Here is a 72,089-nt window from a genome sequence, read left to right as displayed (position 1 = left end):
GATTGTTTAAAGAGGTCTGTTCATATTTCAATTAGATTCACAGTCTAATCTATAAATTTTTTTCTTGGCTCCTGAAAATGGGCCTATGCTTACAACCCTTTAGAGGACAATAGACAAGCAGTGGTTTCTTGCTAATGGACTCTTGCATCAGTGAATACATTAGGAATAGTAAGGTAAGTGTAGCACGCTAATGTATAGATGGCTTTTATCTAGTGTCGCCTGCAATATAGCTTAAGTTTGTGCCGAAAATAATAAAGTAAGCCTTTCTAAAACTTAAATATGTAAGATTTATTGCACGAGATCAAAGCCTCCCTGTTATGAAACCGCCTTTTAAAAATTCACATGGTGAAGCCTTAACCCCAATTTTAAGACTATATTTAGAGATAATGTATTGAGGGAAGTAAATAAGGTCAATGGGCTCATAAAGGTAAGGCCCTAATCAAATAAGACTAGTATCCTAATAAGAGGGAAAGACAGCAGAGAGCTCTCTCTCTCTATTTCCGTGCGAATACAGAGGAAAGGCCATGTGAGGACACAGCAAGAAGGCAGCCATCTGTGATCCAAGCAGAGAAGTCTCAGCAGATGCCAACCCTGCTGGTACCTTGGTCTTGGGTTTCCAGTCTCCAGAACTGTGCGAAGTTAATTTCTGTTGTTGAACCCACACAGTCTGTGGTACTTTGTTGTGGCAGCCCGAGCTGAATAATGCACTACCTATCAGTTAAAATGGATATGAATCCTTTCCTTATCATGGGTTCTTGCCTTTTACTCTTTCCATTGTTCTTTGCTGTTAGAAACTGCATGGTGCTCATCTTCCTGGAACCTAATGACAGTTTGTAAATCATTTTAATTAGACCTTTTAATGAAATATTGCATAATGAAATATTCATTATCACCAAGCCCTGTAAAAATGATAATTAAAATTTTACTTATCCTTCAATAAGTAAACTAACTGATAAATATTATTTTTTAAACTGTGTGTACATTATGAACATTTGTATCTAGACCTAGAAGAATGGAGGGCAAATTGAAATGAAGAGAAATTTCTGTGTGAGGCATATGAGGTCTGCATGGTTATGTTTCGCATGCACTTGAAAATTGATATTGCACAGGAGAAAAAACCCTGGGACCCTAAGGTAAATTGTAAACTGTGGATGATTATGATGTATCAGTGTAGGTTCATCAGTTATAACAACTGTACCACTCTGGCAAGGGGTGGGCTATTCACTGAGCATGTGTGGAGACAGAGGGACTATAGGAAATCTCTGTATCTTTTGAGTTATTTTGCTATAAATCTAAAACTGCTCTGTAAAATAAAGATATCTACTTTTAATCCAGAAATTTCACAAATCAATTAACAGTATCTGCTAATGACAATAGCATGCATTGATAATGTTAAATTTTTTATGAATACTGCCATAAAGCATGGACAGGGGGAAGCAATAGGTAGTAGAGTTATTACCATATAAATGAGTAGATAAGCTATCATTCCTAAAGGTGTTTTGTCATTTTGTTCTAAAACATTCTAAAACATGTATTGTGCACCATTGAAATGAGATCTTCTGTGTCAAAAATGTAAATTTTTAAGGTATCTGACCAGATCTTACTGGGAAAGAAGATGAAATGGGTTAAAAAATGCCTTCCTGCTCAGAGATTAGAAATGTTCTGAATAATGAGAATGGTATATAATCTGAATGAAGGACATAGAAATGTAGGAGACAGAGGGATAGTTTACTTATAAATCAGTGTGGAAAGGGGCCTCCAGGAGGAGAAAGAATCTGTGCTCTGGTCAGTGTGTCAGGACAACAAATGAGATATGAGAAATTTATGTTTAAGCAGACTTTCTCTTCAGAGGGGAGAAACCAAGAGGCAGAGAAGATATCTTTACTAGAAGTAAAAGTTTAAGACTGCATAAGTTTTTGGGTTATCGGACAATAGGAATTTGGTAGAAATCTAATATAAAACCACAAAGCGATTTTCAACCCAAGGTTCTGAGAAAACCTTGACAAGGAACGCCTGTAGCAACCCAATGTTTCTTATCTGGAGTCAGTTTTTCTCTTCTATACTTTTATAACATCCTGTGTATAAATTCTTACGGATTCTACCACATTGCGTTGATATATATTTTTTGAATACCTATCTTGCCTTGGGGCAGATTCCTCTAAATACTCACGATTAGGGTTTATCTCATTGTTTTTCCCACATATACCTAGTGGGTGCTCAGTCAGTGTTTATAGAAGTAAACTGTCAGGTGATCCTGTGATTAACCAAAGAGCTATTTTCTCCCAGTGGCCATGGTATAGAGAAATGGTATTTTTATAGGATTTTAAAACATTAGATTTAAATCATGTAAACATCTGAAACCAAAATGATACAAAAGAAATGTAGGCAACCTTTGTTTTTCTTCTTTAAAATATTTGTAGCCATGCTATTTTAGAACTTTACACTTAGTACTTTTTCTATTAATCCAGATTTTTGGATTTTTGAATTCTGAATGAACTGCTTCACTATCAGTTTAATTATTGATTTTATATGAATGCTGGCCCATAAACAAATATAAATCTCTACTTGTGTCTTGGGCTTCTAGCATTTACTATTCTGTTTTTAATATATTGAGTGAATCAACAACTAGGTTAAGTATTTAAATGTCAGAATCAAGTACTTTGATGTTTTAATTAAAATTTTTCTAACCCCAGATCATGTAATTTGTGTTGCTTCCAATTTGCTCTAAGATGCAGACAATCCCACTTATTTTTTCATAATTTGAACTATAAATAAATGGAAAAAACATAACATGACTATGTAAAAATTAAGAGGAAATTAGTTGGTATGTAAAGTTAAATACACTATACATAATAAAGGGCTTCCACTATGAAACAGAATATACCATAGAATGATTTAAAATGTTTTATTGCTATTGGAGATTTTTAAATGACACCTAAGGAAGTTGAAGATATTTTATTGCCAAAATAATACTGCTGTGATTCTGCTTTGGACTAAAGAGGAATTGTTGGATGAGCCAGGCATATACTGGATGGATCCAGACAGTTTTAGGAAAGGTTTTAAGAAAGAGAGAACACAACTCTCACACACATGCACGCACGCACACACACACGCACACACAGATACGTTAAAGAACTTTTAATTTGAAGACTTTTTTTGTATTATGGAATTCTGTTTCCTGTGTAGGAAAATTAAATTTACTTTCAAGGAAAATGGTTGGTTTCTATTAATTAATTCGCACTCTATTGCTGTGCCAGGAGCACTGTACATAAAAGAAATACCTAAGAGGGGTTTGAAAAACAAACCATCAGATCTCTAGAGACTTTGAAGACATTTAGGTGCATGTTCCTTTATCTCGCACCTAATGAATAAGCCCTGTAGGGAGCTCCATCTAGTCGGCTCCGTTAGAAAAGAAAACTCACTACTTTTTAAGCCTGCCTTCTTCAAATTATCAAATGTCCTAGGTTTTTACAGAATGGCAAAATCTTTTTTCCGTTTTTATTTTTAGGAAATTCTTCAAATATTTGTTTGCTTGTATAATTTCATTTTATTGTGAACTATTTTAAATATATATTTCAAAAATTTCCAAAAAATATTTACAATGTAAAAATGTTCCTGCTATACATCAAGACCTGTAGTATTGTTGTTTCAGATTATATATGTGTGTGTATGTTTCTGTGTGTGTGTATGTTTGTTTGTGTGTGTGTGCGTGTGTGCTAATTGAAACAAAACATATGGGTACAGGAGGAGGAGGAGAGCTGGGTACCAGTTCATCACATTATCACCTCACAGGCTTTCTCCCTAGAATCAACCATATCCTACATCGGTTGTTCCTTATTAAATATGTCATAACTTATTTATTCATAGAAATATGTGCTGAATGCCTTTTATAAGCCAAACATACTCTTAGGTGCTGCATAAAGAACAGAATATGGCATTTACAAAATAAACAAAAATAACACAAATTTATTATGTTCATAAAATGCATTATGTTGTTTTCATGGTTTTGAACTACTTAAATGATGGCAGAAACATATATGTATTTCTATTATATTTTCAGCAGCTTTTTAAAATTTTTACTGAAGTTTTTGAGATAAATCTTTAAAACATGTAACTATGGGTAATTCATGTAACAGGCTATGTAGGATGCCCATGTAAGAATAGCTCACATGTATACCACCCTAGTACAATATGCTACATGTATTCACATATTATACAGGCCAGCTTTTCTGTGCATGATTTGTTTCTTCTGTTACAAAAATCATTCTTTCAAGGGTATTCTTAAACATGTTCTTACAGACACATCAATTCAGTTTTGTTAGTTTTGTTAGGATATGTATTTAGAGAGGAGTTGCTGACTCAAGGCTATATATATATCTGTAGACATATAGATATATATATACACCCTACACATTAGCTAATATGATAAAAATGCCCATCCAGGTGCTTATTACTTTCCAGATAACAGTGTATGAAGGTTGTTGCTCCAGACTATCTGTGCCATCAGTTATTATTGTCAAGTTATTCCATTTTTAACTTTGATAATATAAGATCCTATGTTAATGTGATTTTAAAGAGTGCTTTCTTCATTTACTTTTTTTTTTTTTTTTCAATTACAGGTTACATTCTGTATTAGTTTCAGATGCACAGCAAAGTAGCCAGGCAATCACGCCCCTACACAGTGGTCCCCTGGACACCTCATTGTCTCGGTGGCTCGGTGGCTTGATGATTAAGGGAGTGGCCCTGCAAAGGGAGAGGGAGGCAGGCGAGTCAGGGGCTGCATGAGGCCAGCTTGAATCAAAAGGAAAAAAGGAGAGAAGGTCATATTTTTAAAATGAAGTTTCTGTGTGGTTATATCTACACATATAAAAGTCTCAACTGAGATAAGGAATGTGAAGAGTTTTTAAGACATTAAAATAATCTAGACGTGTAAAAGATACCCTTCCTGTTTGCAGCAGAAGAGGACACTGTGTAAATCAGAGGTAATAAAAATATTTTCTTCTTGCCTGAGAAGAATGGAATAGAGAGGTGACGTGTGTTGCCTGCTTAAATTAGGGTGGAGCCTATACATCAAGGTAGTGAATTTGTGTATGTTGGTCCCAGGACAGTGAGATTCTATGAATCTGTGCATTAGGCCTACATATTTTAAATATAACTTACTCCATAAAGTCTTGAGTAACCATTTCTCATAAAATCCAGTTACATAGAACATTGTAACAACAGTCTCTGCAGGCATTACTGACTATGTTAAAAGTACCACATTTTGATGAGAAGCCATCAGCCTATATTCAGGATAAAAACATGAAAGATTATTATGAAACTCATCATCATATCTACTGTAAGGCCATTCTTATTAGCCTTTTCTTTTATTTTTCTTTTTATTGAATTTATTGAGGTCACATTGGTTAATAAAATCATACAGGTTTGGGGTATACAAGTCTATAGTACATCATCTGTATATTGTATTGTGTGTTGACACCCCAAGTCAGGTCTCCTTCCATCACCATTTGCCCCCCTATACCCTTATCTACCTCCCCCCGCCCCCTTTCCCTCTAGTGATCACCATAATGATGTCTGTGTCTATGAGTTTTTGTTTTTTTGTTGTTGTTGTTGTTTTTGTTTTATCCCTTACAAGTGACCTTAAGTTTTTCAAAAGCTTGATTGAAGTGGAAAACTAATACATTAAGCAATTACATATACCTATGTGCATATATGTAATACATAAAAAAATATATATATATTTCTTCCCCTCCTTCCCATTCTTGCCTTTAAAGGGACCTTTTCTGTCATGGAGAGCAATGCTACTGAAATATACAAGGACCAGATGGGATCATATACCATCCACTATTATTAAGTGTTTTATTAATCTCCTAGTGGGATGAGTATCATAATAGAGATCAGTTACCCCTGGCGGCTAGTCAGATCAAATAATATCTAAAATACACAGGCTGATTTCTAGCTCTGCTAAAACAATGACTCTCTGAATTTATTATTTTATTTTTAGATTTCATAAACTACTTACTGTAACATTTCAAAGATGTTTTTCATGGTTTTGAAATTAAATTATTTACTAATATGAATATATTTTAAATGAATTTTCAGCTTTTAAACCTACTCTTTAAACAGTACACATCCATATTATGATTAAATAAATAGGCAAAAAGTTATGTAAAGAAACCTGTTAATAATATGCTTATACTGGCAGTTTCTTAATTATACAACAAGTGAAACCAGAGGAATCGTTCGATCTTCTTTTCCTTTGTAGGGAAATTTCAAGAACCAAAACCAGGGACTGTCTTTGCAAAACAAAGAACCTATTACATATTTAGTCAATAAATAAAGAGTGGCTGGTTGCATGTTATGTTTTGTTCATTTATTTCCCCAGCTGCATTTACAAGGTTTCCTTTGAAACTGCAGTAAAATGAGATAGATGTTCTCTCTGTAGAGAACAGAGAAAAATCGTGTTTTCTCTTTTTCATAATGGTCCAACCCTGCAGCCAGAGACGGACAAGCAGGCTCTGAGCTGCAGCGAGATGAGGGCACAGAGGAGAGGCTTCCTGTGTGGAGGTTATATTCTACTGTAAGAGGTTTTGGGTTTGGGTTTTATTTTTTAAATATCTTTATTGATTTCAGAAAGAGAGGAAGGGAGAGGGAGAGAGGAGTTAGAAACATCAATGATGAGAGTCATTGATCAGCTGCCTCCTGCACGCCCCCCACTGGGGATCGAGCCCACAACCCGGGCATGTGCCCTGACCGGGAATCGAACCAGGATCGCCTGGATCCAAGGTCGATGCTCAACCACTGAGCCACGCCGGCCGGGCAAGAGGTTTTAATATGAGAGGAACTGGCCTGCATGTGCAGGGAGCAGCCTGTGGGAGGTGTTAAAGGAAGGGGTTGAGAGGAAATGAGCAAATCAGAGAAAAAAGAAAGAAGTATTATGACCTTCACATTTTTCCCTTCCTCAGGATTCTATTCACCTCCCTCTTACATACATTTCTTTTAAATTTTCCAAATCATTTATACAAGAACATCGGCTATGCTAAAGCACATGGACCTAATCAGGAAAAGCCTAGCCTAGGACAGGACTTCTCACCAGCTCCCACAGTCGTTAGTCACCAGAAGAGAGCTTCGGTCTGTCACCCTTACTTCAACTGGGCTTCACTATCAGAGTATTTATATTTGGAAAGAAAGCATCTGAGATGGCTCATTTGCAGCAAGGTGAACTGTGCTTGGATATTGTGCTAGAAAAGCTACTGCTTTTTTGCTGCTGGCTGATTTAAAGTTACCCCCTCAGCTCTCAGAAACTCTTGTCATTTGAAGGTGAACTAGAGGGAGAGAGGGCCACTTTCCCAAACTGGCTTCAGTCCCACCACAAATCTGTAGTTTCCGCATGAATATTGAGGCTCGGCACTGAAGTCTAGTCTGCCTGGGACAAAAGACCTGGGAAATGATCCCACTGGGACTTTTAGAGAGATAGTAATGAGCCCAGCTTACTTCTCTGTGATTTGGGGGGAGGTGTCAAACAAAAAACAAGGGCTTCACAGAAAAAAAAAAAAGGCTGAAAATGTTAGCAACATGTTTGACAAAACAAAACTAAACAAAAACCATGAATTAAGCTAAACAAACTCTAAATAGATGCACACACACACACACACATTTTTCTAATTAGATTGTAGTGGTGGTTTAGTACACATCTACCAAAATATTTCCTTTATTTCTTTATTATGATTTATATTTCAGAGAAACTTCTCAGTATGACTCAAAACTGAAAAAAGAAAAATATACATACCAAAATTAGTATAATATGGACAAAATCTTAGATGAATATTTTCAATAGTCTTATCGGAAAATAACAATTATAGGAATCCTTTTATTTCCATTTCTTTTTTGTTTCTTTTTCTTGCCCCCTTCCCCTATAGATAGTAGACTTGCTCTTTTTTCTACTGTAGGTTCTACAAGGAAAATCCTACATATTTGTTCAAGTGTAATAAAAAAAATTCTTTGGATACTATGCTATTAGATTTTTATATTAATAAAAATCTCACATATTCAATTCTATATTGAATTGACATAATGGTTCATTTGTAAAATGTAAAGGATTAGGGATTGTACCAGATTATTTTACATAGATAGTACATTTAAAATTGATTTTTTGGAACAAAAAGCATTGTATCCTAGAGGTTTGTGAAGTTGGGATCTGAGATACATTTTTGTAAGAATCAAAGACTTTCATTGTGATTCAAACAAGAATGACAAAGGTAACTTAAGGGTTTCATTTTTTGATTTTGTAGGGAGTGCTCTCTCTTTGTTACCACAGCCTTAAAGGTCTCCCTTTCTAGAAATCTGACAGTAGATTGTTTGCCTTAAATCTAAGAGGCCTAACCATTTAGAACTTAAAACTCCTGCATCAGTCTGACTTGCTGTCACACTGTCATGAATCAACCGGTCAGACACTATCTCACTGGGAAAGAAAAGGGATCATGTCTGAGTATCCGGAATACCGATTCTGAGCAGGGACAGGTCTCATTCATTCAACATTTCAGTGGTGGCCAAGTGACACACGCTGGGCAGGCTCAACCTCTACAGCTGAACCGTAGCTCTTTGGGAAGATGTGGCAATGCTGATTTTTTTCTTTATTTTATTTTATACTTTATTTTATTTTCCATCATTTATCCCCCCCATGCCCTCTTTCACACACACACCCCACCACAATCACCACACTGTTGTCCATGGTGATGAGTTCTTTCTCTCTATCTTTTTTGTGTGGCAGATTTATTAAAGATAAATGCCTTATTACTTTTTGAGAATAAATGTAATTTCTAGCTCAGTGCCTTTCAGAAATCTTAAATGCATCACTTTCTTTTTCATACCTGTTTAATTCTCTTCAACAAAAGCCACTGTAACCCACCCCACCCATTGTCCTCACACATATCTATTCTTTTTTTTTCCTATTCTTGATATTAATGTTTATATTTTTACATTTAAAAGGTTACTATAAATATCCATATTTAACTCCTTTGGCAATTGTATTTGCATATTTTTGTGAAGAACTATTAAAAACAAGTGGACAAGAGGTTGGTTTAAACAAAAATTATATAAACATTTATATATAAGAGATTCTTAGAACTGCATAAAATAAATAATACCGTGTCTTGTATTTGTAGCTCCCCACTTAGACAATAGATAAAGCACTAAAGACACAGTCAACAATGTCTCTGGTGTTACCTAATCAGCTACCTTTCACACCCTTCTCATAGGCATCTCTAAAGGTACATTTCTGTACTGCTTTCTGTTCCAGAAGCCCATGGGGCACAATTAAACAAAATTGATATTCAAAGAAAATAAGAGTCTAACAAAATCAGCAACAAGCTTGAATTCTTTACATGGCCCAAGGAAACTGGGTGATGTGTGTATATGTAGTGAATTTTGGTACCTCCTTGATCAATCATAAAATAAATTCTCTAGCACTCTCTCTGGAATCCTTCTAAGTTGACACTTGTCCTGTGACAGTGGTGAAATTATATGTAACTGAAGAATGTATGCGCAAGGTAAACCCAAACTCTTAAAAACCAGAGTAGTAAGTTCAAAAGATTAATAAGAATGGCAATCTCATGGGTAGTTATTGTTATGCTTTATTATTCTCTTATATTTATAGAAATTGAAACAGGCAGATTTCTGATGTGTTGGGCATATATTTAAATATTTTGTTTCAAAGACAGGGACCAATCAGTGGCCAATGTCTAAAGAAGAGATAAAATAATAGCAGAAAAAGGTTTTCAGGAAAAATGCTTTTTGTTTTAACTAAAATATGGCTCATTTATGAACTTTCATGAACCACACTTCTTAGATTTCATTGCTAATTTAAACTACCTATCATGAGTTTCTATATAGGAATATATTCAGATATTTACAGTTTATTGAACATGTTTTGTGTATATCTGGCACAGTAAGAGGCAGAACAAAATATAAATGGTTCTTTAAGATTTACTTGAAATAATTGTCACTTAACACTATTAAAAGAATGAACAAAGCTCCAAAAACTTAAGGAAATTTACAAATATGTTTTGGCTTATAAGTAGTTCATTATACTTTGCAATTGCTCTCCGAAATGTAAAGAAATACTTGTTCACCTTTTAGATCTCTTACACACATTTTCTCTCTCTGTTCTTTGGCAGAAAGTCCCAGTAATATCCTCCATGCTAACTTGTAAATAGTTTTTTAATAGAAGTTTAATAAGTTAATATGCAAAAATGATTCATATAATTGTAGGGTAAGAAGGATTTGCATTAAGTCTGGTCTAACTCACTTCCTCCACATAAGCAAAAACATCCATAGTCTCTAATCCTAAAATAATTATTTCTTAAGGCTTTGGCAGACTTTTTAGTTGCCTGTTCTAGGATTTAGTCAAATTTGAGAAGAAAAATTAGTTATTCTGAACAAAATTTTCTCTGGATACAACTGAAATCCATTATCCCCCAAATTAAAGTTGAGAAAGATTGATTAAATCCTATTAAAATGTTATTCATCTCTCTAGAGCCAGATAAGTTTCGTCTCTGACCATTGCAAATGTCAGTAATCTATTTTTTAAACTCTGAATATTTATAGTATTTCTTAAAAGTTTATATTACATAAATAGAATAGTATAGGTTGGATCCTATTTTGCATTCATCATTAGAGTTTCATGTACTTAAATTCCATAAATTATGAACTTAATAATGTTTTGTATTTTTCTGTATATATCTTTATCTAATTGCATATTACTCAGAGATAATATTTTCTTTGGATGGTTTCTCAAATGGATTAGATAGTGGCTGACATCCAGAATTATATTAATTTCTCATTTTTCTATTTTGGCTTTAGGCTAAGGTCTGTTATAGCCAATGGTTAATGAGAAAACCTTGGAGGCAATGCCTAATTCTAACTAATGAGCAGCAGTACAGCTATTCTCCATAGCTGCCTTGAATTAATATCATTCAAGTTCACATACTAGACATGCACATTTCCAAAATCAGTGTGTTCTGTCTCCAAGTGGCACCTGAAACCGTTGTAACTATTTGGTAAATACCATTTTGTCCATTACAGCAATTAGACAGTAATCAAGAGATAATAATACATGGTACAAAACTTTCATTGCCATACCAGCAGAAATACACAATTTTGGAAAGAAAAAAGGCATACTTTTGCATTGATTAGAAAAGACTTCATGGAGGACCCATGAGGCAGACCTTGAAGGGTAAGTAGGGTTTGGGTAATAGAGATCTGCTGTACAGGAAATACTTGTGATCGCCATTCACTCTTACGGGCAGGATTTACACTTTCATCTCCACTAGTTTTCTCGTTTGGTCATTACAAGGCCATCCAAAGCATGGGAAGCTACTCTATAGTTCATGTGGAGGGCCAGCTGTATACAAAAGAGCATGGTAGACAGCAAGTCAAAAGAATTATTTTGTTCCTGATTTTGTTTCTAATTAAACTTAGATGTTTGTTAAAGTTGTGTAGGCTCTCCAAAATTCCGTTTCCACATCTGCAAAATAAATAAGATGACTTACCATTCATTAACCTCCCACCAGAACAAATATTCAATGTTTATGAGTTATAAAAAAAAAAATGATGCAATTATGATTATGTTTACTGCTTGTCTTTTCTTTTTAAATCTAACTTGATATTTTAATCTCAGGGATTTCTCATTTCTCTTTTTACATGTCTCCACATAGACCCAAATTGAGCAATGCTTTGTTTTTACTCAACCCTATTTCATTTGACCCATTGGGATTGAGTCAACAGGAAATAAGAAAAGCAAAATGGTGAGAAAAGCAGGGTGAGTTTAGGTAATTGGAAGTATTTTTGTGAGGCTGGCTGGGAAGAAGTTTGAGATATACAAAAGCAAGGGCAAGCAGGCAGGGATACAACATGTCATACTCAAGAGTTTTCATTTAATTCTCAGGAAGTAGAAAACCATTGAAAGGTGTCAAGTGGGGGAAATGGCATGATAATATTGCATTTTAAAAAGCTGACTGAGGACTTTCTATTTTTCATCTGGCACATAAAGAGCTTGAAAGTCACTGCCTCATCATAGCAACAAGTAAAAAGCTGAACAAACTGAAAAATCAACTCTTCTTAGATCCTTAAGAGAAATGAGTTAACAGGGCAAACTGCTGACCCCCAAATTGGAGAGACAGGCATGCAGATACAGAGAATCAAAACCTACCAGAGCAGAAAGCTCCACTGGAACCAATGCCAGAGCAGGAATACCTGAACTGTAATTGTTGACTTGCTGGAAGCTGGCTGTGGATAAGTCTGAAACTTAAAAATTCCAGGGGGACCCAGTCCTCACACTTTTTTGAGTTTTCCCTCTGGGAGCTCAACAAGGTTCTTGCAGTGACTATCAGAGTAAAACCCTCTCATGCTTCAGGAAGGGAGAGTACAAACTCACTAGTTTAAAAAACACCCAAGCATATGACTGCTCTTAACAAGGTCTGCTGACAAAGAGAAAGTATTTAACCAGAGCCTAACCTACTGGGGTTTTTTCAGAGTCTTACCTACCTGGGGGAAGGGAAATACCCAATTTCAGCCCACTCTAACCATGTTGTTCCATGTAAGGGTGGTCTTGGTGGGGAACTGAGAAACACTGGCAAAGTTCACAGTGCAGAGACACAGGCGCAATTAAATACTGAGACTTACCTTATAGAAAATAAAAAATCACAAAATACACTAAGTGGGAAAAAACACCAGAGTTTTAAGAGACAGCAAACATTAAAACCAGACTCGGATGTGGCAGAAATGTTGGAATTATCAGAACCAGCCACTAGCAAGCCTTCTAGGTGATTCTGATGCGCACTTAAATTTGAGAACTACTGATCTGTAGGACTGATTTGGATACTGAATTTTCTATATATGATTTCTCTGTTTGTGTTATGTTTTGTTTTGTTTTTGTCATTTTACTTATAATTCTACAAAATATGGACCTCAAACAATTTCCATCTGTTCAATTTCTGGTATTCTTATCTGTACAAAGATACCATACGTCCTGGCCTAGTGCTGCTAGAGAACTATTCAGTGAGTCCCCAGTGAAAGAAAAGTCAGCTTGCCACATCTACTAGCTGAAACTGGTTTTGCAGACGGCTTTTGTGGAGACAGTCTGACCTGGACACCTGGACAGAGCTGTTTTCTGGCTGATGCTGAATGTCTGTGTGAAGACCTCTAAGTTCTATGAACCAGAGATGACTCCCATTTACCCAGAGACATATCGTCCCAGTTAAAATTATCTAAGCCAGGAGCTCTTGTTCTCTCTATCGGTATTATACAGCAAGTATGCAAGAGAGGAAAGAAAATGCATATGATATATTGAAATGCTGCTATTTAATATCAGTTCTCGGAAATGGTTTCATGGAGGATGAGCTATGAGTGTTTGACTAAGGTCCTGGCTAAGCAGCTGCTGCATTTCATTCAACAGGCCTATTCCTGTAGCCCATTGGAGTTGACTGAATATAATTTAAGGCATCACAGGGGGGAAAATGATAGTTCAGGTCATTCCTACCCTTATTCTGACATACCAAAAGGAGTATGTACTTGGATCTTACCCAGAATTTGTTCATTTTTCTAATTCATTTTGGCTGTGGAAATACCGAGTCATGTAAAAACCAAAGAAAGCTGCTTCCAGTATAGATGGTTCACCTATAACTGCGTATACCTTCTAAATAAAAATCATAACCTGTGCTTACATCATGCTAGCTCCTTATTTATCAACCATGAAAATGGACTTAATTTGATAATCCAGCCAACTGTAATTTGTTAAGGAAGCCAACTATAATTTGTTAAGGTTTTACTATGTGTGTCCCACTCTTTCAGCAATTCATGTATTTAATCTATATGATGACCTAGGCAGAAATGCCCAGTTACTGACTGACGGGAAACTGAGGCTCACAGAGGTTGATTAATTTTCAACAGGCCCCAAGCTAGTAAAGAACCAAAAAAAATAATTTAAATCTACATCTGTTTTTCAGAGAACTCAATTTCTTAGCAATATCTCAGACCCTATCTGAACATTTATTTCTAAGAAATTTTAATGGATACAGCCTCAGGTTGATTTTTAAACTTAAAACTATCTTTTGGGGAAAACCTTGGGTTTTTGGCATCCAGGTAGCAATTTTATTTAGTGTTCCTTTACTGATCAATCTCCTGTGAATTCTCTACTGACTTCTCTGGCCAGGGGAAAGAGGCATATTTGCTAACCCGGTTGTACACTCCATGTGTTGACATTTTAGTATCCCTTCTGGTCTTGGTGGTTGGAGGTCGCCCTCTTCCCACCTGCTTTTGTTTGTACTCTCAGAACTACTGTTTGCATTTCATTTTAAAATGTCTCCTTCTATCATCCGCTCTAGTTCTCAAATACTTTTCATACTATTTTCTTTTATATCGTTCATATTTTCCAATTCACTTAAAACTTTAAAAATACAAACAAACATATTCTAGAGCATGAGAGAAGATACCAACCGAGAGCAAACTCAGGAAGGAAAAAAAAGAGGAAAACATTTTAAGTGAACAGAAGTGTCAAAAAATTGAAATACAAGAAATATTGAGTTTAAACAAGATTTTAGATCTAAAAACTTCTTAAAGGACATAAACTGAAAGTGAGGAAAATAAAGTAGTAAAGAGTTTGGGGCAGCAATTGCATGGATCAAGTTGGTATAGATTTGCCATTAAACCCTAGAAACTTATACTGTGGATCAAACTGTTGCCACATAAATAGGAGGAAAGAATCTGAATTGACCTTCTGTTAAAATGAGATAACAAGCACATATACACAGACACAGGCATCTTTTTAAAATTTTCTTATGATTTTATAAAATGGGAACTTGATGTAAATATTTCTACTAGTTCTTCATGTAGTGGGTGGACTCCAGAGCAGAGAAGACACAGTGTTTGTTTTTGTTTACCGAGGTTGTTGTAAATGATAGGGCTAACTTCTCCCTCAGAGTGGGCTAGCCAAGAACAAAATGGAAATATCAGTTCCTTGGCTTTTCATTTCTCAGTTTTGTGTCTCCCTTTGCTTTGGTCCTGTTCATTCAGGACTCCAACGATTTCATGTTGTTCCGTTAAACAAATTTTTCTGGGCCTTTATTAGGAACAGCAAAAGCCCATTTAAAGCATATATTAATAAGTGTTCGTTATTTAGTTATTTTTTACATCAAAATATATCATTTAGCCTAAATGATTGTGTGTGTGTGTGTCATGTTATACACTGGTAGGGTTGGGATATAATATTTTGGGGTGGACCTCTGCTAGGTATTGTATGTTGGCCATGTAATTTAATTAACATAGCAATCCCCTACAATAGGTATTGTTGTAGAAGTCCTAAACCCTTTGAAATATCTCCCAGGCTACCTAAAGTGAATGCCAAAGATTCAGATTCAGACATTGGTCACTCTGGCTTCAAAGCCAGAACTTTGTAACAGGGCAGTTTCAGGTTATGTACAATCTGATGCTTACACAATGTGGGGAGTGTACGTTAAGAAAAATAATTCAAGATTATAAATGATACTTAATTATGAAAATATTTATTTAGAATAATGACAAAAGACAAAAATGGTACATTTTCAAAAGCTGTGCAAATGCATTTAAAAATGCAGAAAAAGCCCTGGCCAGTTTGTCTCAGTGGTTACAGCGTTGGCCCAGGGACTAAAGAGTCCCGGGTTTGATTCTAGCCAAGGGTACGTGCCTTGGTTGCAGGCTCCATCCCCACCGATTGGGGCACTTGTGGGAGGCAACCAATCGATGTGTCTCTCTCACATCAATGTCTCTCTCTCTCTCCCTTCCACTCTCGCTGAAAGCAATGGAAAAAATATCCTTCGGTGAGGATTAAAAAATAAAAAGTAAATAAGTAATGCAGAAAAATATCATTTTTAATTAAATAGCTGCCTCATATACCTCCACAATAGCTTTTTCCTACATTTTTTGGCTTCATACTCTATTATAAAGATTTTTTATTACCCTTTTCTATAGAGATAGGAGAAAGATAATTCAGTCTTTCTACTATCAAAGTTGATCATATTTGTTTCTTTATTTAGATTTTTCAAACGTTTTTGAGCTTTACCCATTGTCAGTGTATTAGTCTGCTAAGGACACAATAAAAAATACCGCAGTCTGGGTGATTTAAACAACAGGAGTTTGTTTTGTCAAAGTTCGGGGAGCTGGAAGTCCAAGATCAAGGTGTTGGCAAGTTTGGTTTCTCCTTGGCTTGCATATGGCATCTTCTCACTAAAAATGCCTTCACATAGCACTTTTTCTGTGTACACACTCTCCTGGTATCTCTTCCTCTTGTAAATGGAAACCGGTCATACTGAATTACCTGTTGGCCATTATAAACTCATTTAATCCCACTTACCTCCTTAAAGGCTCTATTTTCAATTACTTTCACATTGAGGATTAGGTTTCAACCTGTGAATTTGTTGGGGGAAACATAGTTCAGTTTATAACAACTGATATTATCATGCAAATATTTGATTGTTGTCAAATTTTGAAAAATTCTTTATCAAGTTTCTAGCATGTATACAAAATATACAAAGATACTTCTTTCATAAGCTGTTAGAAATTATTACTCTTTGAAAACAAGAATTCTGATAAATTCTATTACCATAATTTTAATCAAAAAAGCGAGATAATTGATGATATATTCATAGTTACATAGGGCACATTATCAATTAGACTATAGATAGAAGATATGCATAACTTCTGCTTTCTGTAGTTCCCTACTCTGCCAATTTCAAAGGTGTCACTGGTTTTTCATTTTTCACTGAGCATAGTCCCTTTGAGAGTTACCCATGTTAGTGTGTTTGTCAGTAGTTTATTACTTTTAATACTTGAGAGTATTCCATGTTATGTATGTACCACAGTTTGTTTAACCAATCAACCATCAAATGAACTTTATGTTGTTTTCAGATTGGTGCTATTTGAAGTAAGGGCGCTATGAACATTTGTGCATGAATTTTTAAGTACACATAATTTTATTTACACTGATATAAATACTCAAGATTGCAATTACTGGATGGTGTGGTAGTTTCAGGTTTAATTTGATAAGAAACTGTCAATGTGTTTTTCAGAGTGGCTGTACCATTTTACATTCCCACCAATGATAAATAAGTGATCACATTTCCTTACATCATCATCAGTATTTGGTGGTGTCACTTTTTTATTTTAGCCGTTCTAATAAATCTGTAGTGATATCTCATTGTGGTTTAATTTACATTTCCCTAATGGCTAATGATGCTGAAATTATATTCATGTATTTATTTGCTCTATGCATATTCTCCTCAATGAAATTTTAGTTTGTGTCTGTGGCCCATTTTCTAATTCAATTATTTGTTTTTCTAGTGTTGAATTTTGAATTATACACACACACACACACACACACACATTCATTCCAGATACTAATGCTTTGTTGAAAATGTAGTTTGCAAGTATATTCTTTCAGTGTTTAACTCATTTGTGTGTGTGTGTGTGTTTGTTTGTTTTCTCTTACCAAGCTCCTTTCAAGAGCAAAAACATTTAATTTTGATGAAGCCCACTTTATCAGTTTCTCTTGTAAGGATCATGCATGTGATGTCAAGCTTAAGAATTCTTTACTTAGACCTAAATTCTAAGGGTTTTCTCCTGTGTAATTTTTCTAAAAGGTAATAACTTTACATTTAAGACTACAATTTATTTTAAGTTAAATTTTGTATAATATGTGAGGTTAGATTGAAATTTTTTTGGTTTTTGTTTGTTTTGCCAATAGATGTCCAATTTCTCCATCACCATTTTTTGAAAAAACTGTTCTTTCTCCATTAAACTGCTTTTACAACTTTGTCAAAAATTTGTAGGGCACGTTTGTGTGGGTCTATTTCTGGGGTCTCTCTTATTGTCCATTGATCTATACATAGATCCCTATGCTAATACTAAATTGTCTTGATTCCTGTAGCTACCTAGTAAGACTTAATATTTTATAGGGTGATTCCTCCCATTTCATTCTTCTTTTTCAAGACTATGTTAGTTATTAGGGCCTATGCCATTCCAAATAAAGTTTAGAATAAGCTTGTCTATATCTTCAGAAAAACTTGCTGGTAATTTGATAGGAATTGCATTAGACTTATAAATCAATTTGGGAAGAATTGACATTTTTACTGTGTTGAATCACATGTGTTGTGATTTGTATGACTTTTCACTGTTTTTCAAAATTAGAAAATGTTTTCACAAAGGTAGAAATTTGGCTTTTTGTAGTAAATTAATCTTTAGCAAAAAAATATATGCAAATGTATGCAGAAGGAAATTATCTCTAGAATATAATTTTGACAGTTCGGTAGGGGCAAATGTTCTGTTTTTATAATTTGGCTTATTTAAATGAAAGTGATAATGAGGCATTAAGATCTTCCACATCTAACATGAAGATCACATAGTTCTTGAGCTCAAAATTACCCTCCATCTCTATTTCACGTAACACTTTGTGTTCTAACAGTGCTGCCGAGGTTTTCTTGAGCTATTGGAATTGGCCTACTCTCTTGCTCCTTCATCTTGTTCTATTAAATTGTGTTTAAGAAAATATTCTGCCTGTACCCATAGTTCCACTGACATTTGTTATGTTTGTCAGAATCATCATTTTCCTGCCTGTAGCTACAGTGCACACAACTTTGAACCCATGAAACGCTTCATATTTTTCTGCCAAATGTGATCCTTCATTTCTCATAGTGTAGTTTATGTTCCTCCATAGGTGGAGGAGCAGTAGGTGGCACGTCCTGAGGTGGGCACATGATAAAACCAAATGCTCGGTGAGAGTCTATCTATCTGTCTTCCTCCATCTTTCTCTTTTATTCTTTCCTGCTGAACAAGAGACTTAGTTGTCCTCGTTGGTTCAGAGGAAGCCGTCTTGTGACAGTAAAAGACAAAGATGATGCAACAGGGAAGGAACCTAGAAATGTGATGTGATCAGCCAGCCCTGAATGTGTGACACTCTGGACATAGTAAATCAAAAGTTAAATTTATAAACATAAAAAAATTTGAAAATTCATTAAATTATAGACTCCAAAGAAAATGAACATAGTTTACAAATTGGTAGCTCACACAACAAAGAAAGAAAATAGTCAAAAGAATTGTATTAGAAAACTGGTCAACATCACTGGCATTTAGAGAAATGAAAATTAAAAACATAAAAAACTGCCTTTTTTCTAACCTATTATCAACCATTTTAAAGACTGATAGCATTCATTACTTTTAAGTGTATGATAGAAAAACACACATATACTTTTTTAGTAGATGTATATATTGGAGCAAACTTTTGGGAAAAGAATATGCCAATATCTACTAAATCTTGCTACAAAACAAACAGAAATACTGCCAGATTATGATATTTATGCCATCATATTTATTGAAGCAACCCATTTAACTGGAAATAACCTGGATGTCAAATGATATGGAATTGTCAAATAAATTATTCTACATCTGTAGGTAGAAAGAAGTGCAGCAGTTAAATACATTAGTTTGTCATTTACACATTGACCTAGCACTATGGCTAAAACACGTTATTCAGCAGTGAAAAATTCTGTTTTTATAAAATATAAAAATGAAAAACAAAGAAAAATTAAATGAATGTGTTTGTATCTCTATGTTTAACTCTATATCTCTATCTCTATTTCTATCATCTGTATCTCTATCATCTCATCTCCATCTCTATCTCTACCTCTCTGTGTATCTCTCTATCATCTCTATCTCTATTTCTATCATCTCTGTATCTATCTCTATCTCTCTCTCTCCCTCTCTATCTCTCTCTCTATCTCTATCTCTATCTCTATCTCTATCTCTATCTCTATCTCTATCTCTATCTCTATCTCTATCTCTATCTCTATCTCTATCTATCTCTATCTCTATCTCTATCTCTATCTCTATCTCTCTCTATCTCTATCTCTATCTCTATCTCTATCTCTATCTCTATCTCTATCTCTATCTCTGTCATCTCTATCTCTATCATCTATCTCTAACTCTAACTCTCTATCTCTCTATCTCTATATATCTATTCATATCCATACCCGTATCTATATCCATATCTATCTTTGTGAGGTTGATAAAAACAGTTTGAAAGCCAAAACCCAAACAGCTAATACTGCCTGGCAAACCTCTAGGTAGATGGGGAGGAAAGGAGGGGGAGGGATAAGACTATTAATACCTAACTTATAAATGTCTGTATTCTTTGAATTTTTAAAAACATGGATTATTTTTCTAATTAAAAATAACAACATTTTAAAAAAATCCCTTAACAATAGCAACAAAAGAAATTGTTATTGAATGAATTATGTCTATTCAGGCACAAATTATTATTTTGTAATGTGCAGAAATTTGACTGCAGGCATATAGCAAGAGAAAGGATTTATAAATCTTTTCATGTAAAATTAATTATGCAGTATAATGTGTGGTCTTTTTACTTTGAAAGATGATATCACAATGTGATACTTTATTACTATTCCATTTTAATTGCTACATCTCTTTGTGCTTTATTGTGAATATTTTTGGTTTTAAATTTTTGACCCTTGGCAAATTCATTATGAAGTAGGGCTCCTTTTCATAGAGTAGAAAATGTTATAAATCAAATGGATAAATTATAAATACAATAAAATATAACTCAAACTCTTAAATTTTCTCATATTTTCCTCTTTATACAGGTGGAATAAAGGGAACACTCAAGTAAATTAGTGTGAAATGAATAAATGAAAAAATATCTTCAGTTTTACTTAGAAATAAATTTAGGGGAAACTGTCACTTCAATTAGTAAATTATATAAGTCAGGAAGCAGATTATTTTTTTTAAACTAAAATATAAAATGTTACCTAAGGCCTAGAAAACACTATGCTATGTTATCTTATAAAAACTAAATAGTAAGTATGACTTTCAGGATTAGTAGTCCTCAAATCCCACAAAAAAATTAGAGTGATATTTCAGAATAATAATTATATGGAAAGTGCGTACCCCAGGCCTTCTTATTTCCCTATTATTTCTGTCCTTCAAGACTCCACGGAGATGTCATGTTCTGTAAAGTTTCTCTTGTCCATCAGTCTACTGAACTATGCTTGGCTTTCTTTCTCCTCTTGTGTATCTTAAGACCCAAGATTTGTATCTCCTTTTTGAAGTCACCATCTGACATGGCATCTCACCTATTGAACTATGAAATCTTGAGAACAATAATCATATCATTAATCTTGGTAAATCCAAGATTAAGAAAATTACCTGGCTCATTTCAAGTGCTGGACAAATGCTTGTTGAATTCAGCAAATTGATGTAGATGACATTGCACACTACAGATTTATTAAAGGCAGCTAGGGAATTGAATGGGATATCTTCAACTAAATGTGATGATTCCTTTTTCCTTGGGAAAGACAAACATGCTCCCAAACGTTTAGTCTATAGCACTGACCCTATTAGGCAATGTTTCCTATGGTGTAAAGCGATTGTCTCATATCTTCTCGTCTCCCCTCAACCATCTGTTAATCCCTTGCTTCCCTCATTTGTTTCATGAGAAAAAAATGTATTCCATCTGGAACTCTCTCACGTTTATACCATCAAATCTATCTCTATAACAGTCATACTCTCTGTTTTCTCTTAATATTGGATGACACATTCTTATTGCTATCAAAGGTGATCTCTTTAACTTGCTTAGGATCTCATATACAGCTGTTTTCTCAGAGTATTATTAATATGATTACCATATATTATGAATCATTAATTTCTCCCACTTTACTGGGTGATGCTGTGTTACCTTTTTATTGCTGCTGTACAAATTTCTACAAATGTAATATCTTAAGCAACATAAATTTATTATTGAACAATTCTGGACATCAGAGGTTCAATACTAATAACACTGGAGACTAGAATTAAATAAAACTGAAGTAAAATCTGGAGATTGTAGGGAAGACTCTGCTCCTCTGCCTTTTTCCCCCTGCTACTAAGGACTTCCCACAATCCTTAGCTCATGGCTACATCACTCCAATCTGTTTCCATTGTCACACTTTCTTCTATATGTTGTTGACTGCCTTAGCCTGTTCAGTCTGCCATACCAAATGTCATAGACTGTGTGACTTATGAACAACATCAATTTATTTCTTACAGTTCTAGAGGTTAGAATGTCCAAGATAAAGGCACTGACTTCCTGGTTCATACATGGCTGTTCTCTCCCTGTGTCCTTACATGATGGAAGGGGCGAGAGATCTCTCTGGGGACTCTTTTATAAGAGCACTAATCCTATTCATGACAGCTCCACCCTCATGACCTAAACAATCCCCAAGACCTCCCAATAGCATCATATTGGGCATTAGGATGTAACGTGTGTATTTGGGGAGGACACTAACACTCAGTCTATACTGGCCCCCACAAATTCTTATCCTTCTCGTGTGCAAAATATATTTATTCCATCTAGATATCTCCAAAACTCTGAATTCTTTCTAGCATCAACCTTAATATTGAAGTCCAAAGTCTCATCTAAATATTATCTAAATAAGATATGGGTGAGACTCAAGGGTAAGAATCACCCTGATGCAAATTCTTCTCTAGCTGCGAACCAATGAGCCCAAACTCTTATATGCTTCCAAAATACAATGGTGGGGCAAGCATATATAGGCATTCCCATTCCAAAAGGCAGATACAGGAGAGAAGAAAGGAGGGACACATCCTAGTGGACACAAGCACAATTCAGCAAAGTTCTTTGCCACTTTAGAACAAGGATGTCCTGTTCTTCAGTTTCCAATAATAGAATAGATTCCCCTTTCCATCTGAGACTTCATCAGAATGACCTTTACTGTCCATATTTCCACCAACATTCTCTTTAGCATTTCTTTGGTATTCTCTAAGAAGATTGAGGCTTTCTCTAGAGCTCTCCTCTTTCATTTCTGGGCCTTCTCCTCCTTTATTCTGCATCACTCTATTCTAATTCACATGTAAACTTGAGGGTGTTCTTTATAGTCTCTCAAGTTCTATAACTCAGTTCTCTACTAAACGCTCTTTAAGTAGAATTTTGGGCACCTACATTTCACTTATTCATTTTATTTCAAGGTAAAAATGACCTTCATGTTGCCGTATTCAGTGACCACTTCTCTTCTGATCTTACTAGACATCACAGACCTCTGCCCCTAACAGTTACTTCTTGATCTCTATAAAGCTAACCTCTCATCATTCAGGATTCAGTTTGAATGTAGCATTGAAGAGATGCCTTCTTTGACCATTCAAATTAGATCCCCCAGACCTCAGTTTTATTTTCCAGCCTTGGGTTTTATTTTCTTCATGATTCTCATCACTTCTGAGATTATCTTTTTTGTTCATTTGTTCATATATTTATTAACTCCTCTCTCCTCCCTCAGAATGGAAATTGGTATAGAAAGGAGCCATGTTTGTCTTCATACAGCTTTTTCCAAGCATCAAGATCAGTGCCTGAGACAAATATCTGAGTGTGTGAATGATGGACTTTATGACAATGTGTAGGATATTACTATCAACTTTTTAATCTAGTAAATGTAAAATTAGAATTATAGTAACCAAAAAATGCAGATTTAATTTACAGTGATGTTGCATTTTACTGCAACTAAGGCTTATAACTAAGTAAAGATTTGGTTCCCCCAAAGAGTTTATACAAAATTAAAAACAAACTCCAATGATGGAGGGGAATAGGAAAATCAAAAGAGAATTATTTATATATATATATACATATATATATATATATATATACACACACACACACACACACAAGCCATAATATTATGTATATATAGTATGTATATACATGTACATGTGTATATGTATATGCATATATGTATGTACAATATATACTTCATACTTTAATAATAAAACAATTATAAATATATTATAACATTATCATCTCAGAACAGTTTTCAGAGATTAACTTCAAATTTCTGCAACTCTTGAAGACAAATTAATTTTTTTGTATGCCTAGATTTGCTCTTGGAATAATATCCTTTAAGGGTTAAGGTTATTACTACCTGACATTTCAGCTTAATTTAAATTTTGGAAAGAATTAAGTCTTCTGACCATTCAGGTTACAAAATGTGCATACTTTTTTCTAATAGATGTTCAAGCTGTCAGGAAAAAAATCATGCCTGATTTTCTATGGGCCATAGTCATAATGAGAACTCCTGCAGTTAACAAGGCCAAGAGTGGAAAGCTGAAGTTTAAATTGTTAACAGTACATACTGATCAGTCTAATGGGCAAAAAAGAATATACATAACTGAATCTTATCAAGTAAAAACTTTCTAAGTGTTCTAATCATGGAATTTCTGGGGGGAAAATTTTAATCTGTGCCTTTTCATATTATAATTTGAAAAATATTGAACAGGGGGAAAATAATTCAAGATACCCGAAACAGCAGGATAAAAAGTAAAATGGTCACAACAGAGATATACTTTATAAAGAATAATTTGGATTCAATAGGAAGAATAGTTTAATATTATAAATGTAAAAATACAGGCAGGAGCTATGGGTTTCATTTGTATCTTCTCTAAGGGCTACTGGTCTATGCAGTGGTTGTCAAAGTATGGTCCATTGACATCTAGAGACTCCCAAGGCCCTTTCAAAGGGTATGCAAGGTGACATCAAATCTGTTTTCATAATAGCACTAAAGTATTTTTTGTTGTCTTTATCATTTTTGTTGATGTTTTCCCTAGCGATGCAGAAACAACTAGCAGGTAAGACTTCTGTGTCATTAGCACATGTGAGAGTAGTGGCAATAAACTGTACTAGTAGTCATTATATTCTTCACTGCCACACTCCTACAGACACAGATCTTGGCAGGTACAGATGCATATGAACACACTCCCCAGTTACACTTAAGAATTTTCAAATAAGTAAAATTTATTTTATAAACCCTCAACCTGTAAGGTATCCTGTATGATGAAATGAGAAATATATTTCTTCTGATGACCAAAATCCATTGTTTATTCACTAAAATTGCTATCTGATTTTATTGCAAACTGTATTAGCCACTTTTTTAAAGGAACTGATAGATAAAATACGGCTATTCAGCTTTGGGTATTTAGCAGAATTTTTTTTTTTTTTAAATAAATGAACAATGAGCCTGTGGCTTCAAAAAACACCAACAAAAAGAACTGAGTATTTTGTTGCTGAGTAGGAAAACTTCAGTCTTCCTGTGTTTCTCCTTTACTAGCACACTGCTACAACTCAACACTTCTGACGCCAAGTCTGTGTGGGATTTTCCCACACCAAGCAATAATTCTCTGTGACACTAGTTGGGTATCCTACAATTTAACTCAATTCTGACAGTATCTACTTGGAGATAGCAACAGATCCCACAGGTTAAGGGCCCAGTCCCATGAGACTATCTCCCAGTTAATATCTCCAGGTTACCCACAACTTGCATTTGACTTGGCTGCAAATCAGAGGTTCCCATGACCTCCACCCCTTGGATTTGATTATCTGCAGGAATGGCTCACAGAACTCAGAGAAACGCTTACTTATGTTCACCAGTTTATTATATCATAAAAGATGTGCTAATGGGTACAGATGAACAGCCAGATGAAGAGATACATAGAGTGAGGTCAGAGAGATCCCAGGCACAGGAGATTCTATACCCAGGGTGTTGGGGTGCATCACGTCCTGGGTATATAGCTGTGTTCACCAAACTGGAAGCTATCCAAACCTCATAGTATTGGAATTTTTATGGAGGCTTTATCCTGCAGGCATGCTCAATTATTAACTCCATTTTCAGCCCCTTTCTCCTCTCTGGAGAATGGGGCTGAGGAACTAAAACTTGCAAGCTCTTAATCATGGTTTGGTCTTTCTAGTGACCAACCCCCATCCAAGAGCCATCTAGGAGCCCACCCAGAGTCTCCACGTTAGAACAAAAGATACTCCTGTTACCCAGGAAATTATAAGGAATTTAGGAGCCCCATGTCAGGAACCAGAGCAGGAGATGCTCCTTGTGTTCTTTTCACTTAGGAAATCACAAGGGATTTAGGAGCCTCATGCCAGGAACTGGGGTCAAAGACTGGATGTGAGAAGAGAAGATTCTCCAAGGACCCCTAACTTACAAGGGTTTTAGGAGCCCTGTGTCAGAAACCAGGGGCCGAGACCAATATGTGCTTTTCTTATTCTTTCACACTTTCCCATGATAAAATTCAAGATTTGAAGTGATTAGAATTTTGTAAACTTGTGTTTGTCGGTCTGAACTTGACAGCTTCCTAACACTTACTGATTTTTCTGGTACGATCAACGGTTGTATGAATAATTTTTGTTTTGTACAATAAAATATGTCTTCTTTTGGCAAATCTATAAAAGTCAGTGATAGATGACATTACAAATGCATGCGTATGTAAATATCCATTTAAGTTTAAGATAAAACAATGGATTTTAGTGTCACAAAGTTTGAGACTTTTTTTATATTGTTTCAGATTCTGTGTTGTTAAGTGTTAAAAATTAGACAGCAGGCTCAAAATGAAGTCACTTATGCTAAGCCCTAAGTCACCAAACCAAGACTTAATTACAGTTTCGACCCTCCCAGAAATGTGATCTTCAACCAGTCAATCAGGAATCACCTGATTAGCATTAGGTAACCTGCCTCAGAGGCCCCTGCCATCTCCTAAAGGGAAGTAACCTTGAAATAACCAACTACAGTTTTGCCTAGTGATGCAAAAGTTCTGTAACTTCCTTGCTCTCGCTCCTTTCTGCCTATAAAGTTTATCATCTTGTACAGCTCCTCAGACCCCATTTCTGTCTGCCAGATCGGATGCTGTCTGGTTTGAATTGGGTTTTGTTCAAGTAAACTTAAATATTACTTTTTTTTTTTTTTTTTTTTTTTAGCACAAGTAACTTTAAGAACATATCCCTGGATAGTTTTGGTGTAGTATCAGGGAACATTCACAATTACACAAAAATGTTATTAAAACATCCCTCTGTTTTCAAAATACTTATCTATTTTGGGCTTTATTTTCTTTATATACTTTAACCCAAATGACATTTCACTTTATATTAAAAGCAGATGCAGATTTAAGAATCTAGCTTTTTCCTCTTGAGGCAGAAATTAGGGAGAATTATAAAAACATAGAACAGTGCCTCTCTTCTCAGTTATTTTGCATTGGAAAATACAGTTATATTTCATAAAATATATATTATTTACATTAAGATCTAATGGCTCGGCTCTATTATTATTATTTGTAAATAATTGGTGAATATGTATTTTTAAATTTTAAATCATAGTTAAAATTTTATGTGTCATTCAGTTCTAATTTCTAATCTGGTAAATATCAATGAATATAACACATATAGATAAAAGCTTTTTAGGTTCCTCAAAAATTTTCGAGGATGTAAAAAGTCACTGAGGACAAAATGCTTGAGAAACACTTATCTAGAGCAATTGCTATTAAACTCCTTTAAAGTTTGATGCTTTTCCCCTAATACAATCTTCCTTGAAATTCCAGCAAATAAAAGAGAGAGTGTGGAGCTGTTCTGTAGGAAGAGAGAAAGTCATAGCAACTAAATGGCCCTCACTATTCTATATATATATATAATGAGTAGATAGATGTGGTGTAGATGCAAATATACATTTACATATATTTATTATTTAGCTGTACAAATACAAACTTAGATAAATATAAAATAGAAACATGTTGATTTACATGGATATATCTCATACACCCTTGTCTGAAAATGGTTAATTGAACTGATTTGACAGCAAGACTAGTACATGTACATTTGCATGGATGTGTATGAACTAGCATGTTCACTGTGTCTACTTCATTGCTGGACGATAGTGCTGCCAGGATTCACTGTGAACATGGAATGACAGTTACTCCGCATCAGCCGAATTACAAATGGTTCGAGCAAGTTGTATACAGGCAGCTTGAAACTGTCTGAGCACACACAGGTTGATGCAGGATTTGCATAATTACTTCATCCAACACACACACAACATACTTTCACTTGTGAAAAATTAGTAAATTAAAAGGATGGAGTTGGTAAAATAATCTATTTTGAAACAATATAAAATTCTACTTTTACTCACTGTCAATATGATGTTTATCTTTTAATGTAATCAACTTTTCTGGGGGTGGGTGGGAATTCAATGTTTTATCATGGCATCCTAGATTTTTAAGCTTTTAATCAGGTTGCCAGTTTCTCACCACAGAGTTGTCAATGTATGGGAGTCTAGGCATGAATTATAAAGCATGCACTCAGAGACATGTAACCAGGTGATGTCTCCTAGGACGTTGCTGCGATGCTTTCTGCTGGCTCAGAGAGGATTTTGCTGCACTGATATGGTGGCAGGTTGCTCTAGGTCGAATTTAACAAGTTTCATTTCTGCTAACGGATGTGTTCTCATTCTCTAGGGCTTTCTTCTCTGCACAGCATTTTCCGCTGAATGTGAGTGTGTGTGTGTGTGTGCGTGTGGCTATAAAATGCTACTCTTTTACAATGCCCACTATTCAATAAGCAAGGTCACTTTTAAAAGCAGTCCCTTCACTATTGATATAGCTGTCTCCTCTGGCTTGTTTCTCTCAAAATATTGGTTAATGGATGTCCACAGGTGATTTTTAAAGTAGGACCATTAGTTAGGGATTAGAGCATCAGAGTCTCCCTTACCTGTGTGAGAAGGTGCCAGTCTGATGTGTGATGGATGGCTGTGAATAACATTAAGAGTGTCTCTCTCTCTCTATGCAGTGGCTTTGATCACGTGGGGAATAAAATCAATATATGAGGTATATTCAGTAGCCTAGGTCTATTAGAAAACTTGTGAACTCAAAAGTTTTAAATGCTCTCTATGTAACAAACACCACAAAGCAATACTCATAGTATAATTTCTAGTCTTCAGAATGGCAGTTAGATGTCTGGTATAACTATGTAGTTTGAGGTTGGGTGGGAAGAAAGCTCAGAGAGTTCGCTCCTCACAGGAACCATTTAGGAAGGTTTCTTGCTAATGGAGTGTTATTGGTTAAATCACACCCCCCCAAAGTATATATTAAAGTCCTAATCATCAGTGTCTCAGAATGTGACCTTATTCGGAAATGAGTTCATTTCAGATATAAGAATTAAAATTAAGATGAATGGGTTAGGATGGCCCCTAATCCAAAATGACTGGTGTCCTTATATAAGAGGTGAGGCTGCCATGTGATGGCACAGACACCCTGGAATGAAGATGATATGAAGAGACACAGGGAGAATCTATGTGAAGGTGCAGAGATCTGAGTGATGCATCTCCAAGCCAATGGATGCCAAGGATTGGCAGCTGTCACCAGAAACTAAGAGAGAAGCATGGGACAGGTTCTCCCTCAGAACCTTCTGAAGGAACCAACCCAACTGACATCCTTGATTTCTCACTTCTGACCTCCAGAACCATGAGAGAATAAGTTTCTGTTGTTTGGAGGCTCAGGTTTGCTCCAGCAGTTCTAGACATGGGGATTATGGGTCAAGATTTATTAAAATAACCTTTAATTAAGTTACAACGTCAATATAATCTATTTGTGTGGATGCGCAAAGGGAGTCCTATGGAGACATTTGCTTTCAAAGAGCTCAGAGTACAATCTGGATTAAAAATCACAGGTATTGATTGATTTTCACCCTTATTTACATACATTGGCATACTATTTCCATATAAAAATATGATGCAAACAGGCACCTAGATCCTATGTCATCTGCAAGCTCACAAACAATGGACTATGTAGTCTTCCTACACAGAGGGGAGAAATAAGTGATATGAAAAATAGCCAAAATTCACTTTGAATGGATGGTCACCAGGCCTTTTGCAACACAAAGCGGAATAAAAGTGTGGCACTAGCCTTCCATTATTTATAAATGATAGATGATGGGAAAATATATCCTTTTTTATAGGTATGGGTAACCTCACCTCTGCATTCTCCAGCACTCACCACCAGCACTGTGGCTAGGGTGGAGAGAGAACCTTCTAGCAGAACTTGGTCTCCATCCATTACACTGGCCATTTTCTGACTGGTGCCTGCATGATGGGGCACATCTTTGAGGGAAAGAGGAAAAATGGGAAAACATTTAGAATTCAGAGTTTAATTCCACTGGAAAATATCTGAGAAGCTGCTGAAGTAGAACATTACTTTTGACTTAAGGAAAATCTTTGATTAGCATGGTGCTTGACTTATAGAAAGTGTTTGAATGAATAAATAACTTAGTTCTTTGATTTAATCTTTTATTAAATAAGGCTGTATATTTTTTTCTGTTTTATAATTTAATTTTTCTAATGTAGGTCTAAAAGGATGATAATTATTGTGAATAATTATTTAAATTGCCAGTGCTTCTCTCTGTTCTCTAAATCAGCATCGGTTTTTCATTTCATTTTATTTCCAGCACTTTGATGAAGGAAATCCCATAGTCCGCTGGGAGTATGGTATCGAGATTTTAAAAAAATACTGTATAAATTTTACAGAAAATGTGAGCATCCCACTTTAAATGATCTCACATTCTAAATATTAGAAAATATACTAGACTAAAACCTTTAACTATAGATGGGCACACACTTTGGAGATCACCCAGTTCATTCCTTTCACACCCTAAATATGTGAAAAGACTGGAGCTGCAAGAAGAATGCATGCAAACGATTGCTTCTCCACACTGTGGTTAGGCGATGATTCAGGAAATTTACTAATATGATTCCCAGTGATTCTTAATACAAATTTCATGATTGCCAGTTTCTAAGTGTGTGAACTGAAATTCAGAGAAGTTAGGTGATCAAGGGAATGCAGAAAGTAATAGTTTCTTCATACTATGATCATAAAAACATTTTTAAAAATTTGAAAGTAAAATAATCATAGTGTCCAACAAAGCAGCCCTTTTTATTACTTTGTTTCCATCTAAATGGTTTAAAGCATAAGGACTTTTTTGTCTTTCTTTTACAGCATTTCCTTGTTATCAGTATGCTACCATTTTCCTACCTATACTCCTAAAATGAGATAGTCAGTGTATTTTAGACACTCTTTTTTATTTAAGTAGGTGTTATATATATTATTTTTTATATAATTTACATATAATATATGAAATGAGATATTAAATCTGAAATGCTCTTTTATTTAAATGAGTATTATGTATAATAATATGTTTCTTTACTTTGTAGTATTTCTTTATGGCTGAGATTATCATGTCAAAAGTATGAACATACTTCTGGTTCATATTATTTCCAAAGTATTACCAAAACCCTGAGTTCTGAATTCATTTTGCTTAATTTTAAATAACCTATTGTATTTGGAGTTTTATATAATTTCTAAGAACAATTATATCTCTTTCTCCTGTTACTTTATATAAATTTTTATAACTTGTATTTCTATAGTAAATTTTTTCTTTGTATTTGGTTTTTATTTATTGAGCACTTAATGCTTTTCTAACAACATAATGTGTGTGAATTGTGGTATAATTATTTTCCATCACTTATCACATATATAATTCTTACAATTATGAGATAGGCATCATTTTCTGTATATTTATATCTCAAATAGAGATGTGATGTCATAGACAGCATTTGAGTATAACTGAGGAACATCAAAACCCATTGTATAATCTACTCTAAAAAACCTCCTTCTTTACTTATGTAAATCAAATATGTACACTGGCTTTGAGAGTTTCAGAGAGCCTTGAGAAATTTACACATAGTTATCTATGCCTCAGTTATTGAGGGCTACCAAAAAAATCTAAGTTCTCTGAAACACAAGTTACAGTAGTAGGTTTAGATTATAATTTTATGGTAATACTAACCCTATTTTGTTTCACTGGGAGAGATTTTTGAAGTTAACATTAAGTTATTGTCTGCGGGGGAGAATGCACTGTGCTCCTGACATATGAGCCAGCGGCAGTGTATGCAGCGCATATTTGTAACTGACAGTGCCTATGGCTCCATTTAGGTCTGATTCATCAGTCATGTCATCTTTTGAAAGTACTAGAAATAGTCTCAGAGCTGGAGTGCCTTTTAAGATGTCCTTTCACACTTCCATAAGGTTATTGTACATCCATTAATACAGATGACAAAGGAAATGTCATGCGAGTTGAGTGAATGGATGCCAAGACGCTCAAAGTTCCATTGTCTCAGGTGAAGGGCCAAGTGCTCAGCTGTGGGAGATGGAAACTTCTGACTCTCTGTCTTATGTAGTCACACATGATGCACACCGTCTTCCAGATTCGTGGGGAAGAAGATCATCCACCACCAATAACATGACATATATACCCATACCCTGAAGTTAGCCCACATTAGTCTTTATCTGTTTCAGATTGATGGTCTCTGTCTTATCATAAATGTCAGTTTCCTAGAAGTGTAAAGCCACAGTGAGCTCCCAGGACCAGTATAGGTCTCAAATAAGGCCTTGCTTAGAAGGACACGGGAAAGATGTCTGAATTCTGTATGTGATAATGCAACAGAGTTGGCAGAAGGGGAATGGTGGGCTGGTTAGGAGTCATGCTTGAGTCAAACCAACTCTAGTAGAACAAGAATAAAAAATAAACTATAGGCTATTTGATGTCAAAGAACCTAATAAAGAATCTCTAAATCATAAAAGAACACATAAAAGAATAGAGATGCTAGAAGAGAAATACCTTGAATATTTGTAGTCCCTACCTCTTTGGGAAAAAGGAACAACAAGCCCACTGAGCTAAGGGAATAATTTAGACAGGTAAGGACATTTTAATTTAATTGCTCACCTTTGGAGCTAGTTAAAAATTCAGAATGTATGTCCTGCATTAGATCTAATTACTGAGATCCATTGAGATGGAGCAACCATTGAGTGCATGTCTGAAGCTTTCCTTGCCTAATTATTCTCTCCTGTCCCCCTTTTTTTTCTCTGTCCTAGAACCTGTTAATGTAAGAAGTGTCCATACCTGTAGAGAATTTTTCTGAGAGTTTGCTTGAGCCAAACTGATGACACAGGCCTAGGAGCAAGATCTCAAGTGCTCCAAAGGAAAGAGTTTTGCAGATCTTTTATGCATTTGAAATTAAGGAGGGAACATAAGGAGGTGGGAGAAGGGAAGGTGGGGATGGATTACAGGATAGTTAATAAGATTATATGCTTTGTTGAGGGTGATTGCTGCTTATTTTAAAGGTGGGTTAAGATAGATACACTGAAACAATGGACAGGGCTTGCTTAAGGCCAAGATCAACCTTTTACTAAAAAGTTATATGCCTGGGATGTGACTATCAACCATGACCTGCCCAGTTAGGAATTTATGATCAGATCACCCTGGGAGGTTACTTTCTATAGAAACTCCTCCCCGCTTATTTTGCCTGCAAACCCACCCTCTTCTCCATTCCACAGTGCCCACAAAAGCAGTCAATGAATTCTTCTCCAAGTTTATAGTTAAATAAGAGAAGTTCCAGAGATTTGTAAATGAAGTTAACTCGTCCAATGATAAATATAGATAAATATAAAGCAGTCAGTTTGTCTTACAGGAGCAGAGAGTGTCTTTATAGAGGATATATAAAGCCTGTATCTTCACAGCATGATTAAGAGAACACTGAAGATTATGAGATAGTATGTTGGCAAGTAGCAGTAGTAGGAAATGAGTTAAATGCAATATCTGAGTAACATGGAAGTAAATTTTCACTCGGGTAATTCTGTAGTTAAAAAGGGTTAACAGGAGGTGAAATGAATATAAAGTCTAAGAGGTTTGAATTTCAGTAAGCTGAGATCTAGAAACAAAATTTGCAAATAATTTGTAATCAAGTCTGAATGGAATCTAACAATGTCTAGTGGCATCACATAAAGTTCTGTCAGTGTTGCTCTTCTAAAACCACTAGTACTAAGACTGAGCCAGGAACATTATTTGCTCAATAAATATGAACTGGGTGAAATCATGTTATATGAACCTACCTTGACCTAACCAATTTTAACCTTATGCTTACAGTAGGAAAAATAAACAGAGACTTACAAATTATATAGACATAGGATGAAATCTTGGTCACTCACACAGAGTAGTGTGACTTTGGTAAGTCAAATTCCTAAGGCTATTTTCTCATCTGTAAAATGGTTATCATGGCACATAACCCATGGTAGTGCCATTGTGAAGTGATGAGTCCACATTAGGCACAGAAAATTGATAGTATTATGTTAATTTTTATTTATGAATTCAAAGATTATTCTAAATTGGTTTACAGCAATAGAGGGCAGCTAACTAACTATAATTTTTTAAGATTCAGAATCCCTTGTTTGTCCTAGCTCTAACCAGGTAAGTACATTTTCCAGGGAGCACTAGTGACATGTATATATGTCAGATAATTTCTATTAATGTTAGGTGATTTGGGAATTATAATAGCAGCTTTACATTATAGAAACAAAGTATTATTTCAAAAAATCAATTTGGTCTTTGGCTCAAATGACCTGCTCAATATTTTACCAGGCACTCATGGGGCATGCATTTTTAAACAGACTCCTGATACAAATGCCTCTCAAACACACTAGCTTTACATAGATGTACTCCACCTTTTCATTCAAAAATCAATGCACTTTTCCATGGTTTCATTAATAGAACATCTTTCATAGTAATGTGAACTGATTTTTACTGAGATGTAACATCCAAGCACTTCAGCAGAACAGAAAAATAGTCCATAAGACTCATTGCCTTGTTTAGCATTTACATTGCATAGCATTTGCATATATTAAGAGCATGGAGGGGCTTTTTATTAGCTAACATTGAAAAGGTCAATATTATTTCTTCCATTTTCCAGAGAAATTATTTAAGTCCAAAGAAATGAAGTAATTCCAGCCGTGCAAGCGAGGAGGTTGTGATTTGTGACTTCCATCATCGGTTTAAAGGTATTGTTAGATTATTATACTCACTTAAATTGCCAACCAAACCTTTGTCTCATTCTCAGAAAAGAATGGTGGGGAAAAATGGCCAAAGCTCACACTTACAGCTCCTCCTTTTGCACACCAATATATATTAAAGAGAATTAAAATAAAAAACTAGAACCAAAACTATTGAATATGCTATATCATATATTCTTTTTTTAAGTTTATATGAAGTTTATTTCACAAATGACATTGAATATATAAAATATATATTAGAACAAATTAAAATATTTTCCATTTAACAACTGATAATAATTTAATAATAAAAATAATAGCTAACATTTCTTTTGTGCTTTCTATATATTTGGTGCCATAGGAGGTGCTTTGCAGGCATTAATTTAAGTTAATTTCTTTTTAATTAGTTATGCAAGAAAAAGCATGCTTTGCCAACAAATAAATTACATGTATCATGATTGCTGGGGACTTTTATATATATAAATGAGGTCGAAATTTAACTATGTCATTTAACATCAAACTGAGGACAATGATGGGAGGGGGACTGGGGAGGCAGTGGGATGGGGTGTGGAATGGGTCTTTGGGGAGATAAAGGGACATTTGTAATATTTTTTAAACATGTAAATGTTTAAAAAATATATAGTAACAATTATATCCAATTTGGCTTTTCATTTTATTAGAATAAAGAATAAAGAAATAACACGCAATATGTTATTTCTAGCAAAGTGCTTACAGATAACAGAATGAGGTCATCTCTCTTGTAATTTAAAACATAACACAGACATTGGCAAAATAAACCATTTGTGTGTGTTTTTAAAGTGCAAAATGCAAGAATCCAAAACACCAGGTAGTGAAGGCAGTTATCATATATTCTTTATGTTGCTTCGCTTTCCTCTTACCATACAGATCATGCCTAAGATATTCTATATATTCAGTAGGACATTAAGAAGCAGGAAGAGAAACAGGGAAATTGAATGGTTGACAGAACTGTAGACTAAAATGTGCATGTTGCTTTTAAAAAAATTTAAATTATTTGATTTTACTTTGAATTCTAGCAAAATCTATTGTTTAAATGAAATATGCAAAATTTGCTCTTGATAAAGAGTAAAAGAAGTGATTAGCCCAAGACTGGTGTTGCTAGAGGACCATAGTCAAATGTAGAATTTCAAGCAATAACAATAATCCCAACAAGTACTTCCTGGTTGAAAAAATAACTAATGAATTTAGTATAATATAAAGGAAGCTAGCTACATACCTTATAGTAACAAGCAGGATACCTGGAACTATTCAATAGCCTGTGACAGTGGTGTAGTCTTCTCTTATCTAAGATTATTAAAGTCACTCATATACTTTGAGTACTTAAAGTGTGTGAGAAAAATATGCTGGTAACAGGCAAGGAAAATTGAGGTAAACATAATTGAGTTAATATATGTGAAAGCATGTCAGAAACAACATTATTACAATCATGTTTATTTCTGTCATAGTCTTATTTATTCAAGTATTCACTATTTGTCTTACTAGTGTATGGCTGAGACTTTGGGGGACTAGGAATACTGTAATGAAAATCTACCAGTAGGAACGATGTGCCCCAGAAAAAATAAGAAATCCTTTGAAGTCAAATTACCACCATAGTTTTCATTCCAGTATGCATAATTCCTTCTTTGTATATCTATTTTTGATCTCCTGAGATGCAGAGATTAGTAGTTCTTCTTCCCACTTTCACATCGCCCAGAGAAACTTTGAAGAAGAGAAAAGGGGTGAGAAAACAAAATGCTCTCTCTGCCCTCAAAAATAACCAACAGACCTTAGGTAAATCAATTAATGCACTGGAATTTCCATTTCTCCATCTGCAATTTAGAAATAGTGACACCTTCCATGATGTCTCAAAGAGGATTATTTAAAAAAATAATAGAAATTTACAAATAGACTGATATCCAAGCTCCACATCTGACATCAAAGAAAATAAATGGCAGACTCAGCTGGAGGACATGAAGTCCAGTAGGCTTTAGCCTGGGTATATTTAAGATATTTACTTTGCTAGTAGTTTGCTTTTTGAAAACTTCAGAGAGACATAAATAAATTTTTAAGAGTATATGTAATACATATATATTCCTACTAAATTTGGTGATAAAATTTCTTAATTTTACCAAAGCTATTAAAGATTTATATAATCTCCACTGCTAAAGGTCAATGTACTGACTTGGGATCAAATCTACTAACATGTAGAGATAAAGTTGGAAAGAAAAACAGGAGCAAAAAACTAAAAATTAAATAAAAATGTATTTTATGTAAAATGAGTTTTACCAAAAACAAAAGGAAGCTATCGAATGGTCTTAAGCAGGGAAATGGTCATCCGATTTTCTTGCGTCAAATGGAGAGAAAATTACAAAGGAACAAGCGTAAAGAGCCAGGAAAATGTTTCATTGATCCCATGAGAGAGAATGGTGGCATATTGGAGAGTATTTATTGATTGGTTGGCTGTGGAAGTAAAGGCGAAGCGAGTCAAGAATAATGCCCAAGGTTCTTGTGTGGATCACTACTTTTCATGGATGGGAGGCAAGAGCGACATCAGTTCTGGAAAGAGGTATCATTAGTGCTCCGTTTTGGGCTTGCGTATGTTGAGGTACTCAGAGAGTATCCAGTGAATTTGTCTAGTGTCTAGTATAGATGTCTATGTCTAAATAAATATTTGAATATATGTCTGTATATAGAGGTATATATAGGTGTGTGTGTGTGTGTTAAGATTAAGAGAGAGATGGACTAGATATATAGAATTGGGAGCTATGATTATACGAAGAATGTTTAACAAATTTTTATTGATTGCCTATTAGGAATGTATCTTGATCAAAGTGTTTGCTATACCATAATAGAAAAACAAAATATGAATGAGTTTTGCTCTCATGAGTGTACTATATCGCCCAGGATGAAAGCGTATAGTAAGGGAATATAACTGGGAACAGAATTATGGGAAGCCCAAAATTTTGATATGATCAGCATTTAATAAACAACAACAGAAAGTTGCCTGGCATGTCCTTTTTACTTTGTGTATTCCTCACTTTCTGTCGGAATTTAATTATCTCACCATACTTTCAGATTGAAAGTTCAGAGATCTTGCTAATTTATTATTGTTTTTTATTACTCACTGGTTCTTTCCCCCCCAATAAACACTATTAAGTATCTCTAAGTTTCACGTTAGGCTTTGCCCTCGGTGCCAGGGAGACAAAGGTGACTCAGACACGTCCTCTGAAGCTGAAACACGGTGCAGTTCTGCCTCTGTTGAAATTCTATCATCTGTTGCAGTTTTTTTCTGTCATCATTGGGATTTTGGTAGCAGAAAAAAAAAATTGATCATATATAGGTGATGTTTAAGTGAGGGGAGCAGCGACAATGGAGAGGGACATTCCTGAAGGAGAAAGAGGCCTCAGATGCCCATTACGATTCAACCTCATTTCTGATGCCCCTTCTCCTGGGCAGGCAAATGCAGGATTGCTCCCCCTCCCTCTCCGTGAACCGGGGCACCCCATGGGATTTGGCTTGGCCACACGATTTGTCCTTCAGCCGTTTCCCACAGTTGAACACGCTCTCTCCCTCCGGTAGCGGTGACCTACATAGTGGCGCCTGCATCATCTTGGGTCCCCAAGTGAGGAAAGTGTGATTCTTTCCCACTCAAGATGGGCATGTAGCGGGAGAGGAATAAGCCTCAGTTGCTTTAGACCTTGAAGTTTGTGGAGCTGCTTTGCTGCAGTGGCCTGTGCTAGTCTGTCCTGATGGAATAGAAACAAAGTAGAAATTAAATCCACAAAGGTCAACTCCCAAACTGACTTTTATAGTTTTGACTAGTGATTCCTCTGCTTGGGAAGGGGGTGATGAGGAGGGAGGGATAAAGTAAGGGCTGGCACGAGGCAGAAACCTTCCTGCGATTAAGACCCTGTCACCCCAGCTTCAGGGCCCCCCGCGGCCCTCCCGCCCGGCGCTGATCCCATTCGCCGGTGACACAGCGGGGACTCGAGGACCACTAAGCTGAAACGTCTGGGGACTCGTTTCTTCCCTGCTCTCCAGAGACTGAAATGCAGAGAAGAACTAATCAGTGTTTTGCTGATGAATTACTTGAAACGTTGCGACAGAAAAAGAAAATAGTTCTTGGAAATTTTCCCCCCATATGCACTATTTCAATCAATGGGTACAATATGTTCTGACAAACAAAAAGCATTACACTCATTTTTATTTCATAAATTTGAAGGTCTGAATAGCACATGTTTGACACTTCTGCTGTGATTTTTAGACAATTCCATGTTTGTTTGACTCTGAGATAAACTATCAGTCAAAAGACCCTTGAGAACTCGGTAGCATCAGTGAGAGCTTGTTTATTTCCCTGGTTTTTGGATACATAATAAGTTTCCTGTTTCAACCTGCCTGCCTTTCACCTCAATGTTCTCGGCAGTTTAAATATCGCCTTTGCACATATTAAAATAAACAAATAGTAGCCTCAATAGCTAGCGATGCAGCGATGTTTAAAAAGGAGGAGCAAGTGGGGAAACAGGAAAGCCATTCTCCTTAGTTTTAAACCAGGCGATGCAAGCCGCTCACTGATGTCTCAGCTTTTCATTCGGCGGAGTGGATGACAGCACATCTTCCCTGGCTGAAATCAAGACAGCAAGGAAAATAAGGAGCTGGGATGACTCGTGAGAACAGTTGATGGCTAGTTCAAAGTTTTATTTTATAAAATGTTAGCGTCTTCTAGACTATTAGAGAGCTGGGGAGAATGCTACTGACTTTTAAGGTGTAGCTCAGAATGGCAAAGTGTCAGGATTGAGAAATCCTGTTCTAGGCCAAGCTTCTCATTGTACAGAAACTGTATCTAAGGCTCATTCATCCATGTAAAAATATTTACTAAATGCCCACCATTGTCCAAGGGCCTGTACTGCGTATATGGACTACAAAAAGGATCTCAGACTGTCCAGATCTTGCCATCAGGTTTGCTGTTAGAGGAGAAAGAGAGAGATGTTATGATCTATAGAAATCCTTTCAGCAGAAACATCAAGTAAAAAATAATCTGGATTTTTGAAGCCTGGAATTTTCCTCTGTTCATGTTTATATCCCTTACTTATCCCAGAAGGCCTGGCATCTAATAGCCTAATAAACATTAAGTGAAAGAACAAATAAAAGAAACCCATTATCATTCATTAAAATAAAACCCAAAGTGTAATTATTCAACTACTTTTTTTGTTGAACAATAATGGGTCCAAGAACATCTCTAAATGTTGGGCATATTGAAGTTAAATAAAAGGCAAAATCCCTCATCTCATGGAACTTATGTTCTAAGGAGAAGAAAGATAAATAACAAATAACTAAGTAAAATATATATATCTAGGACACTTAGCAATGAGAGTAAGAGCTGAAAAATATTTTTTTTTTTTTTTTGTAAAGAGAGGTTATTTGCCTAAAGGATTATTTTGTAGTAAACACTCCCACTAAAAATTACCTGGAATTTCTGTGAAAATTGTCAAGAAAAAATTTTATACTTAAAAGAATGTTTAAGCTTAAGATAGAAAATAAATAATGAATGATGGTAGGGACTTTTAGGGTAGAAGCAGGGTTAAACTGTAAAATGGTGTTGTGAGGGGGTAACTCACCAAGAAGGTGATATCTGAGCAAAAGCCAGGAAAGGGTGAACCATGTAGATATGGGGTGAGGGTGGGGTGGGGTGGGGGTGGGGGTGGGGTGGGAGACATTCCGGGAAGAAGGAATGGTGAGTGACATACAAATGGGCTACCCTCCCTGGAGTGGAATAGCAGTAACAGATCAGGAGCCTGGGGGATTGGAAGGTGAAGTTAGAATATCACAGCTCATTGCAGAAGGTTTGGTTTTCACTCAGAGTAAGATGGGAGCTCTTGGCAGATTTCAGTGGGAGGGGGTGACAGATATGACTTGTGCTAGGACAGACTTGCTCCGAATACCGTGTTAGACAGTCCGAGGCGGTGGGCTGGAGGGCCAGAGGGGAAGAAGTGAGACCATTGGAGGCAACCTCCATAATCCCTGTGACTGATGACTGTGACTTAGACTGGAGAGGTAGCTGGGAGATCATGAGCAGTGTCCATACATTTTGATAATTTAGAAGATAGAGTTAAGAGAATTTGCAAGTGGAAGTCTGAGAGGAGAGGGCCATGAAACTCTAAGGTTTTGGTCCCGAGCAAGAAGAGGTTTGGAGCTTCCATTTACTGAGATCCTGAAGATTGTTGGAGGAGCAAGTCAACCTGGGTATGGGGGTGAGATAATACCAAGAGCCTGATCTTAGGTTATTTCTTTACCTAAAAGAGAGCAATAGGACTTGAAAGTCATCTGAAAAAAGAAATTGAGATGCAGACGGGCAGGCTTCTCACAGCAGGTGTCTAAAGCTTGCACACTTCATAATTCTCCCGTATCTTCTACTCGTTTGACCCCAACTATCTGTTTTGCAGTCTTTTCAGAACAGACTAATTCTCACATATATTTCTGATTGTGCCTTTTTGCATCTCTCAAAATTGAGTTCTGGCACCGGTTTCAAACACTACAATGACATGATTGCTTCAAGTCTGTGACACAGCCAGGTTGTACGTACTGACTCGGCCACAAATAAAACACGGCAGCACCCCTGACACTGCATGTTCTGGAACAGGAGCCCGGGAGTGCCCCGATTTGTGGCTAAAATAGTAGGACAGCTGGAACACTGTATTTTTGTAAAATTACAAAGAATTGAAAACCTCTCTCCCTCAATAGCTGAAAACATCTCTAATAGGAAAATTAATTATTTCATGGGTTAGAAATGTCTGGCAATTAAAAGGAACATAGTATTATGCGGATAAGAAATGATATAAATTGAATACAAACAATTATAGGGTCGTGTACTACTTTGAAAACAACTTACAAAAAAGCCGGTTTTTACTTTTCATTCCCACTGTGTCTGAGGTTGTGTATGTGCCTGTTCTTTTGTCTTTTGTTTGCTTTGTGTGTTTTTTGTGAGGCTTTTTTTTTTTTGTTCTTTGTTATTTTGCTTTTCTTTTGTCAAGGCTCCAGGGGTGCTTAGAGAAAACTGCAGTTTAAGAAGAAATTCTTAAAACCTTTGAGTTTATCTTCATCTACAGGAAATTGATAAAATCGGTGTTTGCCTTGGAACTTGCATTTTGCTTAACAGTCTTCCTGTTTTGCATGACGTTGAGGGTTAATGGATTTGTGTGCCATTTGTACAACTTCCACTCTTGGTGTCTGCAGTCCCCTTCCCTGGGCCTGCCCAGCCCACATTCCCCCCCCCCCCCTTTGTGGTATCCACTGTCCAGTGCTCAGGGTGTGATTACACTTCCTAGTGCACCCTTCCTTCCCGAATGGCTGTGGAGGGGTGGGAGAGAGGAATTAGCTTCCCATGTTGCACTCACAAACTTAAATGCATACACCATGTCCTCTGCGGCCTATAGAGAAAAAAATACACTGTCTTGCACGCTTTGTTGAATTATCGACTCGCTCTCCTCTATCCCTCCATCTCATGTTTCATGAGCATCAGGCCGACCTGTGTGTTAGAACCTTTAATGACACTTAGATCATCATGAAGAAATATGGAGAGAGCAGATGAGGTTTCCTATGTGGAAATATGTGTCGAAAGCAGCTTAAGGATACACATTACCCGACACAGTAGAGCCTTAAAAGCATCTTGGAAACCACAGCATTATGCCTGGACACTGCAGGTCAATATGAGCTTTCTTCTGAGTACCTAGCCCTGCTGAGATCTTATGGGAAGCCTCATTTGTACCCCTTGGCAGGGAAGGACAAATGGGGATATTTGTAAGGTAGTGAAGATTCTGCAAGGTATAAACCTACCTTCGCGTTGAGATTGGAGAACCGTAAAGCTCTTCGTCTTAGTTTTCCGTCTGCTCTCATTTTAAGATAGTAGGGCTCTGTCCTTGCAGGGTGGACATTTATTTTTAGGAAAGGTTTTCAATAACACATTTGGGACTGCAAAGCTACCTGCTCAGGTCTTCTGGCTGATACATCTTCCTGTTTAGAGCTGAATCTGTTACGTCCTGGATGTTGTGAGGAATCATGCATGAGGAGGAGAGAGAGAGTGAGAGAGAGATTGAGAGAGACATAGAGACAGTGGTGTTGGGGAAACTCTATAGCAGCAACAGTGCATGGGTTATACGGAGGCAGCAGTGTGCATGCAATCTGTGCACACAGTCAAGTGCCCAGCTCATGCTTTGATAATAAATCAGAGGCTGAGATTTCTCCTGACAAGGCAAAATCTTTATTTTGTGTTCTGTTCAGGGCCCTAGGAGATCTAATAGTGTGACAGTGAGTGGAAACCAGGCCCCTTCCTTAGGTATGTTAGTCTCTATTCTTGAGCATCCAGAAGTTCCAGAAGATTCCTGCTTTCCCAGTTTTTACAGTGAAGCACTGTAATCACAGTGCAGGGGGTCTAAGAAAGTGAAACTAAGGTGATGGGATAAGTTTGGCCATCTAATGCATTCCAATCAAAGGGAAAGAAAAATCTCCAAGAGCAGTAAAAGGCTGTGAGTCAACAGCACCTTTTGTTATGGCGCATCTTCACACTGTTAATGCTCCCTAATTTCTGGTCATCACTACCAGATGCTGATGATATAGTACTGGAAAGTGTTAAGTTGAAATGAAATGAGTGCTGGGTGAGAAAGAGAGAAAATTCATGTACAAACTCTAAAAACATATCATTTTGACCACTGGATTGTTATATTTGAGGCTAATGTGCAGCCAAATGAATATCTCTGTTTTTCATGTATGAGAACCCCACAGTAGTTTGAGGGGACAGCTAGAAAGTGGTATGGGTGATAAATGTATTTAACATTCTTCCATGTTTAGTTACACTTTCATTAAAGATGTTTTAAGCCCTGGTCTGGTAGCTCATTTTGTTAGAGCATTGTCCCAACACCCCAAGGTTGCTGGTTTAATCCCAGCACATACAAGATCAGAGCATGTACAATGAATGCATAAATAAGTGGAACCACAGATCTCTCTCTCTTTCTCTTTCTCTCTCTCTCTCTCTCTCTCACGCTCCTCACCCCCTTTCCTCTTTCTCTGATACTAATTTTTTTAAAAAGGTGTCTTAAAACATTTGGAAACTGGAATGTATCCCTTTTTTGTGTGTACTATTTCATTACATATATTCTGCAGTGAACCTCTTCTATATAGTTGAAACAGTTCCAATCCAGTCATGTTATAGATCCATTTGTATCCTCAGAATGGGGTTAGCCTCCTCAAAACAGAGGAAAGCAGTATTTTGAGCCAAAATTTATTTTCTAATCTACCTCCTGGCACACAGTAATCACACAATATAGATCCAAAATACAAGAACACATATATGTTTTAATGGCATTTACAATGTTTGGAACATTTATGTTTGCTATGGGATGAAACTTACCTGTTGTCAGTGTGAACATCACAAAACCACTTCCTGTATTTCCTTGAAACGCCCTGTAAAATGACAATGTTGCTTATGTAAATCTTCAGTTCCAAACTTCAATTCATGGCACATTTAATCTAGCCAGTCAAGTTAAAAATTTCAGTACTGATGTTATCGATGGGGAGTGCTCTTTTGCCGAGTGATGTGGCCTTCTTATGATATCATGAAAAAAAAAAGAATTTTCCAAGACTTGCACAGGAGGATGAGCTATGTAGAAAGCTTTATTTCTGTGGAATCACACCCCTGAGTTTCCAAGGTCCCATCTCCCTTCATCCTGCTAAGAAAGAAGTCTCATTTTGCTTTCAGCAGAGCTAGAATTAAAGCCAATCCAGCATAACTAGCTTACTTTGTGTCCCATACTCAATCCATCAATCCACTGCATGTGGGGTCCGCATGGCCACATAGCTGTGGAGGGAATACAGGTGAATGAGAGAAGAACCGGAGAGCCAAGAGCCTAGAAAGTGAGCTCCTTTGTTTGAGATTATATATCCCCAAATTTTTGCGGCCTTGTAGTGGCCCCACTCCCTCTGGCCAGTGATCTCGGCTCCCAGGTTGACTGACAGGCATCTTTCGTATGTCACCCCAACTTGATTGCTGCATGTGTCCATCTCCCCTTTGTTGGACCCGTTCCCCCAGTGGTCTGCAGGGAATGGACTGGTGGTTCTTTGGAGAGTGTAAAGTTGCAGCTTCCTGGTGAAGCTGCCCAAATGACATGCTTATAATGTCTGGCCTCCCCTTTTTGCTCCTTTCCTATTATTAATACCTAGCTAATTACACACATATCAAAAATTAGTATAAATATTGCTTTAAGCATTTACAATAGCTTAAATAAAATTATACTTAAAGTATTTTTAAATGTTTTACTATTAATTTCTTGTTGTTATTAAAAAAAAAAGTGATTTGTATTTTATTTGATGGGACGCATATTTTGAATTTGGAGATAACCTAATCAGAAATGAGAGCCACTGGGAGCTCACAAATGCAAAGTGTCTTTGTGGAAGCCCGTTCACAATTCCAGGCTAGAGAAGGAGATTGTCACGGGTCTGGCCTCTGGTGAATTGCTGGCTGTGTGAGAAGGATTTACCGTGATTACTCATGCTGTGATTTAGATTAAGCCACTGGCAGCCTCAGTTCTCAAACACTTATGATCATTCTCATTCAGATTTACTTAAAAGAGTCCCTTTAACTCCCCACTGTGTGCTGGAAAATCATAGCAGCCCATTTACTTGCATAAAGTAAACTCTAATATAACCTTTACCAAACTGCATATATGCAAACTAAAATTATTTTGCTGCTGAAGTTATAGGAAACACCTGTTCTTATTTCACTTAGAAGTGAAGTTGGGTTTAGTAAGAATCATTGTATATATTAAAGCAGGTAGGTCTGAATGTTTATATTATTACTCAACTCCTGGGAAAATAATTTAGTTCCAAATTTTGTAAAATAATTCTGTGACTTGAGCCCCTTCAGTAAAAACAAACAAATAAAAATAAATTCATACATTTCAGGGGGCTCACCAGGGGTTCTCTCTCTTAAACTCTGATGTCAGATACCATGTGCTATTCGACATTCCCTCCTGTCCTGTTTCATCACCCCTGGGTTTGTGAGCACCCTGGGCAATTAATGCCCACAAGTACGCCCAGCTTTGTTCCTAATTGGCTGTTTCTCTTTCTGCCTGAGAAATGAAGCCTGTGTACTCCACCAACATCACCTATGTCACCATTGTGACCAACGGTGTACCGAAGCCCTCCGTAGGACAAAACTTCTAACTTCTGCCATTAAAGTGAGTAGTAAACCGCTGTCCTGTGGAGTACTCTACATGTAGTGTAAACCCCAAATTTTAATTTATGCTCCCCTGGATCTCACAAATATATAACAGATAGAGATCTTTTAGTTTCTAGACTATAGTGGGAGTAGATAGGGGCTAGATTGAATGAAAAGAAAGCCGTAGGTGTTATGCTTTGTTCTTGCATAGATTATGTGTTTAGGAGACTAGGGATAGCCTATGAATTCTTTCCCCAACAATGTGAACTTCCAAGCTTAGCAATGGCATTGGTGAGAACACTCCCCCTGTGGCGAGGTTGGAAAAAGATAGGGAAGGCATGATTTTATAGGGGAGAAAGCAGATGATTGAAAACATTGTAGGTTAGGATGAAGAGTTTTGATGTTCTTTTTAGTGAAATTGAAAATTATTGAATTGTTTTAAGGAGAGAAATGATTGAATACATTTTATAATTTTAAAGATCTGGTGGTGGCTATGTGAAGATTAGATTGCATAAAATGTAGAGGAAATGTAAAAGGTCTAGCTACAAAGCTATAACTCTTTGTGAAGGGGACGATATACGATTGCTCTAGTGTGATGATGGAGACAGAGAAAAAGACATGAAGCTGGGATACAGTGTGGAGGCGTGTCACAGGAACCGTGTGGGTGGCATGCGGCGAAGGAAGGACAGGATGTAGCCGCATGAAATGCTCAATGGCTCTGACTCCGTTTTATTCACGCCTGCGTTGTTCCACGGCCTTCAGGCTAACAGTTCCTGCGTTAGACATAAATCCTTAGAGGAGTTCGGCTTGGGGCTCGAGTTTATATAAAAATAGTCTTTCCCATTTTTCCTTCCTGTGACATAAAAGAAGCCTGAATTCTGTATTTTCTTGAGATGGATTTGGGGAACTGCTAGAACCCAGATTTCTCAAATGTCACCTTCTCGATCAATAAAACTTTCCTTAAGCCACACTCCGTTGTTTTGAGTTTGGGCATTTTGGAGTGTTGGGCATGGGCACATGAGCTTTGGACTGGTAACAAGGACTCAGGACTCGATGATTGTCTGTTCTCCTGTAAGATAAAAAGGATCATTAGGATTTAAAGTTGGCCTTTCCATTCCGTTTACATCTCCAGTAAGAAGAGATGCTTGTCAAAATCTCTGTTTAGCCCAGCCAGTGTGGCTCAGCGGCTGAGCACCAACCTATGATCTAGGAGATCTCGGTTCGATTCCTGGTCAGCGCTCATGTCCAGGCTTCAGGCACAGCAGGGGGTGTGCAGGAGGCAGCTGATCAATGACTCTCTCATTGTTGATGTTTCTCTCTCCCTCTCCCTTCCTCTCTCTCTGAAATTAATAAAAAATATATTTTTAAAAAATCTCTGTGTTTAGGATACTTTATTTTACAGAAAGTAGTGTCAATTATAAAGCACCAAGTCATAACAAGTTTTTAAAAATTTTCCCCCAAATACAATATATAATGTTTTCTTCATAATGTCATGATGTTTCCTTTTGCAGTTAATCTTTTCATAAAATATTTTTTTAAATGTGAGCCTTTTGCCTCCTTGAAAGTTAAGTTGGTACTTATGCCTATCTCCACTATGGTTTATTTTCTCTCCTTCTGCTCTCCTTTCTCCAACTTCCTTTTCTACTGTTTTTTGCCTGAGTGTCTAGCCTGGTGGCACGTCAACCTTCATAGTCCATTTCCTCCCTTATCTTGTTTCTATCCTGCTCTTTTCCCAGCTGCCACAGGCTTTGCCTTTTGCCCTTTACATCTTGTTTTCACTTTCTTACGAGATTGGGAAATACTTCTCTCAATTAAATACTCTGCCAACATAATAGGTTTTGAGTTTAGTCCAATTTAAGGGAAGTGAGACAAGGAAGTCCACCTAATTATCTCTATTCTAGGAAAAATGGGAGTTTGCACGCGTTCAAAGAACAGTCAGTTTGCTTCCTAATTTCGTGGGGCGGCCCAGTCAGTTTCTAGCCTGACGGGTTACAGAGGAGTAGCTGAAGGGGGAGAGAGGATGGCAGACGGCACAGCACTGTGTTCCCATCCATATTTACTATTGTGCCTTCTCTTCTGTTTCTATACCACCATATAGATTAAACTTACGTGTAAATGCTAAAATCAAATAACAATGATTGTTTATAGCACCTATGTCAGTCTTTTTCTCCAGTTATTTTAGGGAACTGTTTCTTCCTGTTATAGATATGCATTTATTCCTCCATTTCTTCTGTTATCCTGAATTTATAAAACAGAAAATTAATTAAGAGAGTCAACAGAGAAAGAATTGCCTTAAACACATGCACGCGCACACATGCGCACACACACACACACACATGCACAACCCTATCACAGCACTGTATAAAGCCCATCTTCTTCTAATGTAAAACACCTACGTAAAACGTATTTCTTTACTCAACAATATTTTAGTGAACCCCTACTATGAGAGGAGACCATACTGCGTGCTGGTGGCTCGAAGATGAATAAGGCAGTTTGTATTGGTTCTTAGAGTGCAGTGAAGTTTTCTAAAAGGCCAGTTATTCCTCCCACTATGCCCTTTGCAGTTTGGGGGGTGAGAAGACACATTCAGGCCACTGAACCGCTCTCTTTGTGTGTTTCTCATACACTCCCGAGTCCAGAACTGCCTTGCAGATTTCCTCCCGGCACTGTCAGAGGGAACAGGCAAGTCTTAATGTCTAAGAAGATCCCGGATATTCATTATCCCTTGAAGCCTGGCTCACTGAGCACTTTTCACAATGAAGTGCTTTCCTTTATCTTTTGCCATCTGAACCAGATAAAATTTCCCTGCACACTGAATGCTTTATATGAGCAATACCGAAAGGGAATCATCATACAAATAGCCACTAGTGTAGTTTTCCCTTTTCTATAAATATTATCATCAAGGATCATGGGATATAGTATCTAAAATTTATCTCCCTCCCCGCATATAACTCCACTTTGGAAGATGACAGGTTAATCCTAACATTGGATATTTTTCTGACATTGAGGACAATAATAATCTGTTACTTTTAAGACAGTAACAATCCAAAGGGGGTAGAACACATTTTCTAGTGTTCTCGTGTTTAATTGCTGTTTTAAAAGGAGGCTTTCCATTAACTTTAATTAAACATTTAATAGAGTTTGCAGCCAGAAGATATATTTTTTTCACTGAATTTCAAGGACTTCCCCCAAAGGAAACTGTGGATATCTAACAGGGTGGGACTGACCCTCTAGAGAGTTCTGTCTCCTTCCCTTTCAGAGTAATTGCTGACCTGTTATTAACACGCCAGGGAGAATCCTTTCCGTGATTTACATTTCCGATCACTCTCTCTTTTGTGTGCGACTGCACTAAATACAGGATTTATTCTTGTTGGGTTCGTGCAGGGACACATGCTTCAGCTACTAATGCTTCGTCTCATTTGGAGCATTAAACAAATGAGAGGCTGGTTCCTTCACAGGTCAGGGCTGCCCTCACATACCTTGGAGAGATGTAGTTGGAGAGCTTCCCTGTGCCCAGGAGGAGGTGTAGATTTTTACCTTCTGACCTAGGATCTTTGTACACGTATTTTAAGTTTTTAGCACTGTTCTCATATTTTCCAGCTTCTGTCAATTCATTAAATACTGATTTAGATTTTTATGGCAACATTCGTCTCAGATGACACTTACGGTAAAGTTCATCATTAAACCTTATAATTTTTAGTGCTGTGTATAATTTATGGTTCCATTTAAAAATCAAACCCACCATAATAAATTGTCTTAAGACTTTGCAGATACATCATGTAGTTAGCTTTTTCTTGCAGCATCATTTATAAAGACAGGATATGACTTTATGCCTGAGGAATATATTTTACTGAGAGCGCAACAATGCGTTGAGGGATTTGTCGTAAATTATCTCAAAAGAAGAGAATCTCAGAGGAATAGTAAAACATATAATGACCTGTATCCATATACAATGGCACAAGGATCATTTTGGAAACATAACAGATATTCAGAAAAAATAATGTTTAAAAATTCTACTTAATTTGAATGGTATCATTAGTTGCTATGTGAAAAGTCTTTCATACCCTGGGTCTAACTTACCTTTGTGTCCGAGCTCAAATTCTGAAGCGAAGTTCTTTCTTAGGCATATTATACCACAGTTCTACTAAGGGACTCATTATTTCACCTCTACACAACTACAGTATCTTCATGACTATCCATCTATCCTCCATTCTTACCCCATACCCAAATCCATTCTTTAAATTATTGTTAAAACCAGCCACATAAGGTAAAAATATGATGATGAATCCCCAGTGCTTCTTGAAGTATCCCAGTGGCTTTCCACTGCTCGCAGGTTAAGGTTCATGCACTTTCAGCAGGACAGATAAGAATCTTTCTTAATTGGTATCACTCCCCTCCTCCAAATCAAGATTCCCCATCGTATAGATTTTAATACTCCAACAATATTACCTTGTGTCTTACCTCATTATTTTATGTATCTCATTTTTCCATAAATATTTATTGTACACCAGCTCTGTTGGGACTATTGTCCTCTCTTTTGGGTGAGCAAAATTGGACCTGGTCCCTGACCTTGTGATTCTTACAGTATGAGGGGAAGAAAGACATTAATCAAGTAATCACATAAGTAAATATAACATGGCAAACTGTGACAAGTGACATAAAAGAGGGGTACACGGTGGTATTCGTACCTGTCATGAAGGAATTTGGTCAAATCAGAGAAATCAGAGAAAGCTGCCACAGGAGGAATTTCTGAACAAGGACCTAAAAAATATCGATGCTTTCTTTGCCAAGAGAGAAAGGGAAGGACATTATTAACAGGAAGGACACCTACTTCCTTCCAGGCTTGCCTTGATTTACTTGAGCACTTTCCTTTGCCTGAAGTTGCTTTTCCTTCACCCACTTCTCCACTTGTACCTGATTCAAAATTGACATCCCTAGAAAACTCCCCTACTTCTTTCTGTCAAATGAGTAAGCTATGTTTTATGCCCCCCCAAACAGCACATTATCCACATTATACTATTATTTCTTTACTGAGAGGAGGGGAGGGCTGAAGTGGGGAAGGAAGAAGAGACGGAACCAATATTGACACTTTTGTTTTTTATTAAAAACCTACCTATTCATTAAGGTCAAGTTAAAAAAAAAATCTAACTTTCTTTATAAAGTCATTCTAGGTTTTCTAAGCCAGGTGTGTTTTCTTCCAACTTGAAATTCCAAGTATTTAGACTTATTTTACAGGTGTACTTCATTCTGCTTTGTGTCTTTTCTTAATATATTTTTTTTGCATTTACTCAACTCTAAGTTATTTCAAATCCTTGAGGACAGGTTCCAGGTCACTGTCGCATGCATTGCAAAGTTTAGCAGCATCGCTCGTCCTTACCCGATACAGGGCAGTAGCACCCTCTTTCTCTCCCCACCCAGTTGTAGCAACCAAAGTATGTCTCCCTTTGTTTGCTCAAAGTCCCCTGGCTGAGAACCTCGCCTTCTAACTGTCAAAGAGTCCTGGTTTCCCTACATATAAACTAGGAATTCTAAGGATTTTCATGAGGCTTTGTTCATAGAATACCTACAAGCCTGACACAAAGTAGATGCTCAATGTTTATTATTATGATTATTATTAATCTGTTTATTTCCTGTATCTTTCCTAGTGAGATATGTTACCATACTGTTCTTTTAGGCCAAAAAACCTCATTGCTTCAGTTTCAGAAATTATTTTTAAAGGCTCGAAAGCTTTAATTGGTGGTGGTGGTAGCAGGTAAGGGAATGGGGAGTATCAAACTAGCCCTCTCAAGTTTTATTCTTGTGTAATTATGATTTTAATTATTTTTCCAGAAAGCGTGACCTTGCGCTTCCCCCTATTGTCTGTCATCTTTCTACCCACTCACACTGATAGTTGACTTGATAGTTCAGCATGTGGGAGAGCTTAGAATCATTGGCGAGCCATATTTATATTCTCTTTCTTCTAGATCATTTATAAAAATGTGCAATAAGACAAAACATCCACCCAAGTATTAATCAAAATTCTTAAACAGTTTGTGGCCCAGAAACTTGTGTACTATTGCTGCAACCAGTGGTTGATGTCCTCTGGCCACATCTGTATGTAACTCTTTAAGGAACTACCGCAAGTGTCCACTAGCAAGGCAAACATTTTTCCGCAATATGTTTTATTAAAAGAGTATTCATGAATCTGAGAATTATGTAATTTCCTAATCTTAAACGAGTGCACCCAGTTTTGTTCCACGTTTACTTAAAACTGCTTAATAATTGCTTGATAAGATATGCACCCTTTTTATCTTCCTGAAATGTGTGCGTGTGTTTCTCAATTTCCTTAGTTAAAAACTTACATGATTTATTTTAGATTTCCAATATCTTTCATCATAAAATAAGTGAAAAACTAGTGGTATAGTTTTTCTATTCTTTTGAAACTCCACAATTAGTGTTCACAGCATCTGTATTGCTCTTTTAAATTGTTCTTTTATATAGCTCTTGTATAAAATTTTTAAAGCATATGCCCCAAATTGGTGGCAAATATAATTTAATAAACTTAGAAAGATATTAGAATATGTTCCACAAATTATTAATTATAGAGTCATTTTAAATGCATGCAAATAAGTGTTCTTACTTTTATCCCCAAAATTTAACACTTTTAATTTCTATGCTAATAGTTTGCTTTCATTCATATATATAATTAGACATTTTCAGGTTTATGTATTTTTTCTAATTTGAATCTAGACTGCACATCAAAGTAAAATATTAATTAAGATTAAGACAAATTCAAGTAAAGATATACTAAAGATAAAAAGAAAGAAAGACAAAAGCATAGAAGTCTTCAGCTGGAAAAAGTATTCCAGATCATACAACTTCTACGCACTCATTAGCAAATGAAACTACAGAGAGTGTAAAAAAATTATTTTTAAATGGTTACAGAACTATTTGATGGTTGCTACTTAGATGTTGTCTTAGTATTTTTGATTTATAATTCAATGATATCTGTAATCCATCATTGGATCAAAGAATTTTGAAGGTGCAACAGACCTACAAGTTTTCTGACCTATGTCTCTTCTTTCCTCGGGAGCTTTTTAAAGAACAAAGAGCTTCACCCTCTCAAGATGCAGAGTGTTTCTCTCTATTCGTTCAACATATCTTCCATATACTCCAAGTCGTTTAATAAATTCCACCGCCGGCTTAATTTCATTTTCTATTTCAATATAAGACTGTTCTTAAAATGGTGAAAACAACCATCAGAATAGATATCTCAGATTTCTTCAGTTGCTTTTAGATACACCAATTTAAATAATTTAGCCAGATAATTTCTTATAAGAATATTCTAATTTGCTATTATTCCCTCTTTTTCCTCCAAAAGGGCCATACCTGAAATTGAACACAAATTTTCAGACATGGTCCAACATTTGAGACCTTGCTACCTTTATTGTAAGCACTGTAGTTGCATTTATGAAGACAGCCTAAGATTTTATTACCTTGGGGACAAATCAATTCAAATTAAATTAACTAATTTGACAATATTAATGGGGATTCTTATCTACACTAGCTAGGAACTAAGTGCAGAAGTTAAAAGGTAATACATGAATCTTACTTTCAGATATACAGTAGGATTAACAAATTAAGTGAAAACTAATCAGGAGAAGGAGGGAAATAATTCTTACTGGAAATTGCTGCACATGGAATCACCTGAGAAGCTTTAAAAAATACTGAGTTCCGGTTCCTACCTTTGGAGATAATGATTTATATTGTTATTTGGGAAGGACAGTACATTAGGATTTCTAAGCCTACTCATCTGACCCAAGTTTAAGGACCACTGGTAAAATGAACACAAGGAAGTCTGATATAGGAATCCCACTGTATTTTGCATCTTGGGTTTTTGAGACTCTATGTTAATTGTAACAAATCAAAGTCGTGCTCTGGAAGTCAGATAGGGACCATATTCACTTCTATGATCTTGTTTAGTCTTACAGATGGTTGTTACACATCCTGGCCATCACAAAAATCTATACTTGTTTTTTTCTTGCATGTCATTTAGTAAGCAAAGGTGAATTATACGGAGAAGACTTGGTCATTGCCATGCAACGATTTCTCTTTCTGAGCCTTAGAACGGTTCCCTCTCTACTCCAAAAGTGTAGCAGTTGACGGAGACAAATCTGAGAAGCAAGAGGAAACAGAGACTGACTCCTTTCTTTCCTCTGTGCTCTTCTCAGCCCTGATGACCAGGTCCGCCTCTCTCCTGCACACAGGTCCTGCACGCAGAGAACAGGGACCTGACTTCCCAGCATTCCCACAAATTTTCTAGGATGGTTTCATCTGCTCTACCACACAGTTCCTGGCTCCTTTCTAAAAGCTGATTCTGAGGAAAGAGAGATAATTATCTCCTAAAATCTGAAATGGTGGGACATTGTATTTCTCACCTATATTAAGAGGCAGAGGAATGTAGACAAATATAGTAATGTGAAACCTAGTTGGTAAGGAGCTTAGCAATGAAATAAAGTCAGACTTGGGGATCAGTACACATTTTTTATCATGTGTAAATGTAATGTATAAAACTCCTTGAGTAAGTGCCTAAAAGCCATTTGAATTGTTGCTAAAGAAAAAGTCAGAGCTTGGTTAAAAATGAGCCACTTTTATTCTTAGAGCAGTGTCATCCTTCACTAGGATAGTGTTTCAGAATATGTTCTTGAAATGTATTAAAATGCATGATACTATATGGTATATTAAATGATATTCACAGCATCATGTAAATTCTTATAATAAAATACAATGAATGCTAAAGTTTAATGTATTTCCTTTTTTCCCGGTAGATGCTATTTTCACAAAGAATTCATTCAAACCTTTTTAAGGTGTATAGGCCCTCTTGAAATATTTAGTAGAGAGTGTCACTTCTTTCTGAGTCTGATAAAAGTAAGACTTTTCTTTAGTCTTTTAAGCATAAAAGAAGCAATAGCACTCACATCATTCTCACCCTTAGAAGAGTGTTTGCAAATTATCAAAATGAGAAGCCCTGCCTTCTCTAACCAAACTTAGTCTGCTGACCCTGAAAACAATCTCAACCGCATGAAGTATTTTAATACCATAAAAAAATTTCCATAATTCTTTTCACTCTCCAGTTCAAAGACTGTGTGGTCTAATTTACTAAGAAATACCTTCAACTCTTGAAACATCACATATCCATTGAAAATATTTCAGGAAATGTAATTTAAATTGTGTGGTTTAAAGTACAATTCAGAGAATGCCAAGTCCTTTAGAGGGTTTTCTCCATGTGATCAACATACATGATTTGAGATTCTTAACATGGATGAGGACCTGGGCCAGGCACCAAAGTCCCAGGTAGAGCCTTGGAGGCTATGTAAGGGAGTTTATGAGCAAAGTGAGGCACTGTATTTTTTTTAAGCAGAAGAGTGATATTAAATTACTTATATCTTAAAAGATCATTCAATTATCTTTATAGATGGTAGCTTGGAGAAAAGCTCATATGAAAATAAAATTTTCCATTAAAATGGCTTGGACCTCTCAAGAACACTGAGCTCTCAAAACAGATTAATTTGTTGCATTATGCAATTGTTTATGTTATTAAATATTTCTATAGAAAGCATTCCCAAGCATTCTCAGCAATCTTAATATTCAACAATCTCAACCTATGGATTCTCTACTTGGGAAAAAACCAGTGGGGAATAGTGGAAATGTATATACAAAATTATTTTAAATATTTAAAACATATTAAAATACTTTTTATGTATTTAAAGTTATCTTCCAAAATTGAGACTGATAAAGCCATATAAGTCCTTGAACACAGATTGCTTGTAGGTTGTCTCCAGGAATCAGATACAAATAAGGCACACTTTATTAGATAAGAGAGATAAAGCCAGTGCAACTGCTCCCAAGAAACACACTGTCAAGTCTGGGGATTGTCAGATGAGAAGAACAAACCCATTTCCAGCTATTGGATCTGGAAGGAGAGGTGCCAGCCACAGCACTGGACCAAGTCCCATGAGGAACTGTGTATAAAGTAATTGTAAAGGGACCTCATAGACAGAGATAACCTAGAAAGAAGTTAATTAAATCATTCACCACATATATTGTCCCCAATATATGCCTGGCTCTGAGTTGGTTGCAGAATATACAGAAACAAAAGACAAAGAAATAATGATCATGGAACGTACATCAAGAAGGAAGGTTCATGGTCTTCTTTTCTAAAATAATAATTAATATCAGGCCCCGGTGACATTGTATACCCAGCTAATGTAAATACTTTTCCTTCTATAAAGAAACAAGGTCCTGGAAGAACATATTTTAAAAAACTGAATACATCCAACGGAGAAATATTTCTAGATACAGATGATATTCCTTTCTTCCTTGGACCCATTATATATAACAATGAAGTGATTTTTTAAGAGGGCCTAACACTACAAAGACAGAAAGGATGTACGTGTGTATATTGTCAAAGAATGATTTTACCAGACAGAGTTAAAGAGGCAAGAAAGACTTTATTCAAGGCTATTGTACTAGGGGAGAGAGTTTGAACTCAACTCCAGTGAAACAGAAGTGGGGAGAGTTTTTAAGCAATGAGGTGAGCTAGTGGGCAAGTACAGGAGAATGTTAATGCAGAGATTGATGAATCTGATTAAACCATCTGTGTTTGCTAATTGGCACTTATGGAAGTTAGGCTTCTATCTTCCCACAGGGGCTGAAAGATAGGGACACTGTCTCCTCTGAATACTTTTCAAAGAGATGGCCCCCAGGTCCTTGATAAAAACATTTCTTATTTCTAAAACTGGTGAGAGGCTGGGAGAAGATTTACATCTCAAAGGAGCAGAGAAAGAATCCACAACTGCAAGTTTTCTCTAGTAAATGTTCTGAGAAAGGAGAGGTCAGGGGCTTATCGTCAGGAAGAGACCCATCTCCAGTTTAGTTAAACTGAGGAAAGTTAAGGCCATACTGTGTGTATAGTGTTTTTTGTTTGTTTGTTTGTTTTTAATACTAAAATGAAGAAAGGGCAGTGTAAGAGAGGATATTATAAAACAATCTTATGAGTAAACATGGATGTACAAATCCTAGGTCACTAACTAGCAAACCAAGTCTGGCATTATATAATAAAGGAAGGAAAGTAAGACAGAATGGATTCAGTATCTGCTCTGAAATGAGACTGTTTTATTACAACAAAGGATAAATTGACAACTTTGGCTCTCACTTTTTCTTTGTAAAGCATGGTAGGTCTGCCTTCCTTGCATAATATTTGCAGGGATTCGATGTATTTTATATATAATATCTAGCACAAATATAAAAACAACTCAGTAAATAGTTGTTAATGTTAATTAGAATATGACCTCACTAAGAAGATATGATGATAGTTGGAAAAAATACTAAAATGCATAGAGTTATGGAGGACTATAGTATATTGGGGGAATCACAAATAGATTAATAAGCTATAGAATAAACTAAGAACAAGTATGGGGTCATCAGATAGGTATCTGAGAAAGTAGACAAAACCCAATCGATGAAGGGTAGAATATTCTGAACTTTGGAAATTACTTTTTCATGTGGTTGCTAGAGATTCAGTGAGGTATTTAAACAATAGGATTGCATGATGAGATTCATTTTTTTCCGATTTATCTTTATTCATTGTTGAAAGAATTACAGGTGTCTGCTTTTTATCCCCATTGACCCCTTCTACCCCGCACCCATCTCCTGCCCCAGGCCTTCACTGCACTATTGTCTGGGTCCATGGGTTCACATTTTTAAAAGAACTTTCTGGCCTTAGCTTAGAGGGTTAGGGTACCAAAAATGGAGACCTCAATTGTGCATTGGACCAAAGTAGACAATCAATAAAATCTGTTAAATGGACAAATGAATGAGGCCATTATGTGGTAATAACCTATTCATTAAAAAATTGTTCTGAGCCTAGTAGGTGCCAGAATTTTTAAAAGAGGCTAAGAACAGCATCAAGAATGAGTTCTGGACTCTTGTCCGTAAGACATTTACATTTGTGACTATTTAGAAAGGACTACAGTAAAAGTATGGGGCAAGCTTTCCTCTACTTGTAAAAGCTGGAGTGAAGGAGAGAAATAGGAGAAATGTAATGGCAAATATTCAAAACCCATAGTCCACATGTTTATGTGCTTAAACCACATTCCATTTTTGGCCAATTCTTTTTTCCCTTGGGGAAAAAAAATTGTTTGAGGGAAGAGGGAGGACATTGAGAGTCCAGTGTAATATATTTTAAAATGGAACTCTTAACTGTTAAACATTTGACAATTTCAAGTTTTCAGTCTGACTTTACTTTCCCTCAATAAACCAAAGCAAATGCAAAAGAGATGTTATAATAGAAGCAAGTAGTCCACACTTTTTTCCAGCGTCATTTGTTACGTTTTGCCATGCCATGACCTTGGACCTGACATTCCTGGTGAAGCCTATTAGGAGGTTAATGCAGACACTCACATATTTATACATTCTTAAAAAGTGAATAACATTTGTATGCATAGTAACAGCAAGGAATATTAAATAGAGCTATTTCTTAAATGGATAAACAATATATTTCTTGTGCTAGAGCCTTTCTGAAATATATCAGGCAGTATCAAAAAATGGATGTAACATCACAAGACCAGCAAAATAACATGTCTTTTGTTCCTGTATAACTTAGTATTAGTATTGTAAGGCAACATTAAGTAGCATATGGATATAATTATACCTTGAGGAAGGTTTACATGATTTTTGTAAAATACACACATGCATACAATAATTTATAATATTGATGTTATGTGAGGCATTGCATTGCCTTCTATTGTAATAGTCTAATATAGTGACATAATTTTGTTAACCATACATTGAATACTGATGGTAGGAAGGGCTGTCATGTGTAAAAGAGAACACACATATTCTTACCCTGCAGGAAGGTGAAACTAGAAATAGTAGAAGTTGCAAAGAAGCAGATTCCACCTCAACTTAAAAGTTTTCCTGTGACTGAGTTAGTTGTTTAATAAAAAGATGAGTGGAAAATCAGCAAGCTGAGATTTCTGGCATTTTTGTGTGAAGGTAAGAAAAACAATTGAGGTTTGGGGGAGTCTTGGATATTCCTTATGGAGCACAATGCTAAAACTGGAAAGTAGGAGCCATGTTCCATGTCATACTTAGTAGCTATTGGCACACGACAAATTTATTCATTTAATGCATTGCAAAGCGGCGGGATTGTGAATTAGTGCAGTTAAGAAGAGGTTGTGACTGGAGTCTGAGAGCACATAAGCTAGGAGTCTGAAAGCAGTTAGCTAGAGGGAAAAAGGGTGCCTGGGAATGAGGTAACCAGGTGCAGACATCTGGAAAATGTTGACTGGCATTTCAGGGGCTCTGCTCTCACTACCCAATGGCTGTCTCTTCTTTCTTAACATGTTGGTGCCTGCAGTGTGACAGTTCCAAGGAGGGGAAATCTAGGGAGAAAACTGGAGAGAGTACTGAATTCTAGGATTTAGATAATTGATAGAACGTAGCATGGAAGCTGTACCAGTCAAGAAACACATGGCACACTCAAATGAGGATAATTAAAGGCAAGTTTTATAAAGGAACTTTAGAAAAAGGTAAGGATATAATCATGGAAAACTGCAGGGATTGTGCAGGCCCCTGCTCTTAACATTAGAGCTGTTCTCACCCCTATGTCCAAGAAAACACAACTTAGAATGCATATCAGAGCTTGGAAGGAGAGGCTTGTGTACAGCAGAGTTTCTCAAACCATCTGTTGTAGAATTGCCAGACACAATACATATAGTATTTGGGACATTATGGTAGACACTTATTATTTTTATGAAATTAAAAATTAACTGGTTTAGCATGATTTTTGTTGCTAAATCTGGCAACCTTATATGTGGGAAAGAACCATATTTTTGTGTATATTTGTTTTGTTTACTTTCTAATTCTTTGAAAACATAGTTCTGTAAAATACGGTAAAAACAAAATACTAGTAAAGTGATATAAAAAAGGATAACATACAACTCTCTTTTAAAATTGAAAACCAACAGGCCTAAAATTTCTCTGTAAAATTATAATAAATATTTCTAGATGTTTCTTGTCATCGGTATTGGTCCAGTGACCACACTCTGAGTGGCAGGAATGAAGAAAAGGGAACACGGGAGTGTGAGGGGGGTGTTGTGAGGGATGTGTAGTCTTTAGGGAGATGGATAGGGAGACATGCCCAGCCTCTCTCACACCTCTCCTCATCTCCTACAATTCTTCACTGCCAGAAGGCAAGAGAGCCGCCTGCTCTACCATCACAGGTCTCTCTTCTGGGAATGGAGATTAAGGTATACAAAGAGGGAGAAAAATAATTGCAGGGGAAGACTGAAGATAGTCAATGTGTTCCATTGGCAGCTACTATTAAGATCATTATTTAAAGAAATTAGCTCTCACATATCTCTGGGCTTGCTGAAAGACCAAAAAAAGTCATTATTTTTACTTAACATCTGGGGGGATTTAAAAGGTTGATTCATTTTCCTTTACTAAAGAAATAAATTCCCAAAGAAAAAAAGTTATTTAAAAAATTTTTAAATGATAGCTGATGTACAATATTATATTAGTTTCGGGTATATAACACAGTGATTAGGCATTATATAACTTGCTAAGTGATCACCCCGATAAATCTCATATCCATCAGACACCATACATAGTCATTACAATATAATTGACTACATTCCTTATGCTGTACTTCACATCCCCATGACTATTCTGTAACTACCAATTTGTACTTCTCAATCTCTTCACCTTTTTGACCCATCCCCCCAAAGCCCCTCCTACCTGGCGACCATCAAAATGTTCTCTATCTATGAATCGTTTTCTGTTCTGCTTATTCATTTATATTGTTTTTTAGATTCCACATATAAGTGAAACCATCTGGCATTTGTCTATCTTTATCTGACTTATTTCCCTTAACATAATGCCCTCTAGGTCCATCCGTGTTGTTGCAAATGACAACATTTAATTTGTTTTATGGATGAATCATATTCCATTTTCTATATGTACCACTTCTTTATCCATTCGTCTTACTGATGGACACATAGATTGTTTCCATATCTTGGCTATTGTAAATAATACTGCGATGAACATGCGGATGTAAATGTCTTTTTTGATTTAGTGTGTTTGTGTTTTCTGATAAAGACCCAGAATTGAAGTTGCTGGGTCCTTCTTTGTCGCTTGTTATAGCCTTTGTTTTAAAGTCTGTTTCATCTGGTATAAGTATTGCTACCCCAGCTTTACAAATTTTTTTCTGTTTCATTTTCATGGAAATCATTTTCCATCCCTTTACTTCCAGTCTGTTTCTTAGCCTGAAGTTAGTCTCTTGTACACAGCATATGTAAGAGTTTTGTTATCCATTCAATTACTGTATGTCTTTTGATTGGAGCATTTAATCCATTTGCATTTAAAGTAAGTGTTGATAGATATGTGTTTATTGCCATTTTATTATTCATATTTTTTATAGTTCTTTTCTTCTTTTTCTTAAAGAAGACCCTTTAACATTTCTTATAATACTTATTTGTTGGAGAAGTTCTTTATTGACTCTTCATTCTAAATGATACTTTTGCTGGGTAGAGTAATCTTGGATGTAGGTCCTTGTTTTTCATCACTTTGAATATTTTATGCCAATCCCTTCTGGCCTGCAAAGTTTCTGTTGAGAAATCAACTGAAGTCTTATGGGAGCTCCCTTGTAGGTAACTAATTGCTTTTCTCTTGCTGCTTTTAAGATTCTCTTCATTTTTAACCTTTGACACTTTAATTATAATGTGTCTTGGTGTGGGCTTCTTTGAGTTCATTTTGTTTTGGACTCTCCACCCTTCCTGGGCTTGTATGTTTATTTCCTACACCAGGTTAGGGAACTTTTCCATCATTATGTTTGCAAATAAGTTTTCAATTCCTTGCTGTCTCTCTTCCCCTTCTGGCATCAGGATAATGTGAATGTTAGTAGGCTTGATGATGTTCCAGAGGTTCCTTAAACTACCCTAATTTGTATGAATTTTTTTCTTTTGCTTTTATGATTGTGTGTTTTGCTTCCTTGTGTTGCTTCCTTATCTTCCAAATCACTGATTCTATCCTCTGCTTCATCTGCTTTACAGTTGATTCCCTATAATGTATTTTTTATTTCAGTTAGGGTGTTCTTTACTTCTGAATGGTTCTTTTTATGGTTTTATGTTCTTTTTCATGTTGCTGAAGTTCTCACTAAGTTTCACGAGCATCCTTATAACCATTGTTTTGAACTCTGTATCTGGTAGTTTGCTTGCCTTCATTTTATTTAGTTTTTTTCTGAATATTTCTTCTGTTCTTTCATTTGGGACCTGTTTCTTTGTCTCTCCTAATTTTGGCTGCTTCCCTGTGTTTGTTTCTATGTATTACATAGAGCTAGTATGTTTTCCTGTCTTGATAGAGTTGGCTTATGTAGTAGGTGTTCTGTAAGTTCCAGTGCCAAAGCCTCCCCTCTCACCTGAGCCAGGTGCTCCAGATGACTCCCTCCCCCAACCCCGTGGTCTGTGTGCACCCTCCTATTGAACTTGAACCTTGATTGCACCAACATAAATTTTGATATCTCACAGTGCAAAGTAGATTTATGCTATATTGACATGTACTTTGCTTATTCATGCAACTCTCCAATGGCAGAATTCATTTCTTCCTATCATTAGTGCTTAGTGACTCTCTCAATATTCAGCCCATCGATATCTGCACATGGGCATTCAAGCTGAATATGTCAGAATCTGAAATTCAACCTTCCCTCACCAATATCCAAAACAAAACAGCTGTTCTGTATTTCGTTAGCTGGTACCACTAGCCCCACATTTGCCCAAGCCAGAATCACTTCAGGCTCCCTGCTCTGTACCTTTTGCCTAATTTCTAAGCTTCATCAGTCACCAAGTTCAACTTGGACTTCAGCAAGCCCTGCTGAGTGAATAGTTACAAGATGGTTATTCAAACATGAAAATGCTTCTATTCTTTTAACTCTTCTTAACTATTCATAAGATAAAGATCAAACAAATGTAGTTTCCAAACCTTCTTTCAAACTGTTTGTGTTGCCATAGTATTGTCATTACAGTACACTCAATAGTCTTTTTTAAATGAACTTATCATTTTAAATTTAAATATTTATTTCAGCCTCACAATATGCATTACAAACTTCAGTAACAGTTTATGTGTATTTTTCTTGAGTTATATTAAAATAATTGTATATTTAAGAATACCCCTGTAGATATCTGCTAAAATTATCTGGTATTTGGAAGCATGAGAAGAAAAGACAATGTTTTGCCTTTTATTTCTTCTCAGAGTTCTGTCTTCCCCTCTGTATATCCACTGCATCATAATCTCTGCCCTACTGAACTATCTACAATTTCCTCATGATGCCAGGTTATTTTATACCTGAAACTTTTGTTCAAGTTGCTGCCTCCCACAGGCTTACCTATCTCATGGACACTGACTGCGTTTTGAAGATTTTGTGTCTCAATTCTATGTTGTGTACATTGTCTCTTGACTTGTTTTATTTAAGTCAACACAGTAGATTTTACTTCTCACCTCGTTTTGCCCACTTTTTTTAACAATGGACCTTTTGCATAGTAATATGGTATTTATGACACATTTTGAGAGGCTTATTTTGTCTATTATTATTAGAGAAACAGCAAGATATAGTAGTCAAGACATTTAAATCTAGATTCAGAGTGAGTGGTTTCAATTCCCAGCTCTAACGATTACTGGCTGTGAGATATGGAGTGGTTACTTAATGTCTCTGGTTCTCAGTTTTATCATCAGCAAAATGTGAGTCATAACTTGTTTCATAGATTATATTAGTTAATACATGTAATGAGTTTACCATAGTACCAAGCTCACAATAATCCATCAGCAGGGCTAATAACCATAATAATTATAATTATTGTCATTTTACTAATATAATATGGTGATCTACCTAGAGACTGTATTTTGTACATTTCTTATTGAATATCCAAACTCTGTATAAAATGATCTAAAACTTAATAGCTCATGTTTATTTAAAGAACAAATTAATGGTTCTCTTCAATTAGCATTTTGATAGAATAAAGTAACAATAGTAAGTACTTCTTGTGTATTTTTATATTTATGGCTATGTAAATGTCTAAACTTCTTGAAAAATAATATTTGGACTTGCAACAAAAGTATATGTCCAAATGAATCTATAAGTTTCTGAAGTTAACTTATTCAGCTTTGAGTTAGATTAGTTTTTAGTGATTTTGAAGTAGCTTAAATTTGAGATCAAGGTACTAATTTCGAGAAGGACAATACAGACACACAGGGACACAGACACACACTCATAGATGATGCTTAATTATTTTTTTCTGGATCAATGTAGAGATAATATCAGATGACTGAATAAAGGGTATGGCTTACTTTAACCAGTGAAATACCACCTCAATCATTCAGATTCGTTACTTAAATAAAATTGTGCACATACCTGTGTACCAATTTCAACCTCAGCGTTTTGTTTTTTCACTTAAACGTACAGGAGGATATGTTTGATCAGTTCAGCTGTGTGCTTTTTCTTTTTTCCTCTGAGGTTTTTATCAGTTGCTAAATAGCATTCAAGTTGGTGTGCTATTTGTTGAAATGTTTACTCCACTTACTATTTGAGTTCAAATGGTCATAACATCCTAATAACCTGATGCTTGTTCTATAATTGGCCCTGTCACCCTGAAATAATGAAGGTCAACTGCAAAAATAATAAATAAATAAGCACAATTACCCTTGGGTGGCACAAGTACTGCTTTTAATTACTTTAAAGCAAATGTTTTAGAGCCAACGATATAAACTCATTCTTTGATAAATACACAAGAAAAACAAAAGCTCTCATTTTGGCTTTTTATAAATTTATGAGGTTACATTAATGAAAGACCTTAGTCATACATAGCCTGCTATAATGGAGTTATGCCATTCTGGGAGTAACTTTATAATGCTAGCAGTAACTCAGTGGAAATAAACTATAGTTTATCAGTTTCATTGATATGGATAAAGAACTGTATTCACTTTTGTGTTCACTAACCCATTGTGCCAAATTCCCCAGATCTGATGATGCTGCTGCAGCATGTGCCATGTTCAGGGAAGGGTGGTCCCATGAGCAACCCACCAAGAATGCTGCTTCCTATCTTTTATAAAGGCTGAATAGTATTCCATAGTAGGTATTTTTTCATTCATTTGTGATGAACATTTCTAAAATCATTCATAAAATCGAAGATTCTAATGATGGTTACCAGGGGATGGGTGGAGGGGCAAATGGGGAGATTGTAATCCACAAACATGAAGCTTTAGTTCAGGAGTATGGATAAACTCTAGATCTGCTCTACAGCTTGTAGCTACATAGTCCACCATTATCTGCAGTTTTGTTTTCTGTGCTTTCAGTTACCAGCAGTCAACCATGGTTGGAAAATATTAAATGAAATATTTCAGAAATAACTCACAATTTTTAAATTATAGGCCATCCTGAGTATTATGATGAAACCTGGTGCCATTCCGCTCGGTTGACTGGGGATGTGAATCATTCCTTTGTCCAGCATCTCCATGCTGTACAGGCTACTCAACTTTTAGTCATTTAGTAGCTGCCTCAGTTATCAGACTGGTTATTAGAGAGAGAGAGAGAGACACATATATTTATATAACTTTTATTACAGTATATTGTTATAATTATTCTATTATTAGCTATTGTTGTTACTCTCTTACTGTACCTAATTTATAAATTGAACTTTATCAAGTATGTATGCATAAGAAAAATGTAATACATGTATATGTTCTAAGCCCCACATTGGATGCCTGAAGCCACAGATTGTACCAAACCATATATATACTATGCTTTTTTCAGTTCATACACATCTATGGTAAAGTTTAAGCTGCTCTTGAACTTTGGGACTATTGAGTAAAATAAGGGGACTTGAACACAGCACTGCAGCACCGCCACTGTTGATCTGACAACCACAATGGCTACTGAGTGACTCAGAGGCAGGGAATGTCTGTGGTAAAAGTTAATTAACTTAGAGTTATAAAAATTAGGATTTTGCATATATTTTTAAGTATATTTCTTATTTCTATATGTCAAATAGTTATTTATTTAATTTTTATTCTTATTTAACTCGTCATAAAATACTTATACATGATAAAATTTTGTATTCACATAGAATAGACAACAATATACATTCACTTTTTTTTTTTAATATATCTTTATCGATTTCAGAGAGAGGAAAGGAGAGGGGGAGAGAGAGATAGAAACATCAATGATGAGAGAGTCATTGATCAAGCCCGCAACCGGGCATGTGCCCTGACTGGGAATCGAACCCCGATCGCCTGGATCCTAGGTCGACGCTCAGCCGCTGAGCCATGCCCGGCCGAGCACATTCACTTTTTTTGTTCTAGAAAAGTGGTAACTTTCATACCCTTTATCATAAAATAGTTCAACGATATCTGTGAACATCCCACAGAACATTACAGCACGTGGAGCAGTTTCATTGATCCGCAGTGTTGAATGGACTGGAGGAACATGAGATAGCTTGCATTCAGGAGGCCTTACTAAGAAATATGTCTTAAATGGGTACAAGATAAACCATATAAAAATTCAGAGATCTGCTACATCCATAAAAATAGTTATAATTGCAGTACTCAGGTACAAGTCAGGACAGGTTCACAAAGTCAAAGTCACATTATTACATCTTGTTTCTCTTCTCAAGAAGAATAAAACAACTCCTGCTAGCTTTCAGTGGGGCCCAGAGTGGAAAAAGTCTCTGTGGTTGATTAAGACTGTGATGCAGGTCTGGCTGGGTGGTTTAGTTGGTTGGAGCATCATCCCGTACACCAGAAGGTTGTGGGTTTGATTTCTGGTCAGGGCACGTACCTAGGTTGCAGGTTTGATCCTTGGTCAGGGCACATGCGGGAGGCAACTGATCGATGTTTCTCTCTCACATTGGTGTTTCTCTCTCTTCCTCTTTCTCTCCTTCTCTCTATAAAATCAATAAATATATCCTTGAGTAAGGATAAAAAAAAAAAAAAAAAAAGACTGTGATACAAGTGACCCTTGCCATTAAATATAATAAACTTAGTACATCCTATGGTGTTGGAATTTTCTATGGTACAAAAAATGCTGTGGAATTTGAGGCAAGACCCAGTAGGAGAATCACAATGAAGACTCCTGGATTTTTTGGAACAAGATTATGTCACCTACAGTAGATTATTATATTTCTTTTATAAAACGTGTTTTTGTATATTACTGGATCCTAGTAGAGACAGAACACATAGGAAACCAAGTGACCAGGGAACTGGAATTGCTCATTATAATAGGATATATTCAGGATATAATAGGATATAATAGATAGAATAATGCGCCCCCCCCCCCATCCAAATATGTCCACACCTGAACTCTAGAACCATGTTACCTTCTATGGAAAAAGGGACCTCACATATATGATTAAAATTATGGAACTGGAGATGGGGAGATTATCCTGGATTATCCAAGTGGGCAGAGTCTAATCACATGAGTCCTTTAAAGTGCAAAACCTTTCCCTGCTGTGGCCAGACAGACATGTGATGATGGAAGAATAGTCCGTGAGATGCAGCGTTGCTGCATGAGTGTGGAGGAAGGAGGTCAGGAGCCAAAGGATGCAGACAACCTTTGGAAGCTGGACCAAGAAAGAAAACAGATTCTCTCTAGAGCCTCCAGATAGGGACTCAGACCTGCTGACACCTTGATTTTAGCCCAGCGAGAACTTTGGCAGACTCCTGACCTTTAGAACTCCAAGATAATGAACTTGTGTTGTTTTGTGTCACTAAATCTGTAGTTATTTGTCATTTGTCATGACAGCAGTGAAAAACAAATGCAGATTTCAGTACTACGAGTGGGGTGTTCCTATAACAAACGCATAAGCGTGTGGAAGTTATCTCAGGATTGGGGAGTAAGCAGGGGCTGGAAGAATTTTTAGCAGATGTTATAAGCTGAACTGTGTGCCCACAGAATTCATAGGTTAAGGTCTTAACGCACAGAACCTCAAACTGTAACTGTATTTGGAGATAGAATCTTTAAGGAGGTAATTAAGTTACAGTGAGGTCATTAGGCTGGGCCCTCATCCTGTATGACTGTTGCCCTTATAAAAAGAGGATATTTGGATGCCGACAGGTGCAGAGGGAAGAGCAGGTAAAGACACCATCTCCAGGTTGAGGAGAGGTTTCAGAGAAGGAAGGGGGGGAGGAGGGGAGGGAGGAGGGGGACAAGGAGACGGGTTGGGGGTGGAGAAGAAACCAACCTTGCCAACACCTCGATCTCCAGCGGAGCATCCAGAATCATGAGGATATTAATGTCTGTTGCTTAAGCCACCCCATGTGTGGTACTTTGTTTCAGTAGCCCTAGAAAACTAATACACCAATAATGAAATATCCTGATTTTAGTAGAATCTATTTCAATTCATTCAAAATGTAATTTTTTCCCTTGGGTTTTGAGCTGGAAGATATATTGGCCACAACATTCTCTCTTTGTTTGGCTTAAGTGGCAGTTTGAAAAAGTGGGTTTAAATATCTATTCCTATTCTTAGAATCTGAAGTGAACTTCTGGTTTTTACTTTATTATTGTATTGTTTCACTTAGAACACAGCTTTTTGAAATATGAAGGAAAAGGGTGATAGAGAAATATAAAGAAAATAACATGGAAAATTTGAAATATTTATTGTTGTGAATTACTTATTAGTCAACAAAAAATTTATCAGTCCTGTGCAACTTAAGGCAAGGGTGCAAGCAAAGATGAAATTACACCTTACTGAACTCAGAAGATCTGAAGAAATTGTACGTTAACTAGATTTTAGTCTATGAATACTTAAAATGAATTTATGTGTGTGTGTGTGTGTGTGTGTGTGTGTGTGTGTGTGTGTGTGTGTGTATCTCAAAATCATAAGATAGTTCTACAAAGATAATGCACTAAGGGAAATCAAGTGAGAGTTTAAATGAAATGTTGGGTCCTGAAAATATACTGAAGCAACAGGACTTTTAGAAATGACCTCTTTTCTATAAATTTTTAAAAAGTTGTTTAATATTTAAACCATGCACCCCAGCCATGCCTTCTTCATCTTTTTAAATTTCATTTTTGAATCTCATTTAGAACTAGTCAGACCCCCCATTTTGCCTGTGAATCTTGAAGCATAACTTTATAAACCTCCAAGTCTAGTGCACAAGGCTTGCTATGTATAGACTTGCTCATGTAAGAAGTAGCTCAATCATAAAACAATTTGTCCTATAGAACATATAATTTACAACTCTTAAATTGTAGGGTTTTATTTGAAACCCCTCTCCATAGAGCGTATAATAAATGGGAGATCTCTTTTAATTTGCAGTCACAGAAACCTTTTATTGCCACAAAGTTCCATTGCTTTTGGTGGTCACTGTCATAATTTAGGTTCCTCAGTGTACCTGCCCTAAGAATTTTGTGTACAATACACAGACTACATGTCAGTTTAAGGTATCCAAAACATCTTCCAAATCTGATGAAAATCTGTCCAACTGTCTTTTCAGGCATGACTGTAACAAATCAAGAAAATGTATTTGTATTTGTATGTATTTCTACTTTCAACATTTATCACAAAATTTCATTATGAGCAGACCATTTGATGATCTAAATCTACATTAGAAAAACCGACTCAGAGTTATTGGTAGCTCATTCTGTATTGTGTAATCTGTAGGTGAATTGTTGGAGAACAGGGATGGAAGAGCCATCAGAATTTATTTATATAATCTATTCATCCATAAGTAAGACAAAATCAAATTACACAGATTCACAGGATGTCAAATTTATCTTTAAATATCTCTAAGGACATTATGAAAATATATAAAAGTGACATGTGTGTTTCAATGGATACAGTAAATTGAGATATTTTGTTCTTGATTGTGATTTAAAACAGGAATTTCTTTGTGGATAGGTAAGTGATTGCATTTGTAAATGATAAATGTATTCCACTGAATTGGTCATGATAGGAAAAATTCCTTCTGCCCTTTTAGGTTCTGTATCTGGTCTAACAATTAAAAGTGATATAATTAGATTAACAGGAGAAAAACAACTTTAATTATTATGGACATAAGGGAGCCCCACAAAGACAATGAATGAGACAAGGACAAGTCAGGCATCCCAAGGTAAGCAATGGGATAGGGACCTGAGCTTCAAAGGGAGGAGGGCAGTTCATAGGACAATAAGAAGGGCAGATGTTAGGTAATTAGATGTTTGTCCTGCCATACAGATAGGTCTTCCAGATAAAAAGTTATCTCTGGTAATAGCTCTCTTTCTGGTCCAGGCCCCCTTTTTAAATTCTTTAGGTAGTTGAGGGTGAGGTAAAAGTTTTTCTTGAGTGAACTGGTCTTGGTTGGCTTCCCTTCAAAATAACCCACATGCCACGTGGGCATTTGGGGGAAGCTTATTCTGAGCCCCTTGAATTGCAATTGGAATTGATAGTGTTGTTTAATTTTAGCAAGCTACCTGGGATACATTTACTCCTAACACATTGTGTGAGACCATGTCACTATTAGATTGGACAAAAGAGATGAAGTTTGCTGTTTAGTTTAAAATTTAAGTTACTTCCAGATCTTGTCTTTTGGTGTTAAGATCCTATCCTCCATAGAGGGGGGAAAAAAGATGACTGTATCACTGATTCTCTTAATTAAAATTCTCCTCCACTGAATACCTTTTAACAAGAGGAATACAATAATAATTATAGTTGCTCACAAAGGATTATAGAAATGGTAAAAGGGTGAGCCAGAAAACTCCTGTTTTTAATCTTCCAAAGAGAAACTGTACCCTTTCATTTCTGTTGTACTACAGTGTGAGAAATCAATGACAAGTACATTTCTCTTTGGAATAACTTTTATAACCTCCTCTCAAAAAAAGCCTCTATTCTTGGCATGCCACCCACAGTTCACTGACTTTGAACTAGTCTTGTCCAGTCCCCAACCCCACTAGGTTGTTTCCGCTATCTCCGATGGAAGAATCCCCTGAGACTTCTTTACTGAGATATTTCCAGTTGCTCTTCTCATAATAAAGATGACTTTTTAGAGGCCAGCTGTGTTACTCATCAAATGAAGCTCAGGGCTTAAGTTATTTTCTTTATTAACATTCTGAAGGTCATATCAGTTTACGAGTGTGTATTTAAAAAAAAAAGAATATTGCTAATGATTGCTCTTTTATCCTTGTGTTTCATTACTTCAGAATTCTTATGTAATTATGTCTTATACCCTTTTATTATTCTGCAAGTGAGAGAATTTCTCCTCTATGGAAAAGCAGTATTTTTAGTCATGGCCATAATTAGTAACACAGCGGGCTCCTTTATTATATTATTTGTCTTTTTAAAAAAGTTAAAAATAAATACCAAAAATCTAATGAGGTTGCATTTTCGCTGCCATTTCAATACAGATTTTGAGGCAATTTTATATTTTGTCTTTCTAGAGATTAATTAAATCAATAGGTATTTATTCAATCCTTACTGTGTTCTGAACACTATATGGCGGACTTAAGTAACAGTAAGAACTAAGAAAGATCGCAAATCTTAGCATGCACCTATTAATGGGAAGAAAAGAAATAAACATAAAAATAGGTTCACTGCATAGTATGGTAGGAGATAAAGCATGCTAGTGAAACTAAAGCGTGATAAGTAGTCCAGGGAGCACATGAGGGGATTTTCTTATTTATTTCTTATATTTATTTTATTTATTTATTTATTTATTTATTTATTTATTTATTTATTTATTTATAAACCCTTATTTGAGTATATGTTTTTATTGATTTTTTATATTATTTTTTAGAGAGACAGAGAGGAAAGGAGAGAGTAAAACATCGATGTGAGAGAGAAACACCAGTTGGTTGCCTCTCATTAGTACCCTGACTGGGGATTGGACCTGCAGCACCCTAGGTATGGGCCCTGACTGGGACTCCACCTGCCCTTCGGTGCATGGGAGGGTGCTCCAACCCACTGGCCACCTGGTCAGGGCTTCTTCATTATTGTTGTTATTTTCAAGAAATTAGGATAAAAATGAAAGAAAGCTGACATTTGAGCATAGCATTTCAAACAGAGGTAACAGAAGAGGTAAT

The sequence above is a fragment of the Miniopterus natalensis genome, chromosome 1 (assembly GCF_054644295.1).
Source record: "Miniopterus natalensis isolate mMinNat1 chromosome 1, mMinNat1.hap1, whole genome shotgun sequence".
NCBI classification, from domain to species: Eukaryota; Metazoa; Chordata; class Mammalia; order Chiroptera; family Miniopteridae; genus Miniopterus; species Miniopterus natalensis.
The sequence above is the reverse complement of the archived record's forward strand: the minus strand, read 5'-3'. Positions refer to the sequence as shown.